Consider the following 72,089-nt stretch of genomic DNA (forward strand, 5'->3'; position numbering starts at 1 on the left):
CCGCGCCCCCCTCTGGCGCATTTGGGTAAGGGACGCTCCGAGGGGCGCCTATGGGGGAGCAAAGAGACCCAGGGACCCGCCGTGGGAGGAAGAGGCCCATGGGCTGTGGGGTGGTTCCTTCTGTCCCCAGGCGGTTCTCTGGGCGCCATCCCCCTGGAGTCCGGGTTACTGCGTCTTTGTCTGATCAATATCTCGCTCGCCTCCCTGGAGGCTGAGCCCACTGTCACCTGCATTGAGAGCAACTATTCCCCAGGCCTGGCTGGTGTGTCTCAGTGGATAGAGCCTCGGCCCGCAGACTGAAAGGTCCCGGGTTCGATTCTGGTGAAGGGCATGTACCTGGTTGCAGGTTCCCCAGCCCTAGTCCGGGTGTGTGCCGGAGGCAACCAATCAATGCGATTCTCTGACATCCATGTCTCTGTTTCCTCCCCTCCCTTCCACTCCCTTTAAAAACCAAAGGAAAAACATCCTCAGTTGAGGATTAACAAACAATAAAAGAACAACTGTCTCCAAGGAGCCATCCACAGCCCACTCAGTCCCCGGGACAAGGCACCGGACGGGAGGCCCAGCTCCCTCCATGTGTCGCTGACAGTGTCATTTCGCACAGGGACCGGAAGCCTCCGAGTCCATGGCCCAGGCCAGCCGCGGAGCGGCCTGGAGCAACCTGGTTGAGCCCGTGTCCAAGCCGAGCCCAGAAGGTCAGCATCTTCCAGGCATCTGACCTCCAAAGGCCCTGAGGGCTCCCAAGACCTACCACCCGCTCCACAAAGAAACACCTCCCCCTCCAGCCTCCACCTCAAACAAAACTCCTCTTTCTGGCCCTCAGCATATCCATTGGGATGGCCAAGGGCCCCCCTGTACTCCCCACTCCCCCCGGCTCCGTTACTGCGTCACTGTCTGATGCATGTCGCGCTCGCCTCCCTGGAGCGCTGAGCCCACTGTCACCTGCATTAAGAGCATCTATCCCCAGGCCTGGCTGGTGTGGCTCAGTGGATAGAGCGCCCACCCCTGGCGTCCTGTTTCCTCCAGGACAGAAGTCACCCAGCCTCTCCTTTGCCATTAGCTCCCAGCTCCTTTATCCCTAACTTCATCCCAGTGAGGATTGGGCTGGGAATCCCCCTCCCCATTCCTCAGTGTCCCCACGTTCCCTTAGAGGGGTGGACAGGAGCATTCTTCCTCTGATATGGGAGAAAATGGATCAATCGAGCCGAGGGGATGAAGGCAGCAACCCCGAGGGTGAGTCAATACGGCTTGGCTGAGTGCTGTGGGCCTGACTGGGTGACTAGCCACCCTCTCCCCTCAAGGACAGCTGGGTCAGGACTGGGGCACAGCCCCCCTTGTCCTGGGCAGGGCTGCTGGGATCCAGCCCATCTGTCTTTTTTCTCCGTGTCCAAGAGTTGTTAAAATAGCCCAGGTTTGAAGAAACTTCCCCCTAAACCAGTGGCCGGCAAACTCATTAGTCGACAGAGCCAAATATCAACAGTACAACGATTGAAATTTCTTTTGAGAGCCAAATTTTTTAAACTTAAACTCTATAGGTAGGTACATTGTTATTAACTTAATGAGGGTGCTCCTAAGCTGGCCTTTGCTAAAAACGTCCTCAATCTGATTGAGGTTTGTTCGCTGAGGTTGACCCCTTCCAACTCTCCCATCCACACTCGTCTTGTATACTTGTTTCTCTTATCTCTTTTCGTTCATCCTCTATGTCCAAACCATCTCAACACACCTTTCTCAATCCTTGACACTACATCTTCTTTCACTCCACAATGTTCCCTAAAACTAACTTAATAAACTTTATTTAAAGTTTTAAGTCAACTTCGCACTGTAACTGCACGCCCACACGTGGTATTTTGTGGAAGAGCCAAACTCAAGGGGCCAAAGAGCCGCATGTGGCTCGCAAGCCACGGTTTGCCAACCACTGCCCTAAACCAATCTGACTCTCTACCCTTTGGGAAGGGGTGATTATTTATATATTTATTTATTTAAGACCAGAGACCCAGTGCATGAAATTTATGTACTCGAGGGAGGGGGATCCCTCAGCACAAATTGTGAGAGGGCACAGGTCAGGCCAAGGGACCCCACTGGTGTATGATGGTGGCTGGGGAGGACTGTGGGAGGTTGGCCAGCTGGGGAGGGACTGCAGGAGGGCTCCAGAGCGTGTCTGGCCCATCTCTATCAGTCCTGATCAGCCGGAAACCCAGCAGCAAGCTAACCTACCAGTCGGAGCATCTGCCCACTGGTGTTCAGTGCACGTCATAGCAAGTGGTTGAGTGGCCTTAGCCCAGCAGTGGGCAAAATACGGCCCGCGGGCCGGATACGGCCCGTTTGAAATGAATAAAACTAAAAAAAAAAAGACTGTACCCTTTTATGTAATGATGTTTACTTTGAATTTATATTAGTTCACACAAACACTCCATCCATGCTTTTGTCCGGCTCTCCGGTCCAGTTTAAGAACCCATTGTGGCCCTCGAGTCAAAAAGTTTGCCCACCCCTGCCTTAGCCTATCATTAGCATATTTGATTGGTTGAATGGCCGATTGGACGACCAGGCAAAATTAACATATTAGGCTTTTATTATATGGGATTTTACTTTTATTATTATCCTATATACTAAAACCCTAATATGCAAATCAACCAAACAGCGGAATGACCGATCGCTATGACGTGCACTGACCACCAGGGGGTAGACGCTTAATGTAGGAGCTGCCCCCTGGTGGTCAGTTGTTTGCCATAGGCTGTGCTCACAGCTGGCAAGAGCAGCGGCAGTGGAGGGAGCCTCTCCTGCCTTCACAGCAGTGCTAAGGACCCCTTGGTGGATGTCTGACTGCTGGCTTAGGCCCGGACTCCGCGGCTTAGGCCCACTCCCCACAGAGAGAGGGCCTAAGTCAGCAGGCAGACATCCCCCAAGGGGTCCCGGACTGCGAGAGGGCACAAGCCGGGCTGAGGGATCCCTGCCCCCTGCCCCCTGCCCCAGTGCATGAATGTCATGCACCAGGCCTCTAGTTTAAATATATTTCTATTGATTTTGATTTCAGAGAGGAAGGGAGATGGAGAGAAAGATAGAAACACCAATGATGAGAGAGAATCATGGATGGGTAGCCTCTTGCATGCTCCCCACTGGGGATTGAGCCCGCAACCCGGGCATGTGCCCTGACCGGGAATTGAACCGTAACCTTCTGGCACATAGGTCAATGCTCAACCACAGGGACCATTCTTTAAAAATATTTTCTTGGTGGTTTGATTTCTTCTATTCATTGTATATTAAATTCTAGAGTAGTGGTACTACATTAGCTCCTGGGGTTATGTCTGAGATCCGTTCCTATGGCGCGACATAATGCGATTTTCGCAGTAAGTCGGAACCCTCCTACATAAGCACCTATGTCACTCACATGGAGTGCATACACAGCAATAATGAAGTGAAAGAGTAAGGAAAAAAATTAGAAGATAACAATTCCCGCCAAACCGGTCTGGCTCAGTGGATGGAGCATCGGCCTGTGGACTGAAAGGTCCCAGGTTCGATTCCGGTCAAGGGCATGTACCTTGGTTGCGGGCACATCCCCAGTAGGAGGTGTGCAGGAGGCAGCTGGTCAATGGTTCCATCTCATCGATATTTCTAACTCTCTATCCCTCTCCCTTCCTCTCTGTAAAAAATCAATAAAATATATTTTTAAAAAAAGATAACAATTCCTGACCTTTACTTGTGGTAAATAAATAAAAAACAACCATAAAGCACATATGTACATATGTCTAAATGATGGAACTTTTTAATATTTATAAATAAATGGGAGATAGCGATGTAACCACGAAACAATGTATGTCGAGTCCGACATAACCTGAGGACTATCTGTTATATCAAAAAATTTTTTTTTTATTAAATTCAAAGATCACTTATACGACATTGGAGAAAAGCTAGCACATTAACACCCTCTAACCCTTTAAGTTCAAATGCATCCCCCTTAGACCCTGCTCCCTGATTGCCGCTAACTGCCCTCCCCTGGCTGCCTGATCGCCCCTAACTGCCCTCCCCTGCCTGCCTGATTGCCCCTAACCACCTCTGCCTGCCAACCTGATCACCCCCTAACTGCTCCCCTGCTGGCCCGATTGCCCTCTAACTGCTCCCCTGCCTGCCTGATCGCTCCTAACTGCTTCTGCCTCAGCCCCTGACACTGTGGCTTTGTCCAGAAGGATGTCCAGAAGACATCCGGTCTAATTAGCATATTACCCTTTTATTAGTTTAGATTTTATGATTTTTAAATCTTTTTGTTGAAAGTATTGCATACGTCTACCTTTTCCCCCATCAACCTCTTCCAGCCTGCTCCTGCCCCCACCCCCCACCAACCAGGCCCTCACCACCCTTTTGTCTGTATCCATGTGTTACGAATATACGCCTATGAGTTCATTTATTGATCTCTTTGACCCCACCCCCCACCCCGGCCTTCCCTCTGAGGTTTGATAGTCTGTTCAATGCTTCTATATCTCTGGGTCTATTTTTGTTCATCAGTTCATGCTGCTCATTAGATAGAGTCCACCTTGAGTGAGATCATGAGATAACTTATCTTTCTACAGCTGGTTTATTTCACTTAGCATAATGCTCTCCAGATCTATCCATGCTGCTGCCAATGGTAAGCATTCTTTTTCATAGTAGCGTAGTATTTTGTTGTGTATATGTACCACAGTTTTCTAATCCACTCAACATTTGGGCTGTTTCCAAATCTTAGATGTTGAAAATTGTGTTGCTATGAATATAGGGGTGCATATACTCTTCCTGATTGGTGTTGTTGATTTCTTGGGATACTTTCCTAGAAGTGGGATTACTGGGTCAAATGGAAGTTCCATTTTTAGTATTTTGAGGAAACTCCATACTTTTTTCCACAGCAGCTACACCAGTCTGGATTCCCACCAGCAGTGTACGAGGGTTCCCTTTTCTTCACTTCCTCACCGGCACTTTTTGTTTGATTTGTTGATGGTAGCCATTCTGACAGGTGTGACATGATACCTCATTTTCATTTTTATTTGCATCTCTCATATTATTAGTGACTCTGAGCATTTTTTCATTGATCTCTTCACTTTCTGTATGTCCACTTTGGACAAGTGTCTATTTAGGTCATTTGCCCATTTTTTAATTGGATTGTTTGTGTTTCTTTTGTTAACTTGTGAGTTTCCTATATATTTTGGAGCTTAACCCCTTATCAGATGTATCATTGAGAAATATGTTCTCCCATGTAACAGAATCTCGTTTTGCTAATGATTTCTTTTGCTTGCAAAAGCTTTTTATTTTCATGTAGTCCCACTTGTTTATTTTTTCCTTAGTTTCCATTGTCCTAGGACAGTGATGGCGAACCTTGTGAGCTCGGCGTGTCAGCATTTTGAAAAACCCTAACTTAACTCTGGTGCCGTGTCACATATAGAAATTTTTTGATATTTGCAACCATAGTAAAACAAAGACTTATATTTTTGATATTTTATATATTTAAATGCCATTTAACAAAGAAAAATAAACCAAAAAAATGAGTTCGCGTGTCACCTCTGACACGCGTGTTATAGGTTCACTGTCCTAGATGTATCAGTAAACATACTGCTATGAGAGATATCTGAGATTTATGGATTATGGTTTCTTTTCGGACTTTTTTTTTTTTTTTTTGGTTTCACCTCTTACATTTAAGATTTTTATTCATTTTGAGTTTTTTCTTGTGTATGCTGTAAGTTGGTGGTCTAGTTTAATCTTTTTGCATGTACCTGTCCAATTTTCCCAACACAATGAAACAGACTCTCTTGTCTAAACTGTATGCTCTTGCTTCCCTTGTCAAAAATTGAGCACAGTGACTTGGGTCAAATTCTGGGTTCTCTATTCTGTTCCATTGAACTACATGCCTGTTCTTGTGGCAGTACCAGGCTGTTTTGATTACAGTGGCTTTGTAGTGTAACTTGATAACTGCTATTGTGATCCCTCCATTTTTGTTGTTCTTTCTCAAGATTGCTGCAGCTATTTGGGGTCTTTTTTGGTTCCATGTAAATTTTTGGAGTGCTTATTCTAGGCCTGTGAAATATACCTTTGGTATTTTAATAGAAATGGCATTGAATCCGTAGACTGCTTGGGGTAATAGGGACATTTTAATGATGTTATTCCGCAAATCCCGAACACAGTATATTTTCCCACTTGTTTATATCTTCCTCTATTTTCTTTTTTTCCCTCTTGATTAAGATATTAAAAATGTGTCCTTATCTCCCCATTGTCCCCCATACCCCCACTCACCCCCTGGTGTCTGTATCCATTGCCTATGCTTATATGCATGCACACAAGTCCCTTGGTTGATATCTATATTTTCAATGTCCTCTATTTTTTGGAGCATAGGTCTTTTACCTCCTTGGTTAGGATTATTTCTAAATATCTTAATTTTTTGTTGCAATGGTTAATGGTATTGTGTGTGTTTCTATTTCTGAGAGTTCACAATTGTTGTATGAAAATGACATATTTCTGGTTGCTAACTTTGAATCCTACTACATTTCTGAATTTATTATATCTAGTTTTTTTTTATTGCGTCTTTAGGTACAATATCATGTCATCTGTGAATGAGAGTTTTACTTCTAATTTGGATGCCTTTTATTTCTTCTTCTTGTCTGATCACCATGGCCAGTAATTCCAGTACAATTTGAACAAGAGTGTGAAGGCAGATATTCTGTCTTGTTCCTGTTCATAGGGGATATGGTTTTAGTTTTTGCCCATTGAGTAGGATGTTCGCTTTAGGTCTGTCATATATGGCCTTGGTTATGTTGAGGTATGTCCCTTCTATTCTCACTTTGCTGAGTTATTTAAAAAAAAACAGGGTGTTGGATTTTTGTCTAATGCTTTTTCTGCATTGATATGATCATGTGATTTCTTTTACAATCCGGTTTTTTTTTTTTTTTTGGTCTTGAAATCTATGTATGTGCTGTATCACATTTGATTTGCAAATATTGTACCAGCCTTGCATCCCCAGAATAAATCCCACTTGGTCATGATGTTTGATGTCTTCATTGTATCGCTGGACCTGGTTTGCTAAAATTTTCTCAAGGACTTTAGTGTCCTTTCATCAGGGATATTGGCCTGTAGTTCTTCTATTTCAATATATTTTATTGATATTTTACAGAGAGGGAAAGGGATAGAGTTAGAAACATCGATGAGAAACATTGATCAGCTGCCTCCTGTACACCTCCTACTGAGGATGTGCCCACAACCACGGTACATGCCCTTGACTGGAATCGATCCTGGGACCCTTCAGTCCGTAGGCCAACGCTCTATCCACTGAGCCAAACCGGTTAGGGCCTGTAGTTCTTTTTCTTTGCCATATCTTTATCTGGTTTTGGAAGTAGGATAATGCTGGCTTTGTAAAACGAGCTTGGAAGTGTTGTATACTCTTGGATTTGTTGAAATGGTGTGAGGGTTATAGTTGTTAGTTCTTTGAATGTTTGGTAAAACCCTGTTTCGGTAAGCCATCTGGACCAGACCTGTTATTTGCTGGGAGTGTTTTGTTTTGTTTTAATTACTGCTTCAATTTCATTAGTAGTTACTGGTCTTTTCAGGTTTTCTGATTCTTCCTGAGTTTTGGAAGGTTGTATTTTTCTAAGAATATGGGCATTTTGTCCAGGTTGTCCTGTTTGTTGGAATAATGTCCCTCATAGTATTTTCTTACAGTCCCTTGTATTTCTGTGGGGTCAGTTTTTACGGCACCTCATTCTGTGTCTGTCAAGTCCACTTCCCAGTTCTTGCCATTCCCTGGGAATCTTTTCTGATTGTAAACTGTCTGCTCAGCTGCATGTAATTTGTTAATAACAAGTGGGTGCTCCTTGATTTATTTGTATTTCCAGTTTGGCTCAGGACGAGATGCACAATACATCAGCCTATTTGGCCACCATTTATTTTATTTTATTTTTTTTACCACTTTCTGATCCTTGCTGTTAAAACCAGCCAGAGTGACCTCCGTACAGCTCGCAAATGCACAGGGCAGGCTCCCGTCTGGAGCCTGCCAACCCTTCCCAGACTTCCGCAGTGAAGACCCCACTGACCAACACTGGTTTCACCTTCCTCCATCACTGCTGTCACCTCTCGCAAGTATCCTGGTCCATTGTGTACTGTCCTCCACTAGATGCCAGTTCCCAAGGACAGGGGACTCTGTATTTGGGGAATCTGAAACAGTTGAGCTCAACAGTATCCAAAGCCACAGTCTTTATATGTGTTCCTTATGCCCACCCATGGCTGCTGACCCTCCATCCAGCCTGATTCAAGTTCTCATTCCTACAGCCTTCCCTCAGCCCACCCGCTCAAGGAACCTGGACCATGAGCTGGCAGGAACACGTTCACAGGCACCCAAACTCTCTGCCCCCTCAACCACACCCCCACCAGCACACTATTCCCCAGAATCCAGGAACTATGCCCTCATTTCAGGTCTTCCATGCGCAGGCAAAACTTAGAGGCGGGGGCACACCAACCACAAATCATCCTCCAAATGTGAAATTATATTGAGACCAATCCTCCCCTTCTGGAAATGCTTGTATTACAGAATGTTCCCACCATTTAAAATAAACAAAACCATATCCTGGAGAATCCATGCTACCTCCAGGACAGCTGGGTGAGGGGGTAGGGGAGAGAGGTGCTGTATTTTTAATAAAGTGCAAAGTAATCCCTAAAATGAAAAAAAAAAGAGACGTGAACACCAGTGGGTCTCAGGGGTGTGAATGGGTTGGCGGGAGGCAGGATTTTCTAAAGATGAACTGACTTCAGGGCCCATACCATCAGGGGGCTTCTCCCAGATACAGAAGTAGGTTCATTTGCAGCAGGCTAGGTGCCTGGGGGTGGGAAGGAGCAGGCTGGAGAGACTCTGGATGCAGACAGAAGAGCCCTGGCCAGTACATCTCAGGCACACAGAGAACCCCAATCCCTCCCAGGGCCTTGCCTCTCTGCCAAACACTGGGAAGGGCACAGTGAGCCCACCTGCATTGGCAACATCCCAGGAAAAGGCAGGAGTGAGTAAAGGTGGGTAGTATCGGCAGAGGCCCCATCTCAGGGCACCAGGGTGAATGTTTGGATTTTTTGGTAATCCACACCTGAGGATATTTTCCCATTGATTTTCAGACAGAGTGCAAGGGAAGGGGGAGAGGAAGAGAAAGATTGGGAGTGACATCAATGTGAGAGAGAAGGAAAAATTAGATGCCTCCTACAAAGCTCCATAGGGGCCAGGATCAAACCTGCAAATAAGAACCACAAAGTCACGCAGTCTTTATTTCAAGGCCGTGGGCAGCAATGCACTAAAAGCCAATATTGGTCAAAGAGTGATTTCCTGGCATTATCCTGTCCCTCCTAAAGCAGAGAAAAGTTGGGATCCACACAATATCTGTACATTATACAACATAGACCACAATCGTACTTGAAAATCATCCCTGGGGGTGAATATAACCAAGAAAATTAAAGGTACTAAAGAAAAATACCTTTACTAAAGATCACAAACCAGAAAACATGACAGAAAACCATTCGCAGGTTGGTGAATCAGAATTTGAAACAATTCATCACAGCATAATGTGAGAACCACATGTCCCTGACAGAGGCCGCACTTCTTAGCTGAGGATGGGTGCCCTGTATGAACCCTGGGTCAGGTGCATTACCTCCTCGGAGATAAATGAAGATCCTGTCAGGAGCGGAGGGTTCCTAATGCTCTCAAGCACAAGTGACAACACAGAATACATTTCCCCTGAGCACGCAGTGGTTGGGACTGATACACACTCTTCAGGTGAGCCAGGTGGTAGAGGGTAATTCTCTTCAGCCACAAATCAATCGGGTAGAAGACCTGGGCATGTTACAAAGTGCAATGCACCTCGTTTAAGCTTCACCTGTACTGGAAACATGAGGAATCTAGAAGAGTGTATGTTCCATTAAAAGGGGTTTAAATTTAGGAAAATAGGTCGTGAAGAGTCTCCTTCAGTGTTGTTATTCTAAGTGAATAAAAGGAAACATTCCCTGCACATTTAACACTTCTCTCCAGTGTGAACTCTCAGATGTTTATTAAGATTGGATTTTTGGCTAAAAGACTTCCCACATACAGTACACACATGTGGCTTCTCTCCAGTGTGAACTCTGAGGTGTCTAGTGAGGTGAGCCCTTGTACAAAAGGACATCCCACATTCTCTACACGCATGTGGCTTCTCTTCAGTGTGAACTCTGAGGTGTCTAGTGAGCTGAGCCCTTGTACGAAAGGACATCCCACATTCTCTACACTCATATGGCTTCTCTTCAGTGTGAACTCTGAGGTGTCTAGTGAGCTGAGCCCTTGTACGAAAGGACATCCCACATTCTCTGCACTTAAATGGCTTTTCTCCAGTGTGAATTTTGTTGTGTTGTCTGAGGTTAGACTTGTAACGGAAGGATTTCCCACAATGTCTGCACTCATATAGTTTCTCTCCTGTGTGAACTGTGAGGTGGTCAGTGAGGTGGGTCTTTTGACGAAAGGACATCCCACATTCTCTACACTCATGTGGCTTCTCTCCAGTGTGAACTCTGAGGTGTCTAGTGAGCTGAGCCCTTGTACGAAAGCACATCCCACATTCTCTACACTCATACGGCTTCTCTTCAGTGTGAACTCTGAGGTGTCTAGCGAGGTGAGCCCTTGTACGAAAGCACATCCCACATTCTCTGCACTTATATGGCTTTTCTCCTGTGTGAACTCTGTTGTGTTGTTGGAGGTTAGACTTGGAACTGAAGGATTTCCCACAATGTCTGCACTCATATGGTTTCTCTCCTGTGTGAACTCTGAGGTGGTTAGTGAGGTGGGCCTTTTGACGAAAGGACATCCCACATTCTCTACACTCATACGACTTCTCCCCAGTGTGAACTCTGAGGTGTCTAGTGAGCTGAGCCCATTGAGAAAAGGACATCCCACATTCTCGACACTCATACGGCTTCTCTCCAGTGTGAACTCTGAGGTGTCTAGTGAGCTGAGTCCTTGTACGAAAGGACATCCCACATTCACTGCACTTATATGGCTTTTCTCCTGTGTGAACTCTGTTGTGTTGTTTGAGGTTAGACTTGGAACTGAAGGATTTCCCACAATGTCTGCATTCATATGGTTTCTGTCCAGTGTGAACTCTGAGGTGTTCAGTGAGGTGGGCCTTTTGACGAAAGGATATCCCACATTCACTGCACTTATATGGCTTTTCTCCTGTGTGAACGCTGTTGTGTTTTTTGAGGTTAGACTTGTAACTGAAAGACTTCCCACAATGTCTGCACGCATATGTCTTCTCTCCAGTGTGAACTCTCTGGTGTTTAATGAGTGAAGGTCTTTTTCCGAAGAACTTCCCACATTCATTAAACTGATACTGCTTTTCTCCAGTGTGAACTCCCTTATGTAGAATGACATTAAAGTTTCGTCTAAACATTTCCCTATACCTGTTACACTCATAAATCAGTTCTCCAGAACACACACCCTGACACTGAACAAGTTTCAGGTTGTGGCTGGCAGCATTTTCACATTCATCCCACCGGTGATGACTTTTTCCACTGAGAAATTCCTGTGAAATCTCACTGCCACAGTGTAGCTCCTCAGTGTTGAGAATGGCCTGGTGCCAGAGAAGCTCTGAGTTGGACTGCAAGTCTTCCCCAACCTCCCTGCTGGTTGAAGGCATCAAAGATAAGGAGAAGCTGCACCTGTTCACAAAAGAGGCCCTGTCCATAGCTTCTTTCCAGGGCCCCTCTCCACATTCATTCTTTTGTTGCTGGTGAGGGTTTACACTGAAACAGAATTCTCCAACACATGCGTCGCTACAGAAGGCTTTCTGCTCAAAGTATGCTGCATGTGACCCAGTTGGGTGCAAAATATGTTGTAACACAGAGAAACACCGCTTACAGAGATGGCTCTTATGGGTGACTGGAGCTGTCTTAGAAGTCTTGACCTGTGACTTGCCTTGTATACATACTCGCTGATCAGAACAGGCCTCCTCATCTTCCATTTTATGCCAACAACCTGAAAAGTGAGAAATGGTGAGGAAATGAATGTTGAATGTGGTGGCAGGGGGAAGTCCCATGGCAAAAGTGTGTTGCACATCACACATTGGTGCCATGCAATTGTCTGAAAATAAGAGATAAGCAGGAAGAATTAATAAGAGGCTCTTGTGACTTTCTTGACTAATAAAGATCACAAAACAGGGAGGCCTCACCAGAAATATGACACAAACATGGCAAGCACCACATGGATGAGAATATGGATCTCCAGCTCATCCTTCAACTAACAGCATTCTGCACGTATTGTTTACCGGGGATGGGGGTGGGGGGGGAGCTGTGCAAGAAGTTGTTTAGGTCTTACTCCAAGTAAAATTCAATAAAGGAGTAGCTGGTTTCAAGGACTAATTAGCACATCTATGCACATATCACATGTACAAGTCAACGTTGCAGATTACTGCAGAGGCACCAATGCAGATGAACAGGTGAGGAAGAAGTGAGTAGTCTGCACTGGGCCAGAGCTAAACAGCTTGCTATAGTATTCAGGGAAGAGAATATTACATACATTTGAATGGGGGCCTTACCAAAACAGCCCATGGTTTATGTACGTAAAGACCATAATGTGGCACAAGAATGCGTACCAAGAGAAAGAGGGCAGAAGTAGAAGCCATGCATGTGGACACTGTCAGCCTCCCATGAAGAGAAAGTGCAAGCTGGGACCCATTAAACTCAATGCTAGGCACTTGACTCCCTGACACTTCCTGTACTTTTTGAGGTTACGGGTGTTAGGGATGTTCCTGGAGTCCTTTACTAAGGGCTCCCGATCCAGCTCATCCCTGGCAGCCACAGAACGTTTGACAGGACAGTGGAAGACATTAGCATAGGCCATGTTCTTGCTGTGGGAGAGGGAAAGCTACGCCTGAGGTGTAAAGAAAGAGAGGTCATCACCTCAAGACACTGGGAGAATGTGAAGATCTTACCTACAGATGATACAAGGACAAACACTTCCAGCATGACATCGTAATACAGAAGTCTCTGAGCCTCATCCAGCATCACCCACTCCTCTTCAGAGAAGGCAATGGCCACGTCTTCAAAGTTCACATCCTGTCATAACGGGGACAGTACAGCCCATGATCAGATTCACTCTTAAGATTATAAGTCTGTCATATTCCCCACCCATCTGCTCTTTGCACGCTTCACATCTGAGAAAATACCAGGCCTTCATCCCATGAAAGCCACTGTCTTCTTATTTTCCTGCTGATATTTTTCTTCCCACAACAATGACGGCAGTTCAGCAGACAGAAGATACCTGAGCTCTGGACCTCCCATGTATGCCACACTGTCTCTTATCCATAGAGTGGGTGTCAAAATATAGGTTAGTGAGGGATGTAGGCCATAAAGACAGTGTAATTTGATACTCTTCTTGTCAGAATTTAGCATTGTAGTCCCTCCGATTATTCCTCTAAGACACCAAAAACATGGTATCACACTTCATCCGCTTGACCCCAATCCCAAGGTGCTGAGGCCATCACTTTTCACAATCTGCTGCTCATAGTTTTTGAACAACACTTCTCTCACACAGCTTCTTTCCCAGATGCACAACTTCAAAGGTAGTGCAAATTTGTCGTGGCGTGGATATATTATTTCCTAATCACCTCTTTTCCAAAAATATACCCACCTCCATAATCGATTTCTCTCTTACCCTTCACCCTTACCCATGCCAATGGAGATTTACAAGCCTGGGTAATACTGATGAATGCTATCTCATCCCCATCAACCAGTGTGTCACTCCCAACAGCAAAAAGCAGGTGGTTAGTTAAATGTCACCTAAGCTCTTAACCTAAATTGTAGCACCCACACACCCCTCTTTACAGGCAATTACCCTAAAATTCACCTTATTGTTCCATCCAGGCACCACCAGAAATGGACTCTTCCTTCATTCACTCTTATGTCAATGTCATGGTGCTGTGGCCATGAATTCACATTCCCTCTCCAAGTGCACATCACTCCATCTACCACACCTCTCTCACACCTGCACTTCCACAGCACCTGCCCCCATACTCATCTCCCGGCCTTTACTTATTACTCAGCATGTGTGGTCCAGAGGATGGTTGCCAAACTGAATCAGGATCAAGTACTGCCCAGATTCTGATAGTCCACACTCATAGTGGCAGCCTTGATGGTGCTATGTAGGCCTCTCTCCATGACCGTTTTTTTTCCTTCAACCCTAACTATTAAGAACAACAATCAGATCTCAGATATCCATAGCCCATCTCCTGTTATGCTGCACTTGATGTCCCTTCACTAGTCACAGCCAACATCCCTCACTTAACCTTCACTCAAGTCCCAGCCCTGATGGCCCTCTGCACCATGCCCAGTGAGTCTCACTCAAGCCTCTAAGCCAGTGATGGCGAACCTATGACATGCATGTCTGAGGTGACAAATGAACTCATTTTTTTGGTTGACTTTTCTTTGTTAAATGGCATTTAAATATATAAAATAAATATCAAAAATATAAATCTTTGTTTTACTATGGTTGCAAATATCAAAAAATTCCTATATGTGACACGGCACCAGAGTTAAGTTAGGGTTTTTCGAAATGCTGATACGCCGAGCTCAAAAGGTTCACCATCACTGCTCTAAGCTAATCCACAAAACGAACTTCAACTCCCCACAGCCAGGCCACACTGAGGGTCACAACAACATCCTGGTGAGAGTTTAGAAAAGGTGTATGTACCAACCCTAGACTCTTGTTATTTGAATTCCTCTTCGGCCTCCAATTAATCTCAGGTCCACTCATCTTTTGAAGGTATTTGCCACTGCAAAATGACTATTTCTCCACCACACTCTACATGACAACTTCTGTCCTTATGACAACCACCTCCCACAAACAGTGGGCACAGCATGAAAGCCAGTCCTGGTGCAGAATGTGAGGCTATTGCTAGGCGAGCAAGCATTTTACCCTCTGGCCTCGCCCATAGTGTGCAGCGGTTGCTGGGCGCCAGGGAGCCTCCCGCCAGCTGGGTGCTAAAGGAGTCGTGGCTATCCAGACATCTGATAAGAGAACTCCTAACAAGATATTGTCACTGTAACCCTTAAATATCTGGATCATTACAGTTACCTCTAAATTTCACAGGATATATAAAGAAATCTTCACCCAGTCTGAGCAGCAGCAGCCATGCGCAGCCAGCCCCCATCAAAGGAGTAGCAGCTACATGAGCAGTCCACCCCCGTCCAAGGAGCAACAGCCACGCAAGTAGCCCGCCACCGTCCGAGGAGCAGTAGCCATGCGCAGCTGCCCCCATCCGAGAAGCAGCAGCCTCTTGAGCAGCACACCCCAGTCTGAGGAGCAGCAGCTGTGCAAGCAGCCCTCCCCCACCCACCAGAGGAGCCACCACTGCTGTGAATAGCACCCACTATAGGAGCCACTGCCAACTGAGAAGCAGCTGCTGCCGTGACAGCCCAATGGGCAACTGCAGCCCGAGGAGCCACTGCCACCCAAGGAACAGGCCCTGCACGAATTGACATCTAGGTCTGTCGGTGAGGTCAAAAATGGGTAGACAAAGAAACCCCCAAAGGAAAGAAAAGGAAGCATCACCAGATAAGCAGCTAAGTGGAACAAAGGCATGCAATATGTCAGAAAAAGAATTCAGAATAAGCGTCATACAGTTCATAAACAGGATGGATGAAAAAAATCAATAACTTATGTAAGAATCAAGAAGAAATAAAGAATGAAGTAGCTGCAATAAAAAACACCATGTAATGTTTCAGCAGTAGAGTAGGAGAACTGGAGGACCGAATTAGCGAATTAGAAGACAGGGAAGCAGAACACAACCAAACTGAACTGAAATTGGAAAAAAAAATTAAAGACAGGAGAGCCTAAGGGAGCTATGGGACAACATGAAACGATAAACATACAAATAATAGGGGTGCCAGAACAACAGGAAGAGGAACAAGGGTTAGAAAACCCATTTGAAGAAATAATGTCAGAAAACTTCCCTGGCCCTGACCAGTTTGGCTCAATGCAAGAGCTTTGGCCTGTGGACTGAAGAGTCCCAGATTCTTTCCGGTAAAGGACATGTACCTTGTTTGCAGGCATATCTCCATTGGGGGGGTGCACAGGAGGCATCTGATCGATTTTTCTAACTCTCTATCCCTCTCCCTTCCTGTCCGTAAAAAAATCAATGAAATATATTTAGAAAAAAAAAAAGAAAACTTCCCTGATGTGGAAAAGAAAAAAGTCATGCAAGCACAGAGAGTCCCAAACAAGATGAACGCAAAAAGACCCACACCAAGACACATCATAATTACCATGGCAAATGTTCAGGACAAAGAGAGAATCATAAAGGCTGTAAGAGAGAAACAGAAAGTTATGTACAAGGGCTCTAAACCATTAGATTATCAAATGACTTCCCAACAGAAACACATCAGGCCAGAAAAGAATGGAAGGAAATTTACAAAGTGATACAAAGAAAGGGACTAAATCCAAGAATACTCTCTCCAGCAAGGCTATCATTGAAAATTGAAAGGGATGCCGAAACCGGTTTGGCTCAGTGGATAGAGCATCAGCCTGCGGACTGGAAGGTCCCAGGTTCAATTCCGGTCAAGGGCATGTAACCTGGGTTGCGGGCACATCCCCGGTGGGGGATGTGCAAAAGGCGGCTGATCGATGTTTCTCTCTCATCGATGTTTCTGACTCTCTATCTCTCTCCCTTCCTCTCTGTAAAAAATCAATAAAATATATTTTGAAAAAAATAATAAAAAATAAAAAAATAAAGAAAAAATAAAAAGAAGAATGGCTCCTAAGCCATTCTTTAAAAAAAAAAAAAAAAAGAAAGAAAGAAAATTGAAGGGGAAATAAGGATCTTCACACATACAAAAAAAAAGCTAAGGGAGTTTTTCACTACCAAGCCAGCAATGCAAGAAATGCTAAAGGGAATGGTGTAAAAAGAAGAAATAAAAAGGGAAGAAGGAACACAGGCACAAAAACTAAAAATGGCTACAAACAACTATCAATAACTTTAAACATAAACAAACTAAATGCTCCAATCAAAAGACATTGAGCGGCTGAATGGATAAAAAAATATTACCTATATATATGCTGTCTACATGAGACACACCTCAGAACAAGGGATTCACACAGACTGAAAGTGAAGGGATGGAAAAATACCTTTCAGGAAAATAGAAATGAAAAAAAAAAAGCCGGGGTAGCAATATTTACATCTGACAAAATAGACCTCAAAATAAGGGCCATAACAAGAAATAAAGATGGCCACTTCATAATACTAATGGGAACGATATAACAAGAGGAGACAACCCTGATAAAAATATATGCACCCAATGCAGGAGCACCAAATACATTAAAAATAACTCCTGGACGATACCAAGGGAGAGATCGACAACAACAATCATAGTAGGGGACTTTAATACACCACTGACATCACTGGATAAACCCTCTAGACAAAAAAATCAGCAAAGAAACAGCAATCCTAAATGACTCACTAGATCAGATGGACTTAATTGACATCTTCAGAACATTTCACCCCAATGCCACGGAATATATGTTCTTATCAAGTACACATGGGACATTTTCAAAAATAGACCACATATTGGGTCACAAGCAAAGTTTCCCCAAATTGAAGAAGATTGAAATCGTATCAAGCATCTTCTCAGACCACAATGCCATAACATCCTATCTAATAAAAGAGAAACATGGTAATTAGCCGAAACTTCGCTGCTCTTCCTATTGGCTAATCAGGGCAATATGCAAATTAATTGCCAAACAAGATGGCAGCTGGCAGCCAGGCAACTGACACAAACAGGAGGCTTGCTTGCTCCAGTGACGGCGGAAACCAAGCCTCCCCGCCTGCCGCTGCCGGGCTCTGAGCTGCTCTCTAAGAAACATTGTTACAAATACAGAAGCTAAACAAAACCCCAGATACCTGCTTTCAGCCAGATGGGATCTCAGAGCTGGAGTCGCAACAAAGTTTCAAATACAGAAGGTAAACACCGCCCAGAAACCTGCTTTCAGCAGCCGAGGTCTCACAGCTGAAGCCGGCTCTCAGCTCCAGTGACAGCCATAGAAGGTAAATAAATCCCAGAATAAAAAAAAAAAAAAAAAAGGAAAAAAGGAGAGGTTGGGAGCTTCAGTCACCCGCCAGCCTGAAAATGGCCCTCAGCGCCTCACCCAGACTGGCCAAGCACCCCAGTGGGAACCCCCACCCTGAAGGGGGTGTGACCAGCTGCAAACAGCCATCATCCCCTCACCCAGGCTGGCCAGGCATCCCAGTGGGGATCCCCCACCCTGAAGGGGGTGTGACCAGTTGCAAACAGCCATCATCCCCTCATCCAGGCTGGCCAGGCACCCAAGCGGGACCCCCACCCTGGTCCAAGACAACCTTCAGGGCAAACCAGCCGGCCCCCACCCAAGCACCAGGCCTCTATCCTATATAGTAAAAGGGTAATATGCCTCCCAGCACCGGGATCAGTGGAGCAGCGAGGCCTCCCAAAACCGGGATCAGCAGAGCAGCAAGGCCTCACTGTCCCTGTGTCGAGCGGAGCCGCGAGGCATCCCAGCATTGGGATCAGCGGAGCAGCAAGGCCTCCTGGCCCATGGAGCAGCGTGACAGGGGGCAGCGTCCAAACCCCCTGATTGCCCTGCGGCTCTGTGTGTGACAGGGGGCGGGGCCACAACCTCCCTAACCGCCCTGCTCTGTTTGTGACAGGGAAAGGTGCCCGAACACACTGATCGGCCCTGCTCTGTGCCTGATAGGGGGGAGCTCCCCAACCCCCTGATCGGCCCTGCACACTGTGTGACAGGGTGTGGCACCCCAACCCCACCATGGGCCCTGTTCTGTGTGTGACGGGGTGGAGCTGCAACCTCCCCATCGGCCCTGCCCTGAGTGTGACAGGGGGGAGTGCCCCAACCCCGATTGGCCCTGCTCTGTGGGTGACAGGGGACGGCGCCTAAACCTCCCCACCGACCCTGCCTTGAGTGTGAAAGGGGGCAGCGTACCAACCCCCCAATCGGCCTTACCCTGAGCGTGACTGAGGGTGGCATCACAACCTCCTGATCGGCCCTGCTCTGTGCGTGACAGGGGGCAGCGACCCAACCCCCTGATCGGCCGGGTCTGTATGTGACGGGGTGGCACCACAACCCCCTGATCCACCCTGCTCTGTGCGTGACAGGGGGTGGTGCCGCAACCTCCCCATCGACCCTGCCTTGAGTGTGACAGGGGGCGGCGCCCCAACCCCCCAATCGGTCCTACCCTGAGTGTGACTGAGGGTGGCATCACAAACTCCTGATCCACCCTGCTCTGTGCATGACAGGGGGCGGCGCCCCAATTCCCCAATCAGCCCTGCTCTGAGGCCAACCAGGAGCTGCGGGGCAGGCACCTAGGGATTGGGCCTGCCCTCTGCCACTGGGAGTGGACCTAAGCCAGCAGGTCGTTATCTCCTGAGGGGTTCCAGACTGTGAGAGGGCACAAGTGGGGCTGAGGGACACCCACCCCCCGCCACTGCACAAATTTTTGTGCACCGGGCCTCTAGTTAGAAATAAACTACAATAAAAACAATCCAAAAAATTCAAACACTTGGAAGCTGAATAGCATGCTATTAAACAATGATTGGGTTACCAAAGAGATCAAAGAAGAAATTAAAAACATCACGGAAACTAATAATAATAAAAACACAACAATCCAAAATCTATGAGAAACAATGAAAGTAGTCCTGAGAGGGAAGTTTATAGCTCTACAGGCCTACCTCAAAAAACAAGAAAAATGGTAGTAAATCATCTATTCTACCACTTAAAGAATTAGAAGAAGAGCAACAAGAAAAGCCCAGAGTGAGCAGATGGAAGGAGATAATAAAGATCAGAGCAGAAATAAATGACATGGAAACAAACAAAAAAAACACAATTCAAAAGATCATTGAAACCGAGAGCTGGTTCTTTAAAAGGATAAACAAGATTGATGAACCTCTAGAGAGGCTCAACAAGAAGCAAAGAGAGAGGACCCAAATAAACAAAAGCAGAAATGAAAAGAGGCAAAATTACATCAGACCCCACAGAAATACAAAGGATTGCTAAAAAATACTATGAACAACTCTATTCCAACAAACTAGACAACCTAGAGGAAATGGACATATTCCTAGAAAAATACAACATTCCAATACTCAATCAGGAAGAATCTAAAAATCACAATAAGCCAATAACTATAGAAGAAATTGAAGCAGGCATCAAAAAGCTTCCAGCAACCAGAAGCCCGGGGCCAGACGGCTTCACAGGGGAGATTTACCAAACCTTCAATGAAGAAGGAAAACCTATCTTCCTCATACTATTCCAAAAAAGTCAAGAGGAAGGAACACTTTCAAGCTCATTCTATGAAGCCAGCATCATCCTAATACCAAAACCAGATAAAGACAACACAATGAAGAGAACTACAGGCCAATATCCTTCATGAACAGATGCCAACATCCTCAATAAAATTCTAGCAAATTGGATCCAGCAGTACATCAGAAAGATCATACACCATGACCAAGTAGGATTTATCCTGGGGATGAAAAGATGGTACAACAACCGCAAATCAATAAACGTGATACATCACATAAAAAAACTGAGACATAAAAATCACATAGTCATATCAATTAATGCAGAAAAAGCATTTGACAAAATCCAACACCCTTTCTTGATAAAAACTCTCAGCAAGGTGGGAATAAAGGATCATATCTCAACATAATAAAAGCCACATATAACAAACCCACAGCCAACATCATACTCAATGGGCAAAAACTAAAACTATTTTCCCTAAGAACAGGAACTAGACAAGGATGCCCACTCTCACCACTCCTACTCGATTGGAAGTACTAGCCATTGCAATCACACAAGAAGAAGGAATAAAAGGCATACAAATTGGAAAAGAAGTAAAACTGTCCATATTCGTAAATGACATGATACTGTACGTAGAAAATCCTAAAGACTCCATCAAAAAATTATTGGACTTAATAAATGAATTTGGCAATGTAGCAGGATACAAAATTAACACCAAGAAATCTATGGAATTTCTATATACCAATAGTGAACTTACAGAAAAAGAGACTAAAAAAGCAATCCCGTTGACCATCGCACCAAAAATAATTAAGATACCTAGGAATAAACTTAACTAAGGAGGTAAAAGATCTATACACGGAAATCTATAGGGAACTGAAAAAACAGATAGAAGAAGACATAATCAGATGGAAGAACAGACTCTGTTCATGGATTGTTAGAATCAACATCATTAAAATGTTCATACTACCCAAAGCAATCTATAGATTTAATGCACTTCCCATTAAAATACCAAAGGCATGTTTCACAGATCTAGAACAAACATTCAAAAAATTCATCTGGAATAAAAAAAGACCCCGAATAGCTGCAGCGATCCCGAGAAAGAAGATCATAGTAGGTGGGATCTCAATACTAGATATCAAACTGTATTACAAAGCCACTGTTCTCAAAACATCCTGGTACTGGCTCAAGAACAGACATATAGATCAATGGAACAGAATAGAGAACCCAGAAATCTACCCAAACCACTATGCTCAATTAATATTTGACAAAGGAGGCAAGAACATACAATGGAGTCAAAACAGTCTCTTCAATAAATGGTGTTGGGAAAATTGGACAGATACATGCAAAAAAAATGAAACTAGACCAACTTACACCATACACAAAAATAAACTCAAAATGGATAAAGGACTTAAACATAAAACAGGAAAACATAAAAATACTAGAGCAGTGATGGCGAACCTATGACACGCGTGTCAGAGGTGTCACACGAACTCATTTTTTTTTTAATATATTTTATTGATATTTTACAGAGAAGAAGGGAGAGGGATAGAGAGTTAGAAACATCGATGAGAGAGATCGATCAGCTGCCTCCTGCACACCCCCCAGTGGGGATGTGCCCGCAACCAAGGTACATGCCCTTGACCGGAATCGAACCTGGGACCCTTGAGTCCGCAGGGCAACGCTCTATCCACTGAGCCAAACCGGTTCGGCCGAACTCATTTTCTTGGTTGATTTTTCTTTGTTAAATGGCATTTAAATATATAAAATAAATATCAAAAATATAAGTCTTTGTTTTACTATGGTTGCAAATATCAAAAAATTTCTATATGTGACACGGCACCAGAGTTAAGTTAGGGTTTTTCAAAATGCTGACACGCCGAGCTCAAAAGGTTCGCCATCACTGTACTAGAGGAATCCACAGGCAGCAAAATCTCAGACATATGCTGAAGCAATCTCTTCACTGATACAGCTCCTAGGGCATTGGAAACTAAAGAGAAAATAAACAAATGGGACAACATCAAAATAAAAAGCTTCTGTACAGCCGAAGCCGGTTTGGCTCAGTGGATAGAGCGTTGGCCTGTGGACTGAAAGGTCCCAAGTTCGATTCTGGTCAAGGGCATGTACCTGGGCTGTGGGCACATCCCCAGTGGGAGATGTGCAGGAGGCAGCTGATCGATGTTTCTCTCTCATCAATGTTTCTAGCTCTCTATCTCTCTCCATTCCTCTCTGTGAAAAATCAATAAAATATATTTTTTTTAAAAAAGCTTCTGCACAGCAAAAGAAACCATCAACAAAACAAGAAAGCCCACTGCATGGGAGAACATATTTGCCAATGTTATCTCTGATAAGGGTTTAATCTCCAACATTTACAGGGAAATCATACAACTTAACAAAAGGAAGATAAACAACCCAACCAAAAAATGGGCAGCAGACCTAAATAGATACTTTTTGAAAGAAGACAGAAGGAAGGCCAAGAGACATATGAAAACATGCTCAAAGTCACTAATCATGCAAGAGATGCAAATCAAAATAACAATGAGGTACCATCTCACACCTGTCAGACTGGCTATCATCAACAAATCAACAAAGGACAAGTGCTGGAGAGGATGCGGAGAAAAAGGAATACTCGTGCACTGCTGGTGGGAATGCAGACTGGTGCAGCCACTGTGAACAGTATGGAGTTTCCTCAAAAAACTAAACATGTTGGAACTCCCATTTGACCCAGTGATCCCACTTTTAGGAATATATCCCAAGAAACCAGAAACACCAATCAGAAAGGATATATGCACCCCTCTGTTCATAGCAGCACAATTCACCATAGCTAAGATTTGGAAACAGCCTAAGTGCCCCTCAGCAGATGAGTGGATTAGAAAACTGTGGCACATCTACACAATGGAATACTATGCTGCGGTAAAAAAGAAGGAATTCTTACCATTTGCAACAGCATGGATGGAACTGGAGAGCACTGTGCTAAAGTGAAATAAGCCAGTCAATGAAGGAAAAATACCACATGATCTCACTCATTCATGTAATATAATGACCAACATAAACTGAGGAACAAAAACAGACATATGCCAACGCGATAACTTCACCGATACAGCTCCTAGGGCAATGGAAACTAAAAAGAAAATAAACAAATGGGATGACATCAAAATAAAAAGTTTAGATCCAGAGACGGAGAAGCATCGATCAGACCATCAAAGCTCAGGGGGGAAAGTAGGGGAGGGTGGGGTTAAGGGGGAGAGATCAACCAAAGAACTTGTATGCATGCATATAAGCCTAACCAATGGACACAGACAATAGGGGTGTGAAGGCATGAGTGGGAGGGTGGGGGGTAAATGGGGGGATAAGGACATATATGTAATAACTTCATCAATAAAGAAATTTTTTAAAAAAAGTAAAAGAAAGCCAGTCCTCAGGTTCACGCTGTCACTTCTGAGCTATTACTACCATGACCAATTGACCATGATTCCCTGTACTAAAGTGATCCACAGTCCTGGCTGACGTGTCTCAGTTGATTGAGCATAGACCCATGCACTGGTGAGGTCACATGCCTGGGTTGTGGGCTGGATCCACAGTAGGGGTTGTGCAGGTGGCAACCAATCCTTGCTTCTTGCTCATCCCTGTTTCTCTCTCTCTCTCTCCCTTCCTTTCTACATCTAATATCAATAAAAATATACATGTATTTTAAAAAACATGACTGCAGGATCCTGATTCAGCTCACTCCTCACTGCAAGACTTTGCACATTCCGGACCCTATGTCTGGAGGACCTCGCACTCATTACACTGGTTGCCAGAAACAAAGTCCACCTCATGAAGCCCTAGTCCTGGCCTTTGGAGTCAGGGCTTAGTGTCTGTTCCAAGTCCCCAGGTCCAAGGACTACAAGAGCGGCTGACAGTCCCAGGACTGTACAATCTCAGAGGCCACAAGGGGGTGAGGCCCTGAAAGAAGCTCCACAAACCCGTACACCTAATCGATTCTGCATCTGCAGGAATTTGTGGGAAGAAAACGGCCTGTTGAGAGTCTGGCACCCACCAGGCTCTATGGCAGCGGTTCTCAACCTGTGGGTCTCGATCCCTTTCGGGGTCCAACGAACCTTTCACAGGGATCTCCTAAACACATCCTGCATATCAGATATTTACATTACGATTCATTACAGAAGTAACATTACAGTGATGACGTAGCCACGAGAATAATTTTAGGGTTGGGTCACAACATGAGGAACTGTATTAAAGGGTCGCGGCATGAGGAAGGTTGAGAACCACTGCTCTACAGGCTCAGGCTGCTCAGTGCCCTTGCCCAGCCCAGAGAGGAGGTCCCTCCAGATGCCTGTGTTATCTCGGGGCTCAGTCCTCAGGGCTCACTCTGCCAGCTGCCTTATCATTTACGGGACTTCCCCTTCCTGCCCACAGCTGCTCTCCTCTGTCTTACAGTCTGTCCTTCCTCTGAGCAAAGTTAGGAAAAGTTAGAATCCGGCCTCAGAAAATTCCCTCTTTTTTTCACAACCATCTATGGCCCCAGCGTTCTGAGAGTGAAAGGAAAACTCCTGCAAACCCTCACCTCGTCTCTCTGCTGCCTTTACACCCACAACAGGCGGGGTCCCCGAGTCCTCCTGCGCAGGCGCACCATCACGTCCTTACAAGGCGGCCCTGCAGCCTTTCACCCTCTCCCCCCATCAGCCCTGTGTCACCCACGAGGGACTCACCATTCTGCGCGCTGGGACCTGGGCGGCGGGGCCTGAGAGGCCGGTCCCCAAGGCTGGAGGGTGAAATGGGGTCCGGCTGCGGGGACGCTGTGAGCAGAGAGGAGTCCGGGGGGCACGGGGACCCCAATCTCGGGCTGTTGGGCTCAAGGAGCCTCAGACACACCCCGCACGGCAGTCGCGCTGCCTCCCAGGCCGCCTCCTCCTCACGAACAGCGCCCTGAAGCCTGGGAGTCTGTGAAAAAAGACCTAAAAGTTTAAAATGGCCACCGCGAGGCGGAAGGCGGAAGTCCCGCCCTAACCGGATACGCAGATACGGAAATGCCCTTTAGCACCGCCCGCACCGCCCACAAGGGTGCAGTTCCTTCTGGGTAATGTAGTTTTCTCAACCGCCCAGGACAGTGCTATCATCCCAGCCACTGACTTAGGTGAATATAATTCATATTGTTCCCACAAGCAAAACAGACTCCTATTCTTTATTCCCATTGAACTCACCAATCACAGAGGCACAAGGCTGCAAATTTGAACCACAAAGTAATGCAGACTTTGTTTCAAGGCACTGGTCAGCAATGCAAAATAACCCAATATTGGACAAAAACTGATATTCTGCCATTATTATGTCCTTCCAAAGCACAGAAAGTTTGGGACTCGACAAATGCTGAGTCATGCTAATATACTCTCTTACAGGAAACATTAAGAATTAAGGTGCTGCCGAAACCGGTTTGGCTCAGTGGATAGAGCGTTGGCCTGCAGACTGAAGGGTCCAGGTTCGATTCCAGTCGGGGGCATGTGCCTGGGTTGCGGGTGCATCCCCAGTGGGGAGTGTGCAGGAGGCAGCTGAATTGATGCTTCTGCCTCTCTGTCTCTCTCCCTTCCTCTCTGTAAAAAATTAATAAAATATATTTTTTAAAAAAGAATTAAGGTGCTGCCTTCTCAGGGGGCTCAGTGGGTGGTAACATCCTCCTGTAAAGCACATCCCCACACATTGATGGCCTGTTTGATTCATGGTAAGGGCACTTAACTAGGTTGCAAATTTGATCGTTGTTCAGAGAGAAAAGAGGAGGCAATTGATCCATGTTTCCTGTTTTATTGGTTTCATCTTCTTCTCCCCTGTATCTCTCCCTTCCCCCCCCTTTCTTTCTCTCTCTCTCTCTGAAATTAATAAACAATTCCCTTCGACAGAATTTTAAAAATGAAGGTGTTGATGTTTCAAGTGCATATGGTTAAATCTAAAGCTCTCTCTCTAGAACAGTTAGAGCATCATCTGAACACAATAGAAGTCGGTCTCCTTTCATGAAAATAACACATTTCAGAAAAACTTCACACTATTAGTGTCATAGCCATGATCCCCACCCTGTTTTTATTTAAGCCCTAAAATCTCATGGTTTCTGATCAAAGCCATCTCCTTTTGCTTTTAACTTAGGTTAGTCTTTGGGTGATAAAAATTAACCTTCCCACAGGAGAAGCTGTTTCTGAGGGATGCCATCATAACCTAGACACTGGAGTGAGTAGGGCCTATGGTGAACTAGAAACTGCTTTCCCCAGTGAAACCCATGTTTAATGCCTATAAATACAGCCAGTGTCACAGGAGGCAAGAGTCAGCCAACTTGCAGTCTTTCTTAAAGCAGAGAATCCTCTGGAGACCACATGGAGGCTGGTGTTGGGATTCCAAAGATGATTTCCTGAGACGGATGTATTGTAAGTGTCTAAAGCTCCTCATGATCTCAAATAGTATTCCATCTATTGCAGATCCTGCCCCTTTCTTTACTGTGTCCTCCCGCCAGTTTTCTGAAATTCTCTGGAAGCTTACCATCATCACTGCCTCCTTATACATTTCTGTGTTTGTCATTTTCCTCTGGAGAACTATCCTTGTGGTGAGTAACTAAAGCTCCTTCCAGATGCACTTTTACTCATAAATAAGCAAACATGCTTAAGCCCCTGGATTGTTTAAGTGCATTCAGGACTATAAATTCCCCTCTGGCAATGATTTTTCTGAAGGGGATGTCCATCAGCCCTTCTGAAGGCAGCCTGGGGCTGGAGGCAAACTGTGAGGCCTCCTGAGGAGAAGGCCAAGTCCTGCCACAGTGCCCACATGCCAGCCAGGACCCCCTTTCTAATTTCAGTTGTCCAAAGCAGCCACAGTGACCTCCCTTCATCTCCCAAATGGAGGGGGGGCATGCTCCCAGCAGGCCTTCCAACTGGACTCTGCCACCCCTTCCCGGATTGTCTCAGGGAGGCCCCCACTGACCACCACTGGCTTCACCTTATGGCGTCACTGTCTGTGGGGTCCGATAAGGGCCAGCAGAACTTGGTTTCAGGAATGTATGAAAACATCAACCGGGTGCGTTGTGTTTTTCAAATGTCCATTTTATGTCAATTCTACTGGAATCAAACTTTAAGAAAGCTTTAAACTCGATGCATCCCAATAATTTTACTGTTTTATTATGAAAGTTCTTGAGCATATTTGGTGCTACTGTATGAGCATAGTGGAAATATAATGATGTGCTACTGAAATACCTCATCATGTCCACGTTCAGGCCATCATTTTGCCAGTTTGAACTTCATGGTAATGAGAGTATGTGCACCAGGGATATTAACAAAGATTACACATGTAGATTTCACTTAATGCATTATGGAGTGCTTAGACTTATTAAGTTTGGTGGAGAATATTAACAATGAAGATTAAATCTGTGTATGGTACAATTGGGTTTAAATTCTACATGGGTTAAAAATTGAGAGAAAAAAATCCGTTGCAATATTTAAAACCTCTGGTTCCATACAGCAAAGAAGTCATTGCAGTCACTGAGAAATGAGTGAACTTCAAACACGTCTTACATTGTACACTGTCCTCTTATTGGTTAAATTGATAAATTCATTTTTTAAAATTCTTTATTGTTGAAAGCATTGCATATCCCCCGTTTTTCTCTCCAACCTGCAGCCACACTCCAGCCCAGGCCTTCACTCCCCTATTGTATGTTTTCAATGGTTATGCTTATATGCATACAACTTCTTTGGTTGATCTCTTAACTCTTCCACCCCCCAGCCACCCTCTCCTACCTTCTCTCTGAGGTTTGAAGGTCTGCTTGCATCTTGTCTGTCTCCTGATCTGTTTTTATTCATCAGTTTATGTTGTTCAATACATTCCACACATGAGTGAGATCATGTGATACTTATCTTTCTTTGACCGGATTATTTTTCCTAGCATAATGCTCTCAAGGTAATAGATTCATTTAAACAATTAGTAAAAGATTCTGAGCAGACATTTTAATAAATGTGATAGAGATAGTGTAAGTAAATGTATGAAAAAAATGATCACCATAAAAAATCTTAAGTAAATAGAATTAAAAAGAAAGGGAGTTGCCGAAACCGGTTTGGCTCAGTGGATAGAACGTCGGCCTGCGGACTGAAAGGTCCCAGGTTCGATTCCGGTCGGAGGCATGTACCTGGGTTGCGGGCACATCCCCAGTGGGAGATGTGCAGGAGTCGGCTGATCGATGTTTCTCTCTCATCAATGTTTCTAACTCTCTATCTCTCTCCCTTCCTTTCTGTAAAAAATCAATAAAATATATTTAAAAATAATAAAAAAAGAAAGGGAGTTAATACTATACTCATTTATGGTGTTAGGATTTAAAAAGATTAACCATTGGATGTGCTGGCAGGGTTGCAGAAAAAGTGGAATTTTTATTACTGTGGGTGGGTAGGGGGGCAAAGAGCATGACCATTTTAGATCACAGTCCCGCATATCTTACAATGTAACACATTCACCTACACTACAACATTGTGATCAGTAAAACATATATCTATATAAAGAAGTGAATGCAAATATTCCCAGCAGATTTATTTATACTATCCTAACTCTGGAAATGAACAAAATTATAGACAGATCAATAGTTAAAGTGGTAACTCACAGATCACAATACTACTCAGCAATAAGAAAATAAACTATTCCCATAGTGTTTGTGTTGAATCTCAAAATAACTGTGCAGCATGAAGGAAACCAATATTTGTTAAAGAGCACACACATTATAGTGCCTATAATAATATAAAAAATAAGAACTAATGTGTTGTAATGGAAGAAAAATCAATGCCTGGATGGAGGACTGGGGCGGGGGAGGGGGAGGGGAAGAGGTGTTATAAAAGGGCAGGAGGGCCCTAACCGGTTTGGCTCAGTGGATAGAGCATCGGCCTGCGGACTGAAAGGTCCCACGTTCGATTCCGGTCAAGGGCATGTACCTGGGTTGCGGGCACATCCCCAGTAGGGGATTGCAGGAGGCAGCTGGTCAATGTTTCTCTCTCATCGATGTTTCTAACTCTCTATCCCTCTCCCTTCCTCTCTGTAAAAAATCAATAAAATATATTTTTTAAAAAAAAAGGGCAGGAGGAAAACATAGGGTGTGCCAAAAGAAGATATACAGTTGTTGGTATATAAATTAATATGATAATTAACAAATAATAATACAAAAATTTACTCTGCCCTGGCCAGTGTTGCTGAATTGGTTGGGCACCATCCCCCACACTGAAAGGTGACTGGAACAGGTTAGGGCACATGCCTTCCTCAAATTCCATTAGGGGAGAGCAGGAGGCAGCTGATTAATATATCTCTTTCATATGGATGTTTCTCTCTCATTCACCCTTCCTTCCATTTCCCTAAAAGAAACAATGAAAGTAATGTTCAAAATACTTTTGAAAAGAATAAACTCTGTGTTTTGGGTGCTCAAAATTTTAAATCTATTTTTGCTCCACGGAGTATATTATAGATAGATAAGTTTCTCTCATGTGTGATGGTTTCACAGATTTATATGTACATCAAAGCTCACCAAATAGTACACATTAGAAGAGAACAGTTTGTCACATGCCAGTTCTCATATGCTGGACCAACAGCCTTGCCTCAGTGGCAGGAAATATTGGCAAGCAGTGTAGTCTATGCCATCAGAACCAACAGGAGTGCTGACTGGTTACAAAAGGCACAACCTGGAATTGGTTAGACTCAAAATACCGACTTCTGCGCATGGGCCACGAAGTTTCAATCGCACTGTACATGTGTGCCCACACGTGGTATTTTGTGGAAGAGCCACAGTCACGGGGCCACAGAGCCACATGCTCGCGAGCCCCAGTTTTTCGACCACTGGGTTAGAGGGTTATCCTTCCTTTGAGTTCTTGCCTGTTGAGCATCAACCTTAAGGTGAACACCTTAGAGGGGCCAGCACAATTCACAAAACCATTAGGTTACATTCTCTGCCAATGTATAGCCAAATGTTCTCGTAACTAAAAACACAGCACCATTTCCTGGAGAATCCATGCTACCGCTGGGACTGGCTTTATGTGTGCGTGTGTGTGGAGGGGGCAGCTTTATTTTTAATAAAATCAAAATGGAATACTACCCCAAAGACGCAAAAACAGAGACTCAAACAATACCAAAACTTCAGGGGTGTGAGTGTGCTGGCCAGAGGCAGGACTTTCCAAAGGTGAACTGGGTTGTGGGCCCAAAGCATCATGGGGTTTCTCCCGAATACAGAAGTAGGTGCAGTTGCAATGAGCCAGGTACCTGGGGGGTGGGGAAGAGCAGGCTGGAGAGACCTCTGGATGGAGATAGAAGAGCCCTGGCCAGCTTCTCTCAGGCAGACACAGAACCCACGTTCCTCCCAGGACCTTGCCTCTGCCAACTCCTGGGAAAAACCAAGCTTGTCCAAGCTGCCGTGGGAACATCCCAGGAAATGGCAAGACAGCACAAGGAGGGGTGGGCTGTGCAGGCAGAGGCCCCTTGTCAGGGTAGCGGTGGTGGATGGTTCTATTTTGTTTTTCATAATCCTCACAGGAGGATATGTTCCATTGATTTTTATTCAGAGTGGAAGAGTGGAGATGGGGTGGGGAGAGAGGGAGGGAGGGAGGGGAGAAAGGAGGAAGGGAGAGAGAATATCTTGGATGTAAGAGACACACATCAACTGGATTCCACCTGCTTGAGCCCCCAATAGTTCCCAGGTATTAAACCTGGAACCCAGGTACTTGCCCTTGACCAAGGATTTAATTCACCATCCTTCATGTGTGTAGGCTGACACTCTTACCATTAAGCCACACTGGCCAGGCCATGGTGGATGTTGACCCAATAAGGAAAAAAGAGGACCATTTTGTTTCCTTAGATTGATAAATATCTACAATTTTAGTGGCTAAACTTCAAAACACTTGCATCCCACAAGGGGAACCTGAGTCTCAGCAGCCTGCAGCACATCGCGCTGGGCAGATAGGGCATCAGCCTCTACAGAGACAGCTCCTCTCCCTCCATGAGCAGGTCAATGGCTGGAGCACCTCATTATAGTGGCCTGGTTTGGGTATGACTGAGTTTCAAGTTTTCTGGAAGGACATGCCAACTCCCAGGTCATGCCTGCCCTGGTAACTTATGTTCCATTTCCCACGAACCATGGCCCCAAAGAACAGAGTGGACACCAGCCTGAACTGGGACTAGAGCGGCCGCAGGTCCACACATATGGTCTGCTGTGGGCAAAGTACGGCCCGCGGGCCGGATCCGGCCCGTTTGAAATGAATAAAACTAAAAAAAAAAAAAAAAAAGACCGTACCCTTTTATGTAATGATGTTTACTTTGAATTTATATTAGTTCACACAAACACTCCATCCATACTTTTGTTCCGGCCCTCCGGTCCAGTATAAGAACCCATTGTGGCCCTCGAGTCAAAAAGTTTGCCCACCCCTGGCTAGCACCAACTCTCCCTGGCAACTGCCCTGGCTTATTCCTGCCCATACAAACCTGCCCAGCTGCCACTGCTGCCCCCAGCCTTGACACCTGAGGGGAATCTGAGCTCCTCAACCACATGAATTCTGAAACAGCCCAGTCTCTCTCAACCCCTGGCTGGAAGGTGCAGAGACCTCAAGGGGAATGTCAAGACCCAGATCTACACCTGGCCCCTTAGGTTTTAGAGTCCCAAGAGAACAAAGAATTTATAGGGCTTGGGGTCGGGGGGTGGGGGCACACTCGGACTACTGATTTGGCCGATTCTGGTTGGTTGAGTGAGGGCCGGGGGCTAGTGACACAAGGGCAGGGTACAGCTAGGGTCTGGTTACACAAAGACGGAGGGGGGCGGTGGTCAGCATACTTTTGGCCTTGGGTTTGTTTTCCTTGCATTCCCATTGGCTGAGATAAGGGCAGGCTGAGCAACTGATACATTCTGTGGCTTTTTCTTGGAAAAGGAGTTAGGGACACAGCTATCAGTCCCGTTCTGTCCTTTCAATGGCTTGCCGTCACTGTGAACTCTCAGGTGCCTACTAAGGTGGGATTTTTGGCTAAAAGACTTCCCACATTCAGTACACTCATATGGCTTCTCTCCAGTGTGAACTCTGAGGTGTGCAGTGAGGTTAGATCTTACACGAAATGACACCCCACATTCACTACACTTATAGGGCTTTTCTCCAGTGTGAACTCTGAGATGTCTAATGCGGTGAGCCCTTTGACGAAATGACACCCCACATACTGTACACTTATAGGGCTTTTCCCCAGTGTGAACTCTCCGGTGTTGTTTGAGGTTGGAGTTACCATTGAAGGACTTTCCACAATCAGAGCATTCATATTGCTTGTAGCCACTGTGAACTCTCAGGTGCTTTGTAAAGTTGGAGTTTTTGCTAAAAGACTTTCCACATTCCATACACTCATATGGCTTCTCTGCAGTGTGAACTTTCTGGAGTCTAATGAGTACAGGTCTACCTCTAAAGAACTTCCCACATTCACTACATTCATACTGCTTTACTCCAGTGTGAACTCTCTGGTGTTGTTTGAGATAAGACTTATCATTGAAGGACTTCCCACAATCACAGTACTCATATGGCTTGTCATCACTGTGAACTCTCTGGTGTTGTTTGAGATAAGACTTATAATTGAAGGACTTGCCACAATCACAGCACTCATATGGCTTGTCATCACTGTGAACTTTCAGGTGCTTAGTAAGGCGAGATTGTTGGCTAAAAGACTTCCCACATTCAGTACACTCATATGGCTTCCCTCCAGTGTGAACTCTGAGGTGTGCAGTGAGGTGAGACCTTCCACGAAATGACACCCCACATTCTCTACACTTATAGGGCTTTTCTCCAATGTGAACTCTGTGGTGTTGTTTGAGATAAGACTTATCATTGAAGGACTTCCCACAATCACAGCACTTATATGGCTTGTCATCACTGTGAACTCTCAGGTGCCTACTAAGGTGGGATTTTTGGCTAAAAGACTTCCCACATTCAGTACACTCATATGGCTTCTCTCCTGTGTGAACTCTGAGGTGGGCAGTGAGGTTAGATCTTACACGAAATGACACCCCACATTCTCTACACTTATAGGGCTTTTCTCCAGTGTGAACTCTGAGATGTCTAATGCGGTGAGCCCTTTGACGAAATGACACCCCACATACTGTACACTTATAGGGCTTTTCCCCAGTGTGAACTCTCCGGTGTTGTTTGAGGGTGGAGTTACCATTGAAGGACTTTCCACAATCAGAGCATTCATATTGCTTGTTGCCACTGTGAACTCTCAGGTGCTTTGTAAAGTTGGATTTTTGGCTAAAAGACTTCCCACATTTCACACACTCATATGGCTTCTCTGCAGTGTGAACTCTCTGGTGTCTAATGAGTGCAGGTCTTTCTCTGAAGAACTTCCCACATTCACTACATTCATACTGCTTTTCTCTAGTGTGAACTCTCTTATGTTGAATGACATTCAAGTTTTGTCTAAACACTTTCCTACATTTGTTACATTCATAAATCAGTTCTCCAGAACACACACCCTGATGTTGAACAACTTTCAGGTTGTGTCTGGCAGCGTTTTCACATTCACCCCACTGGTGGTGACTATTTCCATGAAGAAATTGCTGTGAAATCTCACCGCCACAGTGTAGCTCCTCAGTGTTGAGAGTGGCCTGGTGCCGGAGAAGCTCTGAGTTGTACTGCAAGTCTTCCCCAACCTCCCTGCTGGTGGAAGGCACCAACGATAAGAAATTGGACCTACTCACTGAGGAAGCCCTGCTCATAGCTTGTTTCCAGGGGTCGTCTCCACAGTCATTCCTCTGTTGCTGGTGAGGGTTTGCACTGAAACAGCAGTCTCCAACACATGCGTCACTACAGAAGGCTTTCTGCTCAAAGTCTGCTGCATGTGACCCACTCAGGTGCAAAATACCTTTTAACACAGAGAAACGCCGCTTACACAGAGGGATCTTCTGGCTGCTTGGAGCTGTCTTAGAAGCCCTGACCTGTGACTCTCCTTTTATAGATACACTCTGAGCAGAACAGGCCTCATCACCATCGATTTCATGCCAACAACCTGAAAAGTGAGACAGCGTAAAGAAATGAATGTTGAATGTGGTGACAGGGGGAAGTCCCATTACCAAAGTGTATTACACATCACATGTTGTTTCTATTCAATTGTCTGAAAATAAGAGATGTGTAGCAAGGATTGATAGGAGGTTCTTGAGACTTCCTGGGCTAATGATGATCACAAAAGAGGGAGGCCTCACTAGAAATAAGACACAAACATGGCAAGCACCACATGGATGAGGATATGGATTTCTAGCTAATACTTCTACTAACAGCATTCAGCACAGCTTGTCTGCTGGGGACAGGGAAAAGCTGTACAAGAATTGGTCAGTTCTTACTCCAAGTAAAATTCAATAAAGGCATAGCTGGTTTCGAGGACTAATTAACACGTATGTGCACCTCATAACACACATGCAAGTCAATGTTGCAGAATACGGCAGAGGCACCAATGCAGAGGAACAGGTGATGAAGAGGTGAGCAGTCAGCCCTGGGCCAGAGGAACACAGCTTGCTCTAGTATTCAGGGAAGAGAATATGACAAAAAATTGATTGAAGGTCTCACAAGAACAGCCTATGGTTCATGTAAGTAAAGACCATAACATGGCACAGGTCACCACAAAGAACCTTCACCTAGAGAAAGACAGCAGAAGTTGAAGCCATGCATGTGGACACTGTCAGCCTCCCATGAAGAGAAAGTGCAAGCTGGGACCCCTTAAGCTCACTGCAAGATTCCGGACTCTCTGTTTCCAGTGCTTTTTGAGGTAACAGGTTAGCGGGATGTTTGTGGAGTCCTTTGCTCAGGACTCTCCATCCAGCTCATCCCTGGCAGCCACAGCACATTTGACAACGCAGTGGGGAAATTTAGCAGAACCCATATTCTTGCTGTGGGAGAGAGAAAGCTCTGCCTGAGGAATAAAGGAAGAGAGGGCATCACCTCGGGAGCCTTGGAGAACATCAAGGACTTACCTACAGATGACACAAGTGCAAACACTTCCAGCATCACATCGTAGTACAGAAGTCTCTGAGCCTCATCAAGAAGCCCCCACTCCTCCTGAGAGAAGACAATGGCCACGTCCTCAAAGTTCATATCCTGTAATAATGGGGACAGAACAGCCCAAGATCAGATTCACTCCTATGACTATAAGTCTGTCATGCTCCCGACCCTCCACATCCATCTGCTCTGTCCACTCCTCACATCAGAGAAAATACCAGGCCTTCATCCCATGAAAGCCACTGTCTTCTTATATTCCTACTGACATTCTGTCTTCCACTATATTAAAGGCATTTGAGCAGATAAAAGATACCTGAGCTCTGGACCTTCCGTGCACGCTACACTGACTTTTATCAACAAAGTGTGTCAAAACCACAGGTTAAAGAGAGATGCTGGCCATAACGATAGTGTGAGTGATTGGACACTGGTCTTGTCAGGCGATACCCTCAGATTGTTTCTCAAAGACACCAAATACATGGCATCACACTTCGCCCTCTTGACCCCAATCGCAAGGTGCTGAGACCATAGCTTTGCACTGCCAGTTGCACAGAGTTCTTTGAACAACACTTCCCTCACACAGCTTCATTCGCAGAAACACAACTGCAAAGGTAATGCAAATTTGCTGTAGCGAGGACAAATTGTTTCCTAATCACTTTTTCCCCCCAAAATTATAGTCCAACATGTCCATAATGTCTTACCCCTTACCCTTCTCCCTGACCCATTCCAGTGGAGATTTTGAAGCCTGGGTAACACTGATGCATGCTATCTCATTCCTATTAACCAGGGTGTCATCCCCAACAACAAAAAGCAGGTGATCAGTTAAATGGCACCTAAGCTCTGTACCTTGAATGTAACACCAAAACACCCCTCCTTACAGGGAATTACCCTAAAATTCGCCTTATTGGATCATCCAGACACCACCAGAAATAGACTCTCCATCATTCACTCTTCTGTCAGTATCAGGGTGCTGTGGCCATCAGTTCACATTGCCTCTTCAAGTGCGTATCTCTCTTTTCCACACCTGGCTCACACCTGCACTCCCTCAGCCCCAGCCCCCATAGTCCTCTACTTGGCCTCTGAGTTATTACTCGGCATGTGTTGTCCAGAGAATGCTTGCCAACATCTCTCACTTAACTGCCACTCAAGTCCCAGCCCCGACAGCCCTCTGCATCATGCCCAGTGAGTCTCACAGAGGACCGCTCAAGCCTCTAAACTAACCCACAAGATTGAGACTGCATATTCCCAGCCAGGCCACACCAAGGGTCATAAAAACCTGGTGAGTGTTTAGAGGAGTTAATATGTACCAGCCCTAGTCATATCTTGTTTTGAGTACTTCTTTAGCCTCCAGTTAATCTCAGGTCCATTCATAATTTAAAGGCCTTGACCACTGCAAAATGATTACCTCTCCCCAAACTCTACGTGACAACTTCTCTCCCTCTGCTGTGTTGTGACACCCACCTCCTACAGAGGCCCCAGCAGGAAAGCCAGTCCTCAGCCTCACACTGTCCTTCTGAGCTACTACCACCATTACCAACCTCACCATGACGGACTGTATTAAAGTGATCTACAGCCCTGGCTCATATGTGTCAGTTGGCTGAGTAGAGACCCATGCACTGGTGAGGTCACATCCTGGGTTGTATACATTTAAAAAACATACCTGCTGGTTCTTGAATCAGCTCACTCTTCAACCAAAGCCTTTTCACATTCTGGAAATTATGCCCTGGAGGAGAGGTTGTCAACCTTTCGGACCTCATGGAGCACCAGTCGTCCACAGACAACTGCTTGGCAACCACTGCCCTGGATGACCTCACAATCACCCCACTGGTTGCCAGGAAGAAGGTTCACTTCACAAAGCCCTACTCGTGGCCTTAGGATTCTGGGCTTGGTGTCTGTTCAAAGTACCCAGGTCCAGGGGCTACAAGAGGGGCTGGACAGTGCCAGGACAACACTCTCGCTGAGGCCACAAGAGTGTGAGGCCCTGAAATAATATTCATGAGCCGGTACATCTAATTCATTCTGTATTTGCAGGAATATGTGGAAAGAAAATGGTCTTTTGAGAGCCTGTCAACCACCAGGATCTATGGGCTCAGGCTGCTCAATACCCTTGCCCAGCCCAGAGGGGAGGTCCCTCCAGATGCCTGTGTTATCTCGGGGCTCAGTCCTCAGAGCTCACTCTGCCAGCTCCCTTATCATTTACGGGACTTCCCCTACCTGCCCACAGCTGCTCTCCTCTGTCTTCCAGTCTGTCCTTCCTCTGAGCAATGTTAGGAAAAGTTAGAACCCTGCCTCAGACAATGTCCCTCTTCTTTTCACAACCATCTATGGCCCCAGCGTTCTGAGATTGAAAGTAAAACTCCTCCTGCCAAACCACATCTTGTCTCTTTGTTGCCTTAACACCCAAAACAGGCCCGGGATTCCGAATCCTCCAGGCTTAGCCGCACCACCGTGCCCTTACAAGGTGGCACTGCAGCCTGTGGCCCTTTCCCCATCACACCCTGTGTCATCCAGGAGCGACTCACTGTTCTGGATGCGGCTTCCTGGGCTGCAGTAACTGAGAGGTGCCAGTCCCCAAGGCTGGAGGGTTAAATGGGGTCAGGCTGAGAGAAAGCTTAAGCAGAGAGGAGTCTGGGAGGCACGGAGTTCCCAATCCTGGCCTGTTGGCGGTCAACAAGCCTCAGACACACCCTGCACAGCAAGGACGCTGCCTCCTAGGCCTCCTCCTACTCACGACCAGTGGGCTGAAGCCTGTGAGTCCTTAAAGAAACTGAAGAGGTCAAAATGCCCGCCAGGAGGAGAAAGGTGGAAGTCCTGCCCTAAACAGATTCACTGACACCAAAAGTGCTCTGTAGCTCCGCCCACGTCGGCGCATTCCTGCCTGGGTAATGTAGTTTTCCCAAATGCCAAGGGGGGACTAGCATCCCAGCCAATGACATTGGTGAATAAAGGTGATGTGGCTCAGCAAGTGGCCCTGGGGAAGGACAAGATGGGACTAGGCACCTGGTTAGCTGGAACAGAGGGGCAGATCTCCCAGAGAGGGTTGTGGGGAGGACTGGGAGAGATCCCCCAAGGAATATATGCGCAGGCGAAAATGGGAGACATCTGTAATACTATCAATGATAAAAAATACATTTTATTTTAAATAATATAGCCCAACTGCTATGGCTCAATGGTTGAGCACTGACCTATGATCCATGAGGTCACGGTTCTATTCTTGGTCAGCGAACATACATGGGTTGTAGGTTCAATTCTCAGTTTGGTGGGGGTGGGGATGGGAGTGGGGACCTGCAGGAGGCAGCAAATCAGTGATTCTCTCTCATCATTGATGTATTTATCTCTCCCTCTGCCCTCCTCTTTCTAAAATCAATAAAACTATATTTTTAAAAGTATATACACATATGCATAGTCCATGGACATAGACAATAATGTGGTGAGGGCCTAGAAATGGTGGAGGCAGGATAGAGGGAGGCAAAGGGGGATGAGGACGGTGTAAACTCGGACTATTTGTTATGGAGTCAACAATAACAACAATGGTTTGCCCACATGGCATGGCTCAGTGGTTGGGCGTGGACCCAAGAACCAAGGTATCTCTGGTTTAATTCCAGGACAGGGCACATGATCAGGTTGGGAGCCCCATCCCTGTAGGGGGCATGCATGAGGCAACGGGTCAATAATTCTCTCTCATCACTGATGTTTCTCCATCCCCCTCTCTCTCTAAAAAATCGAATAGTGTTAAGATTGATTTGAATCGCTGTAACAGGTTTGGCTCAGTGGATAGAGCGTCGGCCTGTGAACTGAAGGGACCTGGGTTCAATTCCCACAATCACTACCTCATACGGCTTTTATTTAGTATAAACTCTTCAATGATTATTGAGACTAGAGATTTGTCCGAATGACTTCCCACAGTCACTACACTCATACGGCTTTTCTCCAGTGTGAACTCTCTGGTGTACAGTGAGGACAGACCTATTACTGAAGAACTTCCCACAATCACTACAATCAGATGTCTTTTCTCCAGTGTGAACGCTTTGATGGTTATTTAGAGTAGAGATTTGCCTGAATGACTTCCCACAGTCACTACACTCATACGGCTTTTCTCCAGTGTGAACTCTCTGGTGTACAGTGAGGACAGACTTATTACTGAAGAACTTCCCACAATCACTACACTCATATGGCTTTTCTCCGATGTGAACTCTCTGATGGTTTTTCAGAGCAGAGGTTTGCCTGAATGACCTCCCACATTTGCTACACTCATAAAGTTTTTCTCCAGTGTGAACTCTCCTATGTCTATTGAGGTTAAAGATACATCTGAAAACTTTCCCACATATATTGCATTCATATTTCACTTCTCCAGAGCAGAAACCCAAATGTTGAACAAGGATCTGGCTGTGGCTGGCAGCTTTTTCACATTTATTCCTTTGGTGATGCCTGTTTCTATTGAGGAATTCCTGTGAAATCTCACTGCCACTGTGTGGATCCTCAGTGTTGAGAGTGGCCTGGTTCAGGAGAAGCTCTGACATGGCTGGGAAGTCTTCCCCAACCTCCCTACTGGTTGAAGGCAGCCCTGGTAAGTAGAAGCTGCACCAATTCACAAATGAGGCCCAGTCCACAGCTTGTTTCCAGGCCTTCTCTCCACTGGCTTCCCTCTGTTGCTGGTGAGGGTTTGCACTGAAACACAAGCCTCTCACACATGCATCACTGATAAAGGCTTTCTGCTCAAAGTCTGCTGCTTGTGACTCAGTCGGATGCAGAATATCTTTTAACAATGAGAAACACCTCCCACAGACATGGCTCTTTAGGGTTGCTGAGGCTGTCTTAGAAGCACTGACCTGTGACTCTCCTATGGATACATTCTGCTCAGAACAGGCCTCCGCATCATCCGTTTTATGCCAACAACCTGGAAACAGAAAAATAGTGCCGAAATGAATGTCGACGGTGGTGACAGGGAGAAGTGCCTTTACAAAAGTGTGCTGCACTTAACACGTTGGTTCCATGCATTTGTCTGACAGTAACATCTGTAGGAAGAATATATAAGATGCTCCCGTGAAGGTCTGTGCTACTGAATAATATAAAACGGGGAAGATCCCAAAGAAAATATAAACAAACATGGCAAGCACCCCATGGAATAGAAGCTGGATCGTCTGCTCATTCTTCTGCTAACAGTGTTCAGCTGGGCTTGTCTGCTGCTGACATGGGCAAGCTATGCAGAAGGTTGCTTACATCTTATTCCAAGTAAAATTCAAGAAATGGGGTGGTTGTGTTGAGGACTACATAAGCACGTGTGTGCACATGTGCAGGTTAACATTTGAGAATACTGCAGATAGAGCCTTACAAGTACACAGGGGATGCAAAAAGGCCACAGAGGTAAAGGTAGCTAAAATACAGGAAGTCACAGATCAAAAGAGAAGTCACCAAAGTGTCAAGCATGGGAATTAAAAGGTAGAAATGAGCTGCTGCCAGTGGCACTTGAACCTAAACTCTGTTGGACATGAGTAGGTTCCTGGGATTCTCTAAACACAACCCTTAGGACAAAGCTCTCCCAAGTACAGCTCAACTGGGCTCGACTACCTCTTAGATCACCGGTTCTCAACCTGTGGGTTGCGACCCCTTTGGTGGTCGAATGACCCTTTCCCAGGGGTCACCTAAGACCATCCTGCATATCAGATATTTACATTACGATTCATAACAGTAGCAACATTACACTTATGAAGTAGCAACGAAAATAATTTTATGGTTGGGTCACAACATGAGGAACTGTATTTAAAGGGCCCGAGGTGAGAACCACTGTCTTAGATCATCCAGCGAGTTCACCCTGTGGAAAAAAAAGACTAGGGTTCTGTTTGCACCTTCAACTGTACAAGCACATAAAACACAAATATTCTGACTTTTACTGAAAGACAACAGAGGTGAGCAGCCAGCACCCGCTCTTACCAACACAGCATGTAATAGTGTCCAGTGAACAGAATATTACAAACAATGGAAGGAATGTCTTACAAGAACTGCCCGTGGTTCATGTAAGTAAAGACCATAACCTGGCATAGTCACAGCCTCTAGCTGAGGAAGGGGTCAGAAGTGGAAGCCACGCATGTGGACATAGTCCCCCTCACAGGAAAAGGAAGTTCGAGGTGGAACCCATTAAGCTTTCTGCAACAATCCTGATTCCCGGACACTTCCTGCAGTATTTGAGGCAATGCTTTCGAGGGTTATTTATGAAGTCTTTTGCTCAGGGATCTCTACACACCACAAGTCAGCACTGGAAGCCACAGCACATTTACAGGACAGCTGGGGAAACTAGCCCATGGTCCGGCTGTGGGAGAGAGAAAGCTACATTTGGAAAAGAAAGGAAGAGAGGACATCACTTCAGGACTAGGAGAGATGTGAAGGGCTTACCTACAGATGATACCAGTGCAAACACTTCCAGCATCACATCGCAGTACAGAAGTCTCTGCGCCTCATCAAGGAGCCTCCACTCCTTCTGAGAGAAGGCAATGGCCACGCCCTCGAAGTTCATATCCTGTCATAATGGAGACAGTTCAGTCCATGATCAGCTTCTCTCCTAGGCTTTAATTTCATCATACTTCAAGGTGCCCAGGTCCAAGGTCCCCCAGAAGAGGGGCTGGACAGCCCCAGGACCCCACTGTCTCAGGGGCCACCATAGTGTGAGGCCCTGACACACCCACAGCCCAGCCCCTCAGCGGCTCTCACCTGCAGGAACCGGTGGGCACTAAAGGGCTGCTGAGGGCCTGGCACCCACCCCAGGACCCAGGGGCTCAGGCCCGAGGTCCAGCGCCGCGGAGCTGCCCTCCCTCAGGGCGGGTCCTCAGGGCGCCTCCTGCTGGTCGCTGTGTGCACAGCCCCTCCTCCGCCCTCACTGCCGCCCTCTCCCCGGAGGCGGCGCCTCCTCTGGGCGTTTGGGGAACGTTCACACCCGCATCTCAGCCTCATCCCTCTGCCGCTCACAGCCGCCCGCAGCCCCGGCGCCTGAGCAGGAAAGTGAACCTCCTCCCGGACCCGCCTCCCGTCCTCTGTGCCGCCTTTAGACACAAACCAGGCCTGGGTGTCCCCCCTCCCGGCTCAGTCCCCCCACGGCCTCCCCCGGCGGCCCCGCAGCCCGTCGCCCTCCTCCCCCTCCCACCCCGGGCCCCCCACGAGGACTCACTGTGTGGACGCCGCGCCCTGGGCTGCGGGACCCGAGCGGCGCCGGGAACAGACGTTGGAAGGTTAAACGGATGAGACTGAGTGGAACTCTGTCCGCGGGGAGGCACGGGAACCCCAATCCCGCCGGTTTGGGGTCCACAAGCCTCAGACACGCCCTGCCCAGCGGGGCCGCTGCCTCCAGCACCTCCTGCTACTCGCCACCGAGCGCTGAAGCCTGTGAGTCTGTGCACCCACAGAAGAGGCCAAAATGACCGCCAGGAGGAGGACGCAGGAAGTCCCCCCTAACCGGATGTGAGGGCACCAAAATGCTCCTACAGGTCTGATTCTGGCGCAGTGCTTTCTGGGTAATGTAGTTTTTGCAATGACCCAGGGGCCATCTCAACCCAGCCAATGACCCTGGTGAGGATAGGTGTTCAGGCCCCACAAGTGGTGCTGGAGGACAGGATGGGACTGGAGGTCTGCTTAACGGGTTCATACTGACAGATCTCTGAGGGGAGGGGAAGGGCAGGTATGGAATAAATCCATCAAAGAATATGTATACAGGGGAAATGGGAGACATCTGTAATACTACCAATAATAAAAATTATATAATTTTTTAAAAAGTTTTATATACTATAGCCCAATTGGTGTTGCTCAGTGGTTGATCATCGAGGTATGAACCAGAATGCCATGGTTCTATTCATGGTCAGGTCACATAAATGGATTGCAGGCTCATTTCCCAGGGAGAATGGAGGTACAGGATGCAGCCTACCAGTGATTCTCTCACATCATTGATCTTATCTTTCTCTTCCTCTCCCTTCTTCCCTGAAATCACTTAAAATATTTTTTGAATGTATGATTTAAATCAATTGTACGTAAATCAAATTTTAAGAAAGGTTTAAAACTTGGAGATCCCAGTAATTTTACTGTTTTATTAGGAAAGTCCTGTAGCATATTGGCTCCTACGGTATCAGTGTGTTGGAAATAAAATACAATGATGTGCTACTGAACTGTCTTATCATGTCCATGACCAGTGCTATCATTTTGGCATTTTAAAACTGACCATGATGAGAGTATTTACACCAGGACATAGACAAATACTATAAACCTCCACATCACTTAATATTTTAATAAATGCTTAGACTTAAATAAGAGTGGCTCTGAACGTTAACAATGCAGATTAAATGTATAAGTATATGGTATAAGTTCACTTCAGTTGTACATAGCATTAAAACGGAGTAAAACAGTTTTCCTTCCTGGATTCAAAACCGATGATTCCATATGGCAAAGCGTCACTTGAGTCACTGAGGAATTAGGGAAATTTAAGCATATGTCTTACATCCTCACAGTCCTCTTTCAGTTAAAATAAATTTATTTAAACAATTTGAAAAGGATTATCAGCAGACATTTTAACAAAGCAGATAAGGACAGTGCAAAGAAATTTATAAAAAAAATGTTCACCTTAAAAATTCTTAGGTAGATGGAATTAAAACAAAAGTGAGTTAACAATATATGCAGTTCCCGGGGTTACTGTTTGAAAAGGTTAACCATTGTATGTCCTTGCAGGGTAGCAGAAAAACTGGAATTTTTATATACTGTGGGTTAGAGGGAAGGCAAAGGGAATGACCATATTGGCTCACAGTTCCGACCTTCAATGTAAAACATTAATCTACACAGCATTTTGATAAGTAAAACTTATGTCTATATAGAGAACTGAATGCAAATATTCCCAGAATATTTATTTATAATACCCTAAACGAGGAAATAACAGAAAACAGACAGATCAATAGACACAGTGATGATTTACAGAACATAGTACTATTCAGAATTAAATAAACTTTTCACATAAGCATTTGTGTTGAATCTCAAAATAACAGTATAGCATAGAGGAAACCAGAATTTGTTAATGAGTACACATCAAATAGTGCCTATAAAATTATGAACAATTCTATTGTAAAAAAAAAAAAAAAAAAAAAGGAAAATCCATGACTGCATGGAGGGCCAAGAAATGCAGACAGAGAGATTATAACAGGGTATCAGGAAAATATAGGATGAGGCAAAAAGTAGTTTAGAGTTGTTGCTATGGAAAATAATACATTAATTAATAATAATAATACATGTATAAACTCTGCCTCATCAAGTATCCTAAGCTGGTTGGGTGTCATTCCATTCACTGAAAGGTCTCTGGTTTGATTCCAGGTCAGTGCACATCCCCAAATGGATCCCCAGTAGGGGGCGTGAAGGAGGCTGCAGATCTATGTTTATCTCTCTATTCCCCTTGCTTCACTTTCCCTCCCCCAAAAAAGAATAAAAGTATTTTCTAAAATAGTATTAAAAGAATAATCTCTGTTTTCTGAACTTAAACTGTAAGCCCATTAGTGCCCCACCCTGGGTATGAGTTACAAGAGGGTTTATCTCACATGTGATGGTTTCACAGCTTTATCTCTATGTCAGGGCTCACCAAATAGCACACATGAGAAAGGTGTACTTTGTTGCATTTCAGTTCTAATTTCTGAGGGGGAACACCCTTGCCTCAGTGGCAGCAAATGTTGTCAATTAGTGAAGACTATTGCCATTGGAATCAACAGGAATGCTCACTCGTTAAAAAAAAGATACATCCTGGGACTGATTACAGCATTGTGCTTCCTCTAGATTTGAGGTCTAGCCTGTTGACCAATAACCTTGAGCTGAAAACCCTAGAGAGACCAAGGGAATCCACAAAACCATTAGATTATTTTCTCTTCCAGTGACTTCAGCTACAGGACATAGCAATGGAGGTCCTCAGAATGTCCTCAAATATCATACAAGCCAAAGGCCTTGGAGTAATTTTGGATTTATGTCCAGAAGAGGCACTTTTCATCTAGTTTAACTGCAGTGTCTTCTGTGACTATGCAAACAGTGTTTATATCCCAACTAGAGACCAACTGTAGGAAGATTCCTGCAAGAATAAGGCTTCTTGTGGCTGAAATGAAGCAGAGAAGGAGCAAAACCCACTGAAGCGGGTTTTCCCTCCTGCTCCCAGCTGCTGCGAATGGGTTTGCCCACCCACTCCCAGCCTCTCAGACTGGGTTTCCCCTCCCGCCTCCAGCCACTGAGGCTGGATTTTCTCTCCTGCTCCCAGCCGCTGAGGCTGGGTTTCCCATCCCGCTCCCAGCTGCTCAGGCTGGTGTTGCCCTCCTGCCTCCTGCCTCCAGCCTCCGCAGCCCTCTACTTTGCTCCCTGCTGTAGCACTTTGCTTCCATGTTGTCTTCAGTCTTTGCTTCCAGCAGGTATATGCAAATTAACGGCGATCTTGGTTGGAGTAATTTGCATATAGCCACTCTGATTGGCTGGTGGGTGTGGCTTTAGGCCAGCTGTGGGCAAACTACGGCCCGCGGGCCACATCCGGCCCGTTTGAAATGAATAAAACTATTGAAAAAAAAGACCGTACCCTTTTATGCAATGATGTTTACTCTGAATTTATATTAGTTCACACAAACACTCCATCCATGCTTTTGTTCCGGCCCTCTGGTCCAGTTTAAGAACCCATTGTGGCCCTCGAGTCAAAAAGTTTGCCCACCCCTGCATTAGGCATACCAAAGGTAGGGCAATTTTCATGTTTGTCTTTTATTAGTGTAGATACTAATTCCACCTCAGAGTCTTACAACAAATGACACCAGCCTATGAAATCTCATACATCATGACACATGGCCTCTTTACAGCACGTGGACAGCAGTTCCCCTAAAAATTGCTGACACTTAAGTAATAAATACTGTGAACAGAGGATATAATTCATATTGTTAACAGAGCACAATAAACACTACATATTCAGGGTGATCAATGACCTCTATAATAAAAGAGGCATCAGACAGCAAATCAGAACCACAAAGTCATACACACTTTCTCTTAAGGCCTTGTTCACCAATGCAAAATCGGCCAATATTGAACAAAGAGTGATTTTCTGCCATCAAGCGGTGCCTTCCAAAGCACAGAGTTTGGGACCCACCACATCTATTCACCTGTCCATACTAACAGATCACTACTTTCCTTTCAATCATCCCAGGAAGTGAATACAACCAACAAAATTAAAGGTACCAAAGAAAAAACACCTTTACCTAAAGATCATAAACCAGAGCAAAGGACAGCAAGAGGATTTCAGAACGGTGATTTAGAACCTGAAACAATTCCCCGCAGCATAAAGTGAGAACCACAATGTCCCCGAAGAGGTAGCACTTCTTAGCTGAGACAGAGGGTTTTTGACAAAACCTGGGTCAGATCAATTTTCTAGTCAGAAAGAAATGAAGATCCAGCCAGAAGCTTGGAATATTCATGATATTGTCAAGCACAACCCCAGAGTAAGCAGAGGCTGTGAGTGATGCACAATCTAAAGGTGAGCCAGGTGGTAGGGGTGAAACAGGTTCCAGACAAATACTCGCAGTGACATCAATCAGGTAGTAGGACTGAGTGGGTTAGCAGGTGCAATGCAGTTTCTGAAAACGTCAACTCTACCTTAAACTTATAAGGAATCTAGTGGAGTGTATGTTCTGATAAAAGGCATTCCTATTCAGGTAAATAGGTGTAAAGTTCCTCCATTGGTATTGTTATTCTGAGTGAGAAAGATAAAATATTCCCTGCACATTTAATGCTTTTCTCCAGTGTGTACTCTCAAGTGTTGAACGAGAAGAGATTTGTAGTGAAAAGTTTTCCCACATTCAATACACTCATGAGGTGCTTTTCCAGTGTGAACTCTCCGATGTTTATTGAGATGAGAGATTTGCCTGAAGGACTTCCCACAGTCACTACACCCATATGGCTTTTCGCCAGTGTGAACTCTCCAATGATTATTGAGAGTAGAGATTTGCGTGAATGACTTCCCACAGTCACTACACTCATATGGCTTTTCGCCAGTGTGAACTCTCTGGTGCACTGTGAGATCAGACTTTTCCCTGAAGGACTTCCCACATTCACTACATTCATATGGCTTTTCCCTAGTGTGAACTCTCCAATGTTTATTGAGATGAGAGATGTGCCTGAATGACTTCCCACAGTGACTACACTCATACGGCTTTTCTCCAGTGTGAACTCTCTGATGTTTATAGAGATTAGAGATATGCGTGAAGGACTTTCCACAGTCACTACACTCATACGGCTTTTCTCCAGTGTGAACTCTCCGGTGTTTACTGAGATTACAGATTTGCCTGAAGGACTTCCCACAGTCACTACACTCATATGGCTTTTCTCCAGTGTGAACTCTCCGATGATTATTGAGAGTAGAGATTTGACTGAATGACTTCCCACATTCACTACACTCATAAGGTTTTTCTCCAGTGTGAACTCTGTGGTGTTGACTCAGCTGAGAGCTTTCACTGAAGCATTTTCCACAATCGCTACATTGATGGGGCTTTTCTTCAGTGTGCACTCTCTTGTGTATAAAAAGGTTGTAACTGTGCCTAAATGATTTTCCACATTCACTACATTCGTAGGGTTTTTCTCCAGTGTGAACTCTGTGGTGTTCAGTGAAGGAAGACCTTTGATGGAAGGACTTCCCTTGGTCAGTACACTGATAGGACTTTTCTCCAGTGTGAACTCTCCTATGTCTATTGAGGTTAAAGATACATCTGAAAACTTTCCCACATATATTGCACTCATATTTCACTTCTCCAGAGCAGAAACCCAAATGTTGAACAAGGATCTGGCTGTGGCTGGCAGCTTTTTCACATTTATTCCTTTGGTGATGCCTGTTTCTATTGAGGAATTCCTGTGAAATCTCACTGCCACTGTGTGGATCCTCAGTGTTGAGAGTGGCCTGGTTCAGGAGAAGCTCTGACATGGCTGGGAAGTCTTCCCCAACCTCCCTACTGGTTGAAGGCAGCCCTGGTAAGTAGAAGCTGCACCAATTCACAAATGAGGCCCAGTCCACAGCTTGTTTCCAGGCCTTCTCTCCACTGGCTTTGCTCTGTTGCTGGTGAGGGTTTGCACTGAAACAGAAGTCTCTCACACATGCATCACTGAAGAAGGCTTTCTGCTCAAAGTCTGCTGCTTGTGACTCAGTCGGATGCAGAATATCTTTGAACACAGAGAAACATCTCCAACAGACATGGGTCTTCTGGGTTGCTGATGCTGTCTTAGAAGCCCTGACCTGTGACTCCCCTTGTACAGATACATTCTGCTCAGAACAGGCCTCCGCATCATCCGTTTTATGCCAACAACCTGGAAACAGAAAAATAATGCCGAAATAAATGTCGATGTTGGTGACAGGGAGAAGTGCCTTTACAAAAGCAGATTGCACTTAACACGTTGATTCCATGCATTTGTCTGACAGTAACATCTGTAGGAAGAATATATGAGATGCTCCTGTGAAGTTCTATGCTACTGAAGATCACAAAACGTGGACGATCCCATAGAAAATATAAACAAACATGGCAAGCACCCCATGGAATAGAAGCTGGATCGTCTGCTCATTCCTCTGCTAACAGTGTTCAGCTGGGCTTGTCTGATGGTGACATGGGTAAGCTATGCAGAAGGTTGCTTACATCTTAGTCCAAGCAAAATTCAAGAAATGGGGTGGTTGTGTTGAGGACTACATAAGCACGTGTGTGCACCTCATAACACATGTGCACGTTAACATTTGAGAATATTGTACAGAGGCCTACAGGTGGACAGGGGATGCAAAAAGACCACAGAGGTAAAGGTAGCTAAAATCCAGGAAGACACAGATCAAAAGAGAAGTCACCAAAGTGTCAAGCATGGGAATGAAAAGGTAGAAATGAGCTGCTGCCAGTGGCACTTGAACCTAAACTCTGTTGGACATGAGTAGGTTCCTGGGATTCTCTAAACACACCCTTAGGACAAAGCTCTCCTAAGTACACCTCAACCGGGCTCGACCACCTCTTAGATCACCGGTTCTCAACCTGTGGGTCGCGATCCCTTTGTTGGTCAAATGACCCTTTCCCACAGGTCACCTAAGACCATCCTGCATATCAGATATTTACATTACAATTCATAACAGTAGCAACATTACTGTTATGAAATAGCAACGAAAATAATTTTATGGTTGGGTCACAACATGAGGAACTGTATTTAAAGAGCCAGAAGGTGAGAACCATTGTATTAGATCATCCTGCGAGTTCACCCTGTGAAAAAAAAAAGACTAGGGTTCTCTTTGCACCTTTGACTCTACAAGCACATAAAACACAAATATTCTGACTTTTACTGAAAGGTGAGCAGCCAGCACTGGCTCTGATCAACACAGCATGTAATAGCATCCATGGAACAGAATATTAAAAACAATGGAAGGAATGTCTTACAAGAACCGCCCGTGGTTCATATAGGTAAAGACCATAACCTGGCACAGTCACAAACAGCCTCTAGCTGAGGAAGGGTTCAGAAATGACAGCCATGCCTGTGGACACAGTCCCCCTCACAGGAAAAGAAAGTTCGAGGTGGGACCCATTAAAGATTCTGCAACAATCCTGATTCCCGGACACTTCCTGCACTATTTGAGGCGATGGGTTTGAGCGTTATTCATGGAGTCCTTTGCTCAGGGATCTCCACACACCACAAGTCAGCACTGGAAGCCACAGCACATTTACAGGACAGCTGGGGAAACTAGCCCATGGTCCGGCTGTGGGAGAGAGAAAGCTACATTTGGAAAACAAAGGAAGAGAGGACATCACTTCAGGACTAGGAGAGACGTGAAGGGCTTACCTACAGATGATACCAGTGCAAACACTTCCAGCATCACATCGCAGTACAGAAGTCTCTGAGCCTCGTCAAGGAGGCCCCACTCCTCCTGAGAGAAGGCAATGGCCACGTCCTCAAAATTCATATCCTGCCATAATGGGGACAGTACAGCCCATGATCAGCTGAACTCCAAGGATTTTACGTTCATCATGCTCCCCACACTTCACATATATCTGCTACCTCAACTCCTGATATCAGAAAAGATACCAGGCATGGGTCCCATCAAAGTCACTCTCTCCTTATATTCCTACTGACACTGTGTTTTCCCATAACAAAAAGGGCATATGTCCATATAGATGATACCTCTGCTCTGGGAATCATATGTAGACCACATTGTCCCTTGTCAACACAGTGGGTGACATGAACATAGGGTAGAGAGAGATGTTGTCCATAAGGAGACTGTGAGTGATTTGACATTGTTCCTGTTAGGCAATAGCCTTGTCGCACACCCCCCCCCCCCATTCTAATTTCAAACCCAGCAAATTATGGCATCAGACTTCAACCTTTTGAACCCATTCCCAGGGTGCTGAGGCCATCACTTTGCACTACCTGCTGCACATAACTCTTTGAACCACACCTCTCACACAGCTTCATTCCCAGAGGCACAATGTGAAATGTAACACAAATTTGCCATGATGAGCACAGTTTATTTCCTAATTATCTTATTTTCCAAAGGTCGAATTCACCACCTCTGTAATGTATTTCTCTCTCACCCTTCTCCAAGCTAGTGGATATTTTCAAGCCCAGATGACACTTATGTATGCTATCTCGTTCCTATTGACCACTGTAACAACCATCAACAACAAAAGGCAGGTTTGCACATAAATTTCTCCTAAAATCTGGACCAGGAATATACCACAGGAACACACCCTCTTTTCAGGCCCTCGCCCAGGCCTGCAACACCTCACATTGGGGACCCTCACCCCGATGGGGGTGTGGCTGGCCTCCATACTGCCCCAGTTCCTCGCCCAGGCTGGCACTACACCCAGTGGGGACCCCCACCCAGATGGGGGCATGGCCGGACAGCAAACTGCCCCAGGCGGCTACCCAGGCCAGCCGCACCCCCCCAAGGGGACCCCCACCCTGATCAGGGACCCCCTTCAGGGCAGACCAGCCGGACTCCACTTATGCACTAGGCCTCTACTATACTAATAAAAAGGTAATATGCTAATTAGACTGGGAGAAATTCTGGATGTCCTTTGGGACAAAACCATGGTGCGGGGCTGAGGTAGAGGTGTTTAGGGGTGATCAGCCAGGAGGGGAGGGCATTTGGGGGTGATCAGGCTGGCAAGGGGGCCAGTTTGGAGTAATCAGGCCAAAAAGGGGGGTGGTTGGGGGAAAGCAGGCTGGCAGGCAGAGTGGTTAGGAGCAATCAGGCAGGCAGGCATGTGAGTGGTTAGGAGCCAGTGGTCCTGGATTGCGAGAGGGATGTCCGACTGCCCGTTTAGGCCAGATACCTGCCAAAACCGGCAGTCAAAGATCCCCCAAGGGGTCCCAGATTGGAGAGGGTACGGGCCAGGCTGAGGGACACACACACCCATGCACAAAATTCATGCACTTGGCCACTAGTATGTATGTGTGTATGTGTGTGTATATATATATATATATATATATATATATAGAGAGAGAGAGAGAGAGAGAGAGAGATCTATTTTTTTGTTCCATTAATTTTATACATTCTTTGATTAATTCTTGTAAAATATATATATAGTAGATCCTCGGATTACATTGGAGATCTGTTCCTATGGTGCGACATAACGCAATTTTTGCCGTAAGTCAGAACCCAGATACATAAGCACCTACTACGTCACTCACATGGTGCACATACACAGCAGTAATGAAGTGAAACAGTAAAAATAATAATAATAATAATTAAAAGAAAGATAACAATTCCTGACCTTTCCTTGTGGTAAATAAATAATAAAAAACATAAAGTACATATGTACATACAAGGGTAACTACTGTATTATCCTTACCTTTATTACTGTTGTTGGCTTGCACACTGGACATTGCAAAGGGGGCAAAGACAGGCTCATACTAGGCTGCTGGGGGGAGGAGGTTTGAGAGGCAGAACCTGCAGAAGGTGCTGGAGATACTGGATCAGGTGAGTCTGGAGAGGCAGAACCTGCAGAAGGTGCTGGAGATACTGGGCCAGGTGAGTCTGTAGAGGCAGAACCTGCAGAAGGTGCTGGAGATACTGGATCAGGTGAGTCTGGAGAGGCAGAACCTGCAGAAGGTGCTGGAGATACTGGGTCAGGTGAGTCTGGAGAGGCATATGAGGTAGAGGGTACGGGATCTGTTGAAGGCCTCTCTACCTTCTTAAAATAATGTTCAAGGCTAGTCTGGAAGGATGCCTTCTTCTTGTCCTCCCAAATCTCCTCGTAACACCGCAGGCTATCCATGACCCCTCTGGCAACCTTAGTGTACCTGTCACTGTTGGGGTCCTGAGCCTCAAACCTTGCCAAGGCATTCTCTATCATGGCAAAGGCCCCTGCTAATTCCTTGCTTGTTAATCTCTTGGGCTCTGGGGTTAGTGTGTCTTCCTCTTCAATTAACTGCTGTTTCAGTTGAATGAGGTCCTTGGTAGATAGCTCCTCTCCATGAGATGCCAGCAGCTCTGTGACATCCTCAGCCTCCACCTCCAAATCAAGCTGCTTACTCAGCTCAACAACATTCTGGATGACAACCTCAACTGAATCCTCAAAGCCATGGAAATCATTCACAAACTGGGGACACAATTTTTTCCAAACACCATTCAAGTTCGTCTGCTTAACTTCATCCCAAGAATCAGAAATGTTCCTTACAGCAGCAAGAACATTGTAAGATTTCCAAAAGTCATTGAGAGTCAACTCTTTATCCTCAGTTGCCCTAAAAGCCATAGCAAATGTCCTTCGGAGGTAGTAGGCCTTGAAAGAAGCAATGACACCTTGGTCCATAGGCTGTAAAAGGGAGGTGGTGTTAGGTGGAAGGTAAACCACCTTGACACTTGGATGAAAGTCATTCAGATCGGCAGGGTGACCAGCGGCCTTGTCCAGCACTAGCAACACCTTAAAGGGCAGCCCCTTGGAAGCACAGTAGTCCTTCACTTCTGGCACAAAATGGTTGGTGAACCAGTCCTCAAATACGCTAAGTGTCACCCAGGCCTTCTTGTTAGATTTCCAGATGACAGGTACTTGACCCTTCCATATGCCCTTGGGTGCCCTTGGATTCTCGGCCAGACACACCAAGGGCTTCAGCTTGAAGTCACCAGCAGCATTCGCCCCAAGTAGCAGAGTCAGTCTCTCCTTGCTGGCTTGGTGGCCTGGTGCTGTCTTCTCCTCCTTGGCAATGTGCGCACGTGTAGGCAGAGGCTTCCAGAACAAGCCTGTCTCATCCACACTGAACACTTGTTTATCACAGTAACCCCCCTCCCTAATGACCTCAGCCAACGCACTAGGAAAAGCACCTGCTGCTTTCGCATCACCACTAGCAGCTTCCCCTGGCACCTTCAGATTATGCAAATTAGCACGAGCCTTAAAACACATAACCCAACCTTCACTAGCCACAAACTCTCCACTTTCACTCCCTTCCCCCTTTTCTTTTTTCAAGGCCTCAAACAACCTTTTAGCCTGCTCCTGAATCACCATCAGCCTCACTGGGATACGCTGTTGATGCTGGTCATGCAGCCAAAGCACTAATAATCTTTCCATCTCAATCATGAGATCGCTGCGCTGCTCTGTAATCACAGTTGATTTCATAGGAGCAGATCCTTTCACATGGTCAAGTGCACGCTTTTTATCGCGGATGATCCTTGAGACAGTCGTAGGACTGAGGCCAAGCAACCGGCCGATGTTTCTCGGTGTTTCGCCCTTTTCCGAGCGTCTTATTACATCTACTTTCACTTCCATTGTGGTTTTCCTTCTTTTCGTAGCACTGCCATCAGAAGAATCTGCCTTTCGCTTAGGAGCCATAAGGAAGGGCAAAAAGTGTTCAAAATAACAGAAAAGAGAGCAAATGAAGCACAATCCAAAATGGCTTATAAATGGCGACTGAAGGACAGCATCTTCCTCCTATAGCGCCGCATGAGGACATTCATCCGCTCCGCTAGCCAACTAGTTCCCTAGCGAACTTCCAGCAAACGCCTTACATCGAAATGACGGAACTTTTTTTATATCAATAAATTGCAGATGGCGACGTAACCACGAAACAACACATGTCCAGTCCGAAGTAACCCGAGGACTGTCTGTATAGAGAGAGAGAGAGAGAGAGATCTATTTTTTTGTTCCATTAATTTTATACATTCTTTGAGTAACTTGTAATTGATGTGACCAGCGTTGGAATTTGCAACCTTCCATTATTGAAATTATTCGCTGACCCACTTAGCTGTTTGGCCTCGGTCAGACATATGTGACATTTTAAGTAAAATTACCCAATAATGTACCTGAGAATAGATAGAAAGAAAAACCATCTTGATGATAGATGTGGTGGAAGGCTAGAATAGGATTCATGGGATTTCATGTGTCTTTTTTACAAGAAAATATTTAAAGAAAGCTATTTCAATGTCAGACTGAATTATTGCATCCATTACTTTATAGGCCGAGAATGACGAAGTGATAAGGGCAGGAGGAACTTGGTATCAGCAATGCAGGCATGCAGGGAAACACCACAAGTGTATATTGTTGTTTTTTAATGTCCCTTTTAAATTAATTCTACTTAAATCAATCTTTAAAAAAGGTTTAAACTTGATGTTTCTCAATAATTTTACTGTTTTTTTTTTGTGAAAATTTTTGAATATATTTGAACATAATATATCAGCATATTGGAAATAAAATATAATGATGTGCTACTGAAATATCTTATGAAGTCCATGTTCAGAGCAATCATTTTGGCCATCTGAACTGCACAACATTGAGAATATTTATACCGGGGATATTAATAAAGATTACGAACTTCCCACAGTCAGTACATGCATATAGCTTTTCTCCAGTGTGAACTCTCTTATGGATAAGGAGGTGATTATTTCAGCTAAATATTTCCCACATTCACTACTCTCATAAGGTTTTGCAGCACTGTGAACTCTCTGGTACTCAGTGAAATTACTGCGTTCCCTAAGGACTTTCCACAGTCACTATAGTCATACAGATTTTCTCCAGTGTGAACTCTCCTGTGGATAAGGAGGTGATTATTGTGCATAAACAATTTCCCACATTGACTACGCTCATAACGTTTTTCACCAGTGTGAACTCTCTGGTGTTGAGTGACAGTGAAGTTTTGATTGAAGGACTTCCTGCAATCATGACACTCATTGAGCTTTTCTCCAGTTGTGGACTTTGTGTTGTTGAATGAGTTTGGACCTCAGGATGACGGACTTCCCACAATCACCACACCTGTATGGCTTTTCTACAGTGTAAACTCTTCTATGATGAATGGGATTAAATAATTACCTAAAAGCTTTCCCACATTTTTCACACTTATAATTCACTTTTCTGGAGTAGACAACCTGATGTTGAACAACTTTTTGGTTGTCGTTGGCAGCTTTTTCACATTCTCCCCACTCATCATGACCTCTTCCACTGAGAAATTCCTGTGGAATCTCACTACCACTGTGTGGCTCCCCCGTGTTAAAAGTGGCCTGGTGCTGGAGAATGCCTGAGATGGCTGGCAAGTCTTTCTCAACCTGCCTAATGGTTGAAGGCAGCCATATTAAGTAAAAGCTGCATTGGGACACAAATGAGGCCCTGTGCATACATTCTTTCCAGGCCTTCTGTCAGCTGGCATCTCTATGTTTCTGGTGATGATTTGCAATGAAACAGAAGTCTCTCACACATGGATGAAGGCTTTCTGGTCAAAGTATGCTGCTTGTAACTCAGTCAAGTGTAAAATATCTTTTAAGACTGAGATAAAGATGGGTCTTCTGGGTTGCTGGGGCTGTCTTAAAAGCCCCAATCTGTGACTCTCCTGGTACACATACACTCTGCTCAGAATTGGTCTCCTCATCATCTGTTTTATGCCAACAACATGAAAATAGAAAAACAGTGAAGAACTGAATGCTGACTGCGGTGACAGGTAGAAGTCCCTTTACAAAAGTGGGTTGCACATAACACATTGGTTCCATGCATTGACTGACAAAAAAAGATCTGTAGGAAGGATTAAAAGATACTGGCATGAAGGTCTGGGCTACTGAAGGTCACAAAACAAGGAAGACCTCAGACCTCAAACACACACGGTAAGCAGCACATAGCAGAGAAGCAGGATAGTCAGTTCTTTCTTCTGCGAAGAGTGTTCAGCATGGTTTGTCTGCTGGTGACTTGGAAAGCTGTGCTGAAATATGGTTATGTCTCATTCCAAGTAATCTATATATATATAAGGGTAATATGCAAAGTGTCCCCTCAGGAGTTCGACTAGAAAGATTGCTTGCTATGTTGTGCGCTGACCACCAGGGGGCAGTGCTGAACATAGTGGGTGACCAATGGCAGCAGAAGGATGCTGAGGGAGCGAGGGAAGGAGGAGGTGGAGAGGCGGGGGGAACCATGCAGTGGTGGTGGTGCACATGTGGCGAGGGATGGAGGACGTGGGGAGGCAGGGAATCTGATCAGCCCTGATCGCCAGCCAAACCTAGGGACCCCACCCATGAACAAATTTCATGCACCGGGCCTCTAGTATTCAATAAATTAGTAGCTGGTGTTCAAGAACTATTTAAGCTTGTATGTGCATCTTATAACACATGTACAGGTCGATGATAGAGAATACTGAAGATAGAGCAATGCAGAGGAACAGGTGATGCAAAAAGGACACACAGTTGAACGTAGTCAAAGGCCAGGAAGTCACAGGTGAAATAACAAGTTAGTACAGTGTTAAGTATGTCAAAGAAAAGGTAGAAATATAAAAGGTAGAAATATGCCATTGCCCATGGGACTTGCACCTAAACACTGTTGGAAATGAGCAGGTGCTTGGTATCATCTAAACACACCCTTATATCATATCTAGCCCACAGTTGCCAGGCAAGAGGGCCAGGCCTCTTCTGAGACCATCCTGCATGTTCGCCCTGGAAAAAAAAAAATCCAGGTTCGTCCTGCACATTCCTCTTTACAAATACTTACAACAGAAATATTCCAAGTATTAATGAAAGATGACAGAGATGGGCAGAGTAATTCGGCTTCCAATCATATTTACGGAAGATAATATTACAAATAACAACTGATTTGTGATCTTGTAAGAACAGCTCAAAGGTCATGTAAGTAAAGACCATAACTTGGCAAAGGCAGTCACCAAGGACCTTTGGTTAGAGGAAGGAAGTAGAAATGGAAGCCATGGATCTGGACATAGTCACCCTCCCAGGGAGAGGAACATCAGGTGAAACCCATTAAGCTGTGTATAAGACTCCTGACTCCCAGATACATCCTGCACTGTCTGAGGCAATGGGTGTCAGGGATGTTTGTGGAGTCCTTCCCTCAGGGCTCTCCACAGACCTTTCCCATGGCAGCCACAGCACATCTGACATGCCATTCGGGAAATTAGCAGAGCCCATGGTCTGGCTGTAGAAGAGAAAAAGCTACATTAGATGAATAAAGGAAGAGAGGACATCATCTCAGGACAATGGGATAATGTGAAGGTCTTACCTACAGATGAAACAAGTGTAAAAACTTCCAGCATCACATCGCAGTAGAGAAGTCTCTGAGGCTCATCAAGTAGCCCCCATTCCTCCTGAGAGAAGGCAATGGCCACATCCTCAAAGTTCATATACTGTCATAATGGGGACAGAATGGCCCAGGATCAGATTCACTCCTAAGGTTCAAACTCTCTCATATCGCAACCTCCACATCAACCTGCTCTCTCCTCTCCACACACCAAAGATACCAGGCCTTCATTGCATGAAAGTCACTATCATCCTGCCGAAACCGGTTTGGCTCAGTGGATAGAGCGTCGGCCTGCGGACTGAAAGGTCCCAGGTTCGATTCCGGTCAAGGGCACGTACCTGGGTTGTGGGCACATCCCCATTGGGAGATGTGCAGGAGGCAGCTGATCGATGTTTCTCTCTCATCAATGTTTCTGACTCTCTATCTCTCTCCCTTCCTCTCTGTAAAAAATCAATAAAATATATTTAAAAAAAAAAAAAAGAAAGAAAGTCACTATCATCCTATATTTCTTCTGATATTTTGTCTTCCCACAATAAAGGCAGTGGAGCAGACAGAACATAACTGAGCTATGGGATTCACATGTACGCCACACTTCCTCTTGACAGTACAGTGGGTGTCAAAAACAGAGGGTAGGAAGATAAGTTGCCCATAGAGAGTGTGAGTGAACTGATATTGGTCTTGTCAGACATTAACTTTGTAGTCCCTCAGATTGTTCCTCAAACATACCAAAAATATGGCATCACACTTCACCCTTAAACGACAATCTAGGGTGCTGAGGTCATCGCTTTGTCCTACCTGCTGCACATAGTTCCTTGAACAACACTTCTCTCCCACAGCTTCACTCCCAGAGGCACAACTTCAAAGGTAATGCAAATTCATCGTGGCAAGGACGGGTTGCTTCCTAATTACCTTATTTTCCGAAATTATAGAATAACTCCTCCATAATCCATTTCTCTCTTACCCTTCTCCCTTACCCATGCCCATGGAGATTTCCAAGCCCAGGTAACACAGATGTATACTCTCTCATTCTTAAGAATCAGTGTGTCACCCACAACAAAAGGCAGGTGGGCTCATAAATGTCATGTAAGCCCTATACCTGGCATGCAGCACAAACCCCCCCCCCTTTTCAGGCAATTACCCCAAAATTACCGTAATTTTATCATCCAGACTCCACCAGAAATGGACTCCCCCTTCATTAACTCTTATGTGAATGTCAGGGTGCTCTGGCCATGAAGTCACATTCCCTCTCTGAGTGCACATCACTCTGTCTACCACACCTCTCTCACACCGGCACTCCTACAGTCCCAGCCCCCAAAGAATATATGCACAGGGTAAAATGGGATACATCTGTAATACTATCAACAATAAAAAATATGTATTTTTTTAAAAAAAAATTTAAAATAATATAGCCCAGTTAGTGTCACTCAATGGCTGAGCGTTGACCTATGTCCATGGGGTCATGGTTCTATTCCTTGTCAGGGAACATTCATGGCTTGTAGTTGGGTGGTGGTGGGTATAAGAAGGAGGCATCTAATCAGTGATTCTTTTTTATCATTGATGTAATTATCTCTCCCTCTCCCTTCCTATCTCTAAAATAAATAAAAGTATATTTTTTAAAGTATATACATATATACATAATCAATGGAAATAGACAATAATGTGGTGAGGGCCTAGAAATGGTGGGGGTCGGATAGAGGGAAGCAAAGGGGGATGAGGATGGGGGATATTGGGACTATTTTTAATAGAGTCTACAATAAAAAAGACAATTTGCCCACATGGCATGGCTCAGTGGTTGGACATCGACCCATGAACTAAGGTATCTCTGGTTCAATTCCAGGACAGGGCACATGCCTAGGTTGGGGGGGCTCCATCCCTGCAGGAGGCATGCAAGAGGCAACGGATCAATGATTCTCTCTCATCATTGATGTTTCTCCGTCTCCTTTTCTCCCTAAAAATTCAATACTAAAATGAATAGTGTTAAGGTTGATTTGACTCAGCAACACCAAGGTAATTGAGGGCTATCACGTTTTTACCCAAGTCCTCTATGCAAAAGCATGCCTTGGTCTGTCCTTACAGAGGATGTCCCAGGCACGACTGTGTTCAGGAACAGGAATCAGCCTGGAGCGCGTCTGCCTCATCTTGGTCTGTAGTGTTTGAGTTTATTACTTCATGTTAGAAAAGACTTCACAACACGAGTTCAGAAGATTTGAGGGTACGTTAATTAAAGCTGGGGATAATGAAAAAAATGTAGGCCTTATGACAGAACCAGCCATAGCAGAGAGACTAGGCATGGCTCCTTTGACTCTAGAAACATTGTGGGCAACAAATGAGCCAAAGCGAGGCTGTTGTTAGCTCACTGGGCATTCAGAGTAAAGGAAGTCTTGAGGGTAGATTCAGGGATTAGCCTAGGACAGTGATGGCGAACCTATGACACGCGTGTCAGAGATGACACTCGAACTTATTTTTTGGTTGATTTTCTTTGTTAAATGGTATTTAAATATATAAAATAAATATCAGAAATATAAGTCTTTGTTTTACTATGGTTGCAAATATCAAAAAATTTCTATATGTGACACGGCACCAGAGTTAAGTTAGGGTTTTTCAAAATGCTGGCACGCCGAGTTCAAAAGGTTTGCCATCACTGGCCTAGGATGAGCTGCCACTGCTCACTGCTACCCTGGTTACAGGTGAGTGGGATCCCTGAAAAATCTTAGGAGAGTCCAGCTGGTATGGATTAGTGGTTGAGTTTTAACCTGTGACCTTGCAGATCTCAGGTCATGGTCAGGACACATGCTCAGGTGGTGGGTGGATTCATATTGCGGTGCTTGCAGGAGGGAGCCTATCATTGATTCCCTTTCAGCATTGATGTTTCTCTCTCCCCTCCTTCGCTGAAATCAATAAAAATACATTTTTTGAATATATGTTTTAAATCAATTATACTTACATCAAAGTTTAAAATGTTTAAAACCTGCCATTCCCATTATTTTACTATTTTATCATGAATGTTCTTGAGTATATTTGTACCTACTATATCAGCATGTTGGAAATAATATGTAATTATTTGCTACTGAAATATCTTAGCAGGCCCATGCTCAGTGCCATCATTTTGTCAGTTTAAAACTGATCATGATGACAGTATTGAACACCAGGAAAATTGACAATACATTATTTAACTTCATGTAATGTACTATTGAATGCTTTGACTTAAAGTGAATTGTGGAGAACGCTAGCAACATAGATTAAACTTAAAAGTGTATCATTCAAGTGGGCATTAAATTGTGCATAAGATAAAATTTAAAAAACAAAACAGCCGAAACCGGTTTGGCTCAGTGGATAGAGCTTCAGCCTGCGGACTGAGGGGTCCCAGGTTCGATTCCGGTCAGGGGCATGTGCCTGGGTTGCGGGGTTGCTCCCCGGTGGGAGATGTGCAGGAGGCAGCTGATCCATGATTCTCTCTCATCGATGTTTCTAACTCTCTATCTCTCTCCCTTCCTCTCTGTAAAAAATCAATAAAATATATTAAAAAATAAACACAAAACAAAACAAAAAAAAACAATTTGGCTTCCAGTACTAAAAACATATAGTTCCAAATGGCAAAGAAATCAGTTGTTTATTTAAGGAATGAGTGAAGTGAATACAGATGTCTTAGATGCTGAACAGTCCTCCTATTGGTTAAATCCTAACTTCATTTTAAAAATTGCAAAAGTTTCTGACCAGATTTTTTAACAAAGGGATAAAGACAGGGTGTATAAATGCATAAAGAAATGCTCACCATAAAAATTTCTTATGGAGCCGAGGCCGGTTTGGCTCAGTGGATAGAGCGTCAGCCTGCGGACTGAAGGGTCCCGGGTTCGATTCTGGTCGGGGGCATGTACCTGGGTTGCGGGCACATCCCCCAGTGGGGGATGTGCAGGAGGCGGCTGGTCGATGTTTCTCTCTCATCGATGTTTCTGACTCTCTGTCTCTCTCCCTTCCTCTCTGTAAAAAATCAATAAAATATATTAAAAAAAAATTTCTTATGGAAATGGTTTTAAAACAAAACAAGTTAACACTATACTGATTTTTAGGCCTAAAATTTAAAAATATAAAACATCTCATGAGCTCACATGGATAAAAAAACAAAAAAACTAGAATTTTCATTATTGTGTGTGTCTGGGAAGTCAAAGGGAATGACCATTGTACATCACAGTTCTGCATATCTTCAAAAGTAAAACACGCACTTACACTGTAACAGATAAGTAAAACATACATTTATATAAAGAACTGAATGCGAGAGATCCAAGATGGCGGCCAACATGACAGCAGGCTGCAGCATCACATTGCAGTACAGACGTCTCTGAGCCTCATCAAGGAGCCCCCAACACCTCTCGAGAGAAGCCAATGGTCCTCAAAGTTCATATCCTGTCATAATGGGGACAGTTCAGTCCATGATGAGCTTCTCTCCTAGCCTTTTACTTTCATCATACTTCCCACTCTCCATATCCATCTGCTCCCTCTACTCCCACCTCACAGAAAATAGCAGGCCTTGCATCCATCAGAGTCACTCTCTTCTTATATTCCTATTGATACCGTGTCTTCCCACAGCCATAAAGCAGATGCCCAGATTGATTATACCTGACATCAGGGGCTCGCATTTAGGGTCAACGCAATGGGTGTCACCAACACAGGGGACAGATAAATGTTGGCCGTAAAGAGAGATGTGACTGATTTGGCACTGGTCTTGTGTAGCAATATCCTTGTCCCACAGATTCCGCCTCCAAGACTCCGAAGAACATGGCATCACTCGACACCCTTTCGATTCCGACCCTAGGGTGCTGAGGCCAACACTCTGTGCTACCTGCTCCACATAATTCTTTGTGTCACACTTCTCTCACACAGCCTCATTCCCAGAGTCACAGCTTCAAAGACAACACACACAAGCTATGTAGAGGAGGGTTGTTTTCTAATCACCTTTTTAAACATTCTAACTCACCTCCTCTGTAATATATTTCTCTCTTCCAAAATCCAGTAGACATTTTCAAGCCCAGGTGACACTGATGTCTGCTATCGCATTCCTATTGTTCACTGCAACAGCCCCACAACAACAGGTAGGTGTGCACCTATATGACACCTAAATTTTGGACCTGGCATATAGCGCCACAACATCTGTCTTTTCAGGAATTACCCTACAATCCCCCATGTCGTATCATCCAGTTAACAGCAGAAATGGACTCAACCTCCATTCCCTCTTATGTCAACATCAGGGATCGATGGCCATGAATTCACACTCCCTCTCCAAGAGCACATCACTCCTTCTCCCACACCTCTCTCCCACCTGCACTCCCATAGCCCCAGATCCCATAGTACATATCTCCTTGGTCTTAGTCATTACTCAGCATGTGTGTTCCAGAGACTGCATGGCAAGTTCAAACAGTATCACGTACTAACCTGACTCGGATTGCCCACACCCAAGACACAGCCTTCAGTTCTGCTATGAAGGCCTCCCTCCCAGATTGTTTTTTCCTTCCACCTCACCTTTGAGAACCACATCAGATCTCAGTTATCCAGAGCCCACCTCTACTGCTGCTGCACTTGCTGCCCCTTCTCCACTCACAGCCTTCAGTACTCAAGTCCCACTGCCTATGGTCCCCTACCCCATGGTCAGTGAGTCTCACAGATGCCCACTCATGCCCATAAGCAAATCAACCAAACTGGATGCAGCACACCAGCCACACAAAGGTCACAAGAAATTCTGGTGAGTGTTTAAGACGTAAACATGGCCCTGGATGGTTTGGCTCTGTGGATAGAGCATTGGCCGGTGGAGTAAAGGGTTGCAGGTTCGGTTCCAGAGGGGGGGGGAGAGGGGGGGGAAGAGGGGTACATGCCCAGGTTATGGACTTGTTTACCAGTTGGGAGGGGCGTGCAGGAGGCAGCTGTTTGGTGATTCTCTCTCATTATTGATGTTTATATATCTCTCTCTCCCTTCCTCTCTGAAATCAGTTAAAAAAAGAAATATGCACCAGCCACAGTCTCACCTTTTTTGAATTACTCTTCCACCTCCAATAAAAAAAAAAAAAAAAAAGGTGATCTACAACTCCTCCCTGGTCCATACACTTTACTATTTTTTTAAGTAGTCTCATCTTGAACTACTCCTCAGAGTTCCAGATGGTCATGAACTGGCCTCTGAAATATCTCATATCCTAAAATCGAAAAAATAAATGATTTTATATTCTTCATGGACATTACTTCTCCCACTATGAATTTCTCTATGTCAGTTGATGGTGCTTTCATACCATCCAAACCTTTAGGTACTAAATCCAAACCTTTACCCCTCTGTTACCTCTCTCTCCAGTCAACAAAATTAAAAATCCTGGTGACCACACGTAAAGCCCTGATCCATAATGCAACTGCTTCTTCCACATCCACAACCACCACTGTGATCCAGTTACCATCACACTCACCAACACCATCACAGCAGCTTCATCCTGGGCTTTCTACCACCGTCCTCACACCCATACTGTGCATCGTGCTGCAGGCACAGGGAGTCTAATGGGACCTGGGACAGGTCACCTGCTCTACTGACCAATTACCCCAATGACCCCATCGCCAGCAGAACAGAAACCCAGGTTGTCACAAAGCTCCTCTGCACTTGATTCCTGTCCCGCTGTTTCCAGTTCCTATTTTTAAAAAATGGACCCCTGCTCCTCCCTGAATCAGCTGAGTCTTCACAACAAGCCTCTGCACATTCTGGAGCCCATGCACGGAAGGACCTGTCACACACAGTTCCACTGGCTGCCAAAATCAGGTGCCACTCATGACCCTTGACCTGGACTTAGGGTTCTGGGCTCGGTGTCCCTTCAAGGTGCCCAGGTCCAAGGTCCCCCAGAAGAGGGGCCGGACAGCCCCAGGACCCCACGACCTCAGAGGCCACGATAGTGTGAGGCCCTGACACACCCACAGCCCAGCCCCTCAGCGGCTCTCACCTGCAGGAACCGGTGGGCACTAAAGGGCTGCTGAGGGCCCGGCACCCACCCCAGGACCCAGGGGCTCAGGCCGAGGTCCAGCGCCGCGGAGCTGCCCTCCCTCAGGCGGGTCCTCAGGGCGCCTCCTGCTGGTCGCTGTGCTCACAGCCCCTCCTCCGCCCTCACTGCCGCCCTCTCCCCGGAGGCGGCGCCTCCTCTGGGCGTTTGGGGAACGTTCACACCCGCATCTCAGCCTCATCCCTCTGCCGCTCACAGCCGCCCGCAGCCCCGGCGCCCTGGGCAGGAAAGTGAACCTCCTCCCGGACCCGCCTCCCGTCCTCTGTGCCGCCTTTAGACACAAACCAGGCCTGGGTGCCCCCCCTCCCGGCTCAGTCCCCCCACGGCCTCCCCCGGCGGCCCCGCAGCCCGTCCCCTCCTCCCCCTCCCACCCCGGGTCCCCACGAGGACTCACTGTGTGGACGCCGCGCCCTGGGCTGCGGGACCCGAGCGGCGCCGGGAACAGAGGCCGGAGGGTTCAATGGGGTGACGCTGAGTGGACTCTGTCAGCGGAGAGGAGTCGGGGAGGCACGGACGCCCCAATCCCGCCGGTTTGGGGTCCACAAGCCTCAGACACACCCTCCACCGCCGGAAGCAGCGTCCCACGTCTCCTCCTTCACGCGACAGGCGCGCTGAAGCCCTTGAGCCACTGGAAGGCTTGACGAAGCCAAAATGTCCGCCAGGAAGTGGACTACGGAAGTCCCGCCCTAACCGGATGCGCTGGCACCAAAATGCCCTGCGTGGACGCATTGCTTTCTGGGTAGTGTAGTTTTTTAAACCGCCCAGGAGAGGGCTAGCTTTCCAGCCTGGGAACATGAGCAACAAGGTGTTGTAGCACTGCCAGTGGTTCTGGGGAAGGAGAAGATGGGACGGGAGGCCTGGTTAACTTGGGACAGACTGACAGACCTCCCAGAGGAGGGGTGGGGAGAACTGGAAAAGATCCCCCAAAGAACATATACACAGGGGAAATGGGAGACATCTGTAATACCATCAACAATAAAAAATACATATTTGAAATATTTTTCAAAAGAAGATAGCCCAGATGGTGGGGCTCAGTGGTTGAGCATCAACTTATGTATGAGAAGGTCATAGTTGTATTTCTGGTCATGGCACATATGTGCACTGCGGTTTAATTCCCAGTGTGGGCGGGGACTTGCAGGAGGCTGCTAATCAGTGATTCTCTCTCATAATTAATGTTTCTATCTCTATCTCTTCATTCCTCTGTCTAAAATCAATATATATTTATATATATATGTATATACTATATATATATATATATATATACACACACACACACACACACACACACACACACACACACATATGCCTAAATGACCATTATTACCAGTGGACAAAATGACTGATCACCTGGTCGCTATGACACACACTCACTACAGGGGACAAAAGCTAAACATAGGAACTGCCCCCGGGGTTCAGTATGCTCCCACACCCAACCTGCTGTGGCCAGCCAATCTCCCATGGTCCCTCCCCCTTGACTAGGTGAGATGGCCCTCTTTGACACTGATTGTCAGCCAGGCCAAGGGATACCAACATGCACGAATTCATGCACCAGGCCCATCAAATATACATATATATATATATATATATATATATATATATATATACACACACACACACACACACACACACACACACACACATTTAAGTCCTGGCTGGTTTGGATCAGTGGATAGAGCATCAGCCTATGGACTGAAGGGTCCTGCTTTCAATTCTGGTTGGGGCACATGCCTGGATTGCAGGCTTGATACCCAGTAGGAGGCATGCAGGGGGAGCCAATCCGTGATTCTCTGTCATCATTGATGTTTCTATCTCTCTCCCTCTCCCTTACTCTCTGAAATCAATAAAAATATATTTTAAAACAGGTATATACATATATGCATAGCCCATGGACACAGACAATAATGTGGTGAGGTCCTACAAGCAATGGGGGCAGGATAGAGGAAGGCAAAGGGGGAACGGGCAGAGGGAACATGGGGTACATCTGTAATTGATTCAAAAATTAAAAACAATAGTGCACCCGGCAGGTGTGGCTCAATGAATGGGTTTGGACCCATGAAGCAAGAGATCACTGGTTCCATTCCTTATAGGGCACATGTCCAGTTTGGGGGCTTGATCCCAGTAGAGGGGCATGTAGGAGGCAGCTGATCAATGATTCTCATCTTTGATGTTTCTCCCTCTCCCTCTCTAAGAAACCATTAAAAACATTTCATTTTTAAAGGAATAGTGTTAAGATTGAATTGACTCACCCTAGCTAGTTTGGCTCAGTGGATAGAGCACCAGCCTGTGGACCGAAGGGTCCTGAGTTTGATTCTGGTCAAGGGCACGTATGTGGGTTGCAGGCTAGATCCCCGGCCCTGGTTAGCGTGACTGTGGGAGTCAATCAGTTAATGTGTCTCTCTCACATGGATTTTATTTTAAGTATATTTTTAATTGATTTCAGAGAGGAAGGGTGAGGGAGATAGAAACATCCTTGATGAGAGAAAATCATTAAATTGGATGCCTCCCTCACACCCCCTACTGGGAATAGAGCCCACAGGGCATGTACCCTCCACAGGAATTGAACCCGGGACCCTTCAGTCCGCTGGCCAATGCTCTATCCACTGAGCCAACCCAGTTAAGGCTCATGGATGTTTTAAAAAAGAAAAAGAAAAAAATATTGAATTGACTCAACAACACCAAAGTGAGTGTGGGCTATCACGTTTTCTCCCAAACCATGTAAGCAAAACCATGCCTTGCTCTGTCTTTATAGAAGATGTCCCAGGCATAACCGTGAGAACAGGAAACAACCTGGAGACGGTAGGTCTCAGGTTGCCCTGGAGTATTTGATTTTTTACTTCATGCAGAAAAGATTTCACAGAATGAGTTCTGAAGATTTTGAGAATACGTTTATTGAAGCTGGGGATACTGAAAACAGGTAGGTATCAGGATAGAACAAGCAACAGCAGAGCAGGGCTCCTATGGCTCTAGGAACATTGTGGGAAATAAGGGAGCCAAAGTGGGGCTGTGGTTAACTCACTGGACAATCAGAGAAAAGGTGGCCTTGAGTGCAGGTTCATGGGCTCAGCCTGGGATGAGCTGCTGCTGCTCATTGCTGCTCTGGTTGCAGGTCAGGTGGGGACCCTTAAAAGTTTAGGTGACCCAGCTGGCGTGGCTCAGTGGTTGAGCACTGACCTATGAACCAGGAGGTCATGGTTCAATTCCCTTTCAGGGCACATGCCTAGTTTGCACATTCAATTCCCAGTGGGGTAGGGGGACATGGAAGATGCAGTTAATCTGTGATTCTCTCTCATCATTAATATTTCTCTCTCTTCCTCTCCTTTCCCCTCTGAAGTCAATAAAAATATTTTTTAAATAAAATAAAGTATTTTCCAAATATACAGCTTTACTTTGTTCATTCTTTTTATAGATTGAACACTAGTTAATGTTCTATCAAATTGTTTGGGTTTTTTTTAGGCAGTTGACTGGTGGAGTTCAGGTGTTCTAATGTATGAACTATTCACAGTTGATGGGGAGAAGAATTCCTGATATGAGCTCTCTAGGTGAGTCTTCACAAAATAAAATGAATGTGTTGTTACCTAGAAGGAATGAATCAAATTTCTGTAATTAGGCTGATGGGGAAAAAAATTTAGAAATGTGGATAGACAATAGTAGAATTAAGTAGTTAATTTTTAAAAAAATATATTTTACTGTTTTTTCACAGAGAGGAAGGAAGAGGGATAGAGAGCCAGAAACATCAATCAGCTGCCTCCTGCACATCCCCTATTGGGGATGTGCCCACAACCAAGGTACATGCCCTTGAGTGGAATTGAACCTGGGACCGTTGAGTCTGCAGGCCAATGCTCTATCCACTGAGCAAAACTGGCCAGGGCTAAGTGGTTAATTTTCATTTATATTCATATAGGTACTGTGTGTTGAACAAAAGCTCATCCAAATAGCCATTTATTTCCAGGACCCATATCAGTGGAGCGACTGTGGATCTGAGAGGCCTAGACTCAGCTCTCAAACCCGGTACAGGCTCTCAGCCCCACCCCTTCCTTGTTAAGGAAATGGGCTCAGCCAAGTCCCATACCTGTCAGCAGGTGCACTCCTCCCACCAGGCGAGACTATACGATCAGACACTGTCACACCACGTGTACAAGATTGAGCCAGTTTTTGGTTTATGTTGTGTTCTTCTCTAATTTTCTGCTCCTGGGTTGGTGCTTCTGCCAATACGGTGACCTGCTGATGACAAAGAGTCATTTTCTTAGCTCAGCGGCTTGAGGGGGCACCACTTAAAGCCCTCCAAACAGACAGGGCCTGCCCAGCCAGTGCTGATGCCTAGGTTGTGGGCTCCATCCTCAGGGGTGGCCTGTGGGAGGCAGCGAATTCATGATTCTTTCTCATTGATGTTTCTATCTCTCCCTCTCCCTTCAACTCTGATATCATATCTAATAATAGACAAACATGGTAATTAACCATACCTCCGATATGCTTCCCATTGGCCAATCAGGGCGATATGCAAATTAACTGCCAACCAAGATGGCGGCTGGCAGCCAGGCAGCTGAAGTGAACAGGAGGCTTGCTTGCTCCAGTGATGGAGGAAGCCACGGTTCCCCGCCTGCTGCTGCCGGCCTCTGAGCTTGCACTCTAAGCAACTCTGTTGGAAATATAGAAGCTAAACAGGCTCCAGAAACCTGCTTTCAGCCAGCCGGGCTTCATCCAGCAGGATCGCAACAGTGTTTCAATTATAGAACCCAAACAAACCCAGATCCCTGCTTCCAGCAGCCGAGGTTTCAGAGCTGGAGCTGAGCCTCAGAGCTAAGGTCGGCTCTCAGCTCCAGTGACAGCCATAGAAGGTAAATAAATCCCAGAATAAAAAGAAAGAAAAAAAGGAGAGGTTGGGAGCTTCAGTCGCCCACCAGCCTGAAAACGGCCCTCAGCCCGTCACCCAGACTGGCCAGGCACCCCCGTGGGGACCCCCACCCTGAAGGGGGTGTGACCAGCTGCAAACAGCCATCTTCCCTTCATCCATGCTGGGCAGGCACCCCATTGGGGACTCCCACCATGAAGCAACAAGATGCCGGCTAATTTGCATAATGCAGGTGGGCGGCAGCGGGCAAGGCTGTCCGCGGTCCGGGACCCAGATCTGTGACCCTGCCCGGTGGGGGCAGTGCTTGAGGCTGTCCGCCGTCTGGGACCCGGATCTATGACCTGGTGGGCGGGGGGCAGCGATTGAGGCTGTCTGCAGTCCTGGGACCCGGATCTGTGTCGCCGCTGGGCGGGGGGCAGCGCTTGAGGCTGTCGGCAGTTTGGGACCAGGATACATGACCTGGCGGGTTGGGGGGAGCGCTTGAGGCTGTTAGAGGTCTGGGACCTAGATCCATGTCCTGGCAGGCGGGGGGCAGTGCTTGAGGCTGTCCGCCGTCCCGGGACCCAGATCTGTGACCCTGCTGGGGCAGGGGGGGGGGGACGGGTAGCACTTGAGGCTGTCCGCAGTCCCGGAACCCGGATCCATGACCCTTCCTGGCCGGGTGGCAGCTCCCACAGGGGCAATCAGCCGGGGTTGGGCAGGGCAGGAAGCCTGGCTTCCACCCAGCCCCTGTCACTCTGAGCAGGTGAGCAGGGCAGAGAGCCTCTGGACAGGGGAGGCAGGCCAGCAGAGGGCAGCCTGTACTCCCCACATGACAGTGGTGACAGCTGTGAGTGCGACAAGCGGAGCCTCAGGCTGAGCTGAAGTAGTGCCTGCAGGCCATCAGCGCCCAGGAGTGGCTGCGCAAGATCCGCCTCCTGGCCCAGAAGGTGCAGGATCGCAGGGACAGCCACCATCGCGGGCCAGACTGACGTCCTCCTGGCCGCACCACGGGGTTTGCGGATCTGCAAAGCCAGAGGCCTCCGGTGTGCATATCCCCCCCTGGCATGCGAACATCCCCCAGCACACTGTCACCCTCCCGCGCCTGCAACAGTTGCAAACCAAGGTGTGCACAAGTTCCCCCGCCTCTCCACCGCACTTCCATCAACCCAGCATGGCTAACACCCCCACAGGATGTGCACACATCCCCTCTGATGCGCTCACATCCTTTGGAGAGTGTCTGGGTGTTCTGGGTGCTGAGGGTGGGCGCCTGTGAGATGACAGTGAGAGGGTGGAGTGGTGATGCCCTGTTCCCACGGAGGCCAGTGCAGCTATGAGATCACCTCTGGGGGGTTAATGCAGGTGCTGAGGCAGGAGCAGGTGCAGACAGACACACCTGGTGGGCGTGGGCAGCCCTTGTTGAGGTGCCTTCGGTCAGTGTTCAAGATCAAGAACCCAGAGGCGGAGAGGAATTCCGTCCTCTCAGTGAAACAGTGGGATAGTCGGGGCGACTGTAGAGGAAGAATGTGCACTTTGGGTGCCAGCACCCATGAGCGAAGGCTGCCCTGACTGAGTCTCGCTTGCTTGGAGCCTAGCGCACTCCTGCCCGGCAGCGGGTGACAGGACGTGCTTTTCCGAATTAATGAGAGAAAACGTTGATTTTCTGCTGTCCACGAAGGTGGAAAGTGAAGTGGGGAGACATGTGGAGAGTGAGTGAGGTTCCCTGTCTGGGGGTTCCAAATCTGCTGTTGGTTTCTTTCACCACTGCCTAGAGATATACAGGGTGTCCCCCCAAAATGTATACACACTTTGAATACCTACTAATTCCAATGGTTTTAAGCATAAGAAAGAAACAACAATGGAGCTGTTATCTGTTAAAAGTGTGGGCACAAACAGGCAGTTGGACATTCCTTGAGAGGTCTCAGATTGGAGAGGGTGAAGGCCAGACTGAGGGCCCCTTTCCCCCACCCCTACCCCAGTGCACGAATTTCGTGCACCAGGTTACTAGCATATATATATGTATATATATATTAGAAAAGTAGATAGGCCTGACTGCTGTGTTGCTTTTCTCTGAGGTGGAATGTAGACCGATGTCTCTTGAAAAGAAGTGTCTGTGCTGGTGTTTATGGTGTGAGTTGAGCTGTGATTTGGGAGTCCATACGGGCTTTCTGAGACAGTTAAACCTGCTGAGGGGCCACAGAGCTGCCTGGCATCATATCACTTGCTTTACAGCCCTGTGCTGTGGGTCACTTTGCTCACACACCACTCAGAGTCCTCAGGGGTCTTCATTACGTCCTAGGTCAGTGGGTCAGCATGTCCTTTACTGGCTGTAGGTCTCCCAGCTGGGCCCTGTGTTGGAGTCCCTTCTGTGCAGCTGTGTTTTTGGAAGTGAGCAGTGCATGGGGGGTCTTCGTCCTGGGGGAATAAGGGTAAATGTATGGGGACAGGGCCTGCCCAGAGGGTGCCCCGAGGCACATCCTCACCCTTCCC

General features: G+C 46.0%; 1 protein-coding gene and 1 long non-coding RNA gene across 2 annotated transcripts; both read right to left on the reverse strand.

Moving 5' to 3' along the window:
• Positions 1–9,226: 9,226 nt before the first annotated feature.
• LOC308535694 lies at positions 9,227–25,265 on the reverse strand. The gene is made up of 3 exons (XR_013997291.1): positions 24,991–25,265; positions 12,939–13,062; positions 9,227–11,983 (listed from the first exon to the last, which is right to left on the reverse strand). It is a non-coding gene; the product is annotated as an uncharacterized lncRNA (long non-coding RNA).
• Positions 25,266–30,828: 5,563 nt separating this feature from the next.
• On the reverse strand, positions 30,829–54,023 carry LOC308535781 (uncharacterized protein; the record flags this gene model as incomplete). The annotated part of the gene is made up of 5 exons (XM_081114786.1): positions 30,829–34,297; positions 35,256–35,379; positions 41,681–41,791; positions 50,114–50,224; positions 52,452–54,023. 5 exons carry the CDS (start codon positions 54,021–54,023, stop codon positions 32,085–32,087), a joined length of 4,131 nt encoding a protein of 1,376 aa, XP_080970912.1. The 3' UTR covers positions 30,829–32,084.
• Between the last annotated feature and the right edge of the window lie 18,066 nt (positions 54,024–72,089).

This window comes from Myotis nattereri (assembly GCF_964212035.1).
Source record: "Myotis nattereri genome assembly, chromosome: 21".
Taxonomy (NCBI): domain Eukaryota; kingdom Metazoa; phylum Chordata; class Mammalia; order Chiroptera; family Vespertilionidae; genus Myotis; species Myotis nattereri.